Genomic DNA, 72089 nt, shown 5'->3' with positions numbered 1-72089 from the left:
TCTTCTGTGTGGAATTATTTCTCCACAAATCCGGACAACAGGTGTCAAGCCATCTGTTGCCTCTGTCAATTTGTAATAAGTAGGGGTAAGGATGTTAACCACCTAGGAACATCCACCCTTATACGTCACCTTCTGCGCATTCATCAGAAGTCAGTGTCAAGTTGTGAAATTTTGGGTAAGAGTGTAAGCAGTCCACTGACACCTAAATCCCTTCTTCTTCCTGTAACCAAGCTCCTACAAGCCACACCACCAACTCCCTCAACGTCAATTTCCTCCTCAGTCAGGAACGTCAGTAGTCCTGCAGGCCATGTCACTGTCAAGACTGAGGAGTCCTCTCCTAACCGGTATTCCTTCGTAGGATCCTTGAATTGTACGACTGCTGTTGCTGCCGCTGCTGTTGTTGCTGCTGGGAGTCAATCGTCATCCCAGAGGGGAAGTCGGAAGACCACTTGTACTACTTCCAGTAAGCAATTGACTGTCCAACAGTCCTTTGTGAGGAAGATGAAATATGACAGCAAAGCGGATAACTGAGGCCTTGACAGCTATGTATTAGTTCAGTGGGACTAAGAGAATTGTTTGAGGTACTGTGTCCCCAGTGTCAAATCCCATCTAGGTTCCACTTCTCTAGGCAGGCGATACCGAGAATGTACACAGACGTCAGAAAAAGAGTCACCAGTGTCCTACAAAATGCAGTTGTATCCAGTGTCCACTTAGCCACAGACATGTGGACAAGTGCAACAGGGCAGACTAAGGACTATATGACTGTAACAGCCCACTGGTTAGCTGTATGGCCTCCCGCAGCAACAACAGCAGCGGCACCAGTAGCAGCATCTCGCAAATGCCAACTCATTCCTAGGCAGGCTACGCTATGTATCACCGCTTTCCTTAAGAGGCACACAGCTGACAACCTCTTACGGAAACTGAGGCACATCATCGCAGAATGGCTTACCCCAATTGGACTTTCCTGGGGATTTGTGATATCGGACAATGCCACCAATATTGTGCGTGCATTACATCTGGGCAAATTCCAGCATGTCCCATGTTTTGCACATACAATCAATATGGTGGTGCAGATTTTTTTTAAAAGGACAGGGGTGTGCAGGAGATGCTGTCGGTGGGCCGAAAATTTGCTTGCCACTTTCGGCATTCTGCCACTGCGTGCCGAAGACTGGAGCGCAAAGCAAACACTCTTGAACCTGCCCCGCCATCACCTGAAGTAAGAGGTGGTAACGGGGTGGAATTCAACACTCTATATGCTTCAGAGGATGTAGGGGCAGAAAAAGGCCATTCAAGCCTATACATCCACCTATGATATAGGCAAAGAAGGGGTAATGCACCTGACTCAAGCGCAGTGGAGAATGATTTCCGTCTTGTGCAAGGTTCTCCAACCCTTCGAACTTGCCACACGTGAAGTCAGTTTAGACACTGCCAGCTTGAGTCAGGTCATTCCCCTTATCAGTCTTTTGCAAAAGCAGCTGGAGAAATTGAAGGAGGAGCTAAGACGGAGCGATTATGCAATGTATGTGGGACTTGCGGATGGAGCTCTTCATTCACTTTGCCAGGATTCAAGGGTGGTCAATCTGTTGAAATCAGAGCACTACATTTTGGCCACGTGCTCGATCCTAGGTTTAAAGCCTACGTTGTATCTCTCTTTCCAGCAAACACAAGTGTGCAGAGGTGCAAAGACCTGCTGGTTAGTAAATTGTCAACTCAAGCGGAACGTGACCCGTCAACAGCTCGTCCTTCAATTTCTCCCACCACTGGGGCTGCAAGGAAAGGGATAAGATTTCCTAGCCCACCCGCTGGTGGTGATGCAAGGCAGTCAGGAGCGAAAGCTGACATCTGGTCTGGACTGAAGGACCTGCCAATGATTACTGACATCTAGACAAAAAAGATTTTGGCTACGAGTACCATCGGGCACCTGGACACAACAAGTATTATGTTTATATGTTTTATGGTCTTTTATTTACTCTGCACGAAAGCACTCTATATAAGAATACTTGTTGTGTCGAGGCGCCCGATGGTACCCGTAGCCAAAATCTTTTTTGTCTAGTTGTATTTGTTGTGTTCTGGAGAAACACTGTTCCTGGCTACGGGGACTATAAGGCAGCCCTTAAATTTCAGCTGCGCGACACGTGGGACGATTGGACAGATTATCTGCTTTTTGGTTTACGATTACTGACATGTCCACTGTCACTGCATATGATTCTGTCACCATTGAAAGAATGGTGGAGGATTATATGAGTGACAGCATCCAAGTAGGCATGTCAGACAGTCCGTATGTATACTGGCAGGAAAAAGAGGCAATTTGGATGCCCTTGCACAAACTGGCTTTATTTTACCTAAGTTGCCCCCCCTCCAGTGTGTACTCCAAAAGAGTGTTTAGTGCAGCTGATTACCTTGTCAGCGATCGGCATAGGAGGTTACTACCACTAAATGTGGAGAAGATGATGTTCATCAAAATAAATTATAAATTCCTCCGGGAAGACCTTTACCAGCAATTGCCTCCAGAAAGTACACAGGAACCTGTGATGGTGGATTCCAATGGGGGCAAATTAATACTCTGTGAGGAGGAGGATGTACACAGTGAAAAGGGTGAGGAATCAGAGGATGAGGATGAGGTCGACATCTTGCCTCTGTAGAGCCAGTTTGTGCAAGAAGAGATTGATTGCTTCTTTTTTGGTGGGGTCCCAAACAAACCAGTCATTTCAGCCACAGTCATGTGGCAGACCCTGTCGCTGAAATGATTGGTTTGTTAAAGTGTGCATATCCTGTTTATACAACGTAAGGGTGGGTGGGAGGACAATTCCATCTTGCACCTCTTTTTCTTCTTTGCATCATGTGCTGTTTGGGGACTATTTTTTTAAGTGCCATCAAGTCTGTAACTGCAGTGCCACTCCTAGATGGGCCACGTGTTTGTGCCGCTTAGCTTGGCCATCCAGTTACCTCATTGCACCTCTTTTTCTTCTTTGCATCATGTGCTGTTTGGGGACTAGTTTTTGAATAGTGCCATCTTGTCTGCAACTGCAGTGCCACTCCTAGGGGTAAATTTAATAAGATGGGAGTTCTATTTAAGATGTGATGTTGCCCATAGCAACCAATCAGATTCTACTTCTCATTTATCTAGCACCTTCTAGAAGATAATACCTGGAATCTGATTGGTTGCTATAGGCAACATCCCATCTTGAATAAAACTCCCATCTTAGTAAATTTACCCCCTAGATGGGCCTGGTGTTTGTTCCGCACACTTGAGTCACTTAGCTTAGTCATACAGCCACCTCAATGCAACTTTTAGGCCTAAAAACAATATTGTGAGGTGTGAGGTGTTCAGAATATACTGGAAATGAGTGGAAATGAATTTTATTGAGGTTAATAATACCATAGGAGCAAAATTACCCCCAAATGCTGTGATTTTAGCTGTTTTTATGTTTTTTAAATAAATCATCCAGATCCCAAACAAAAACACGAAAGGGTGGTTTTGGCAAAACCAAGCCAAAACGAAAACACAAAAGTGGAAGTAGAACCAAAACCAAAACACAAACCACGAAAAGTACCCACTTCACATCTCTAGTTTAGAGAGTACAGTGTTAATTTTTGCAGACGATACCAAACTGTGTAAGGTTATAAATCCGGAGGGGGAAGCTAAGTCTCAAGAGAACGACTTATTTAGATTAGTAACATGGGCAGCAAATTGGAGAATGCGGTTCAACATAGACCAATGTACAAATGTAAGGTAATGCACTTTGGTAGCAAGAACAGAAACACTACTCACATACTAAATGGGGAGAAACTAGGGGATTCTGTACTGGAAAAAGATTTAGGTGTTCACATTTATAACAAAATTAGCAGTAGTACCCAAAGTAGGAATGCAGCAAAACAAGCAAACAAGATATTAGCATTAAAGTGTGTAATTGATGCAAGGGACAAGAGTGTTATGCGGCCACATCTCGAATACTGTGCACAACTATGGGCACCATACTATAAAAAGGACATTCTGGAACTAGAAAACATTCAAAGATGGGAAACCAAACTAATTAAGGGGATGGAGACACTAGAATACGAGGAAAGGCTTGATAGACTAAGTATGTTAACACTAGAAAAAAAGGAGATTAAGAGGGGACATGATTAATATTTACAAATATATAAGGGGTCAATACACAGAGCTAGCAGGGAATTTGTTTTTTGTAAGATCACCACAAAGGACACGGGGACACCCGCTTAGGTTAGAGGAGAAGAGATGTAGCACTCTGAGATGGAAAGGTTTCTTCACAGTAAGGACAATGCATACCAAAGTAAAAATTAGTGATCTCCTATACTGCAATATTTTAAGACTAATAGGTTGAACTCAATGGACCTCAAAAACTATGTTACTATGTTACTTTGTTCCTATATACATCAAAGGGCTGCTGCTGCTCCATCCAGCTACCTCGGTTCAACCTTTTGGCCTAAACTGGATAAAAACAATATTGTGAGCTGTGAGGTGTTCAGAATAGTCTGGAAATGAATGTTATTGAGGTTAATAATACTGTAGGAACAAAAACACCCCCAAATTCTGTTATTTTAGCTGTTTTGATGATCTTTTTAAAAAAATCAAGATCCAAATCCAAAACCTGCAAGGGTGGTTTTGGCAAAACCAATCCAGATCCAAAAAACGAAGGAGATACAGATACAAAACAAAAACACAAAACCCGAAAAATGGCCCGGTGCACAACCCTAGCTAATACCAAGAAGATGCAGTTTCACCCTTCAAATGTACATTAAGTGTACATTATATTATAGTAAGTCTACAATATACAGTTGTCAAAGTCAGAAAAATGTCTCAATGCACGTTGCCATATTTGCACCGCACACTGGTCCGCGCTGCGCGTGCGTACGCTCTCCCGTGGAGGCGCATACCCGCAATAGCGTGCACTCGCAGGCGCGGTATGCGTATTTACGGTAGAGTTTATGTAGTCGTAGCGTGCGACTCATTCGTTACATATTTTCACAATTAATGTAGTTTATAGATCATGGTCCCTTTGATAGATTCTGAAAGTTTGGTTAAAATACAATGTCCCAGAGCTGAGGAATCCCTCTTTATATCGTACGAAGGGTCTAACAGGAATCATACAGCAGTGTTTGGTACCCATCGGAAGAGTATTTAATTAGCAATATTCCGGTGTTGGTTTGGAGCGTATTAATCGCTCGTGCGAATAGTTATGGACATAAGAAGTTTATGTCCATTTCTATTATTTACTCATACTCAGGTATGCGGCGGGAAACCCAGTTTCCCACCCACCTGAGCTGTTGGAAATCGTCACAGCCCACCTGTATGAATCACCCTATGACCTTTTGTTATGATGCAGGGCCGAATTCCTTCGGCCAATGGACAATGGGATTGTAGGGACTATGAGATTGCATTGTGTGTGGGGCATAAATAGGCAGGCCGACCACATCCAGCTCTCACTCTCTCATCAACGGTTATCTGCTGATAGCCGGGAGCTGGATATCGAGGCGCAGGCGATCATACCCTTTGTGCGTAAGTTTCTCTCCGTAATCATTGTCTTTCTGTGAGCCAATTTCTCTCCATCTCTCTCTCTCTCTCTCTCTCTCTCTCTCTCTCTCTCCTCTTTTTCTCTTATATCTCCCATAGTATTATAGTATTGTATTGTATTTCATTTAGGTCAGAGTAGTATTGTCTTTTTGTATTTATTGTTTAGTTCTGTGGTTAGGAAGTCTCTGTTATATTGTAGTGTATCATTTGTACTGTTATCCCCTTTTACAAGTATATTAGATATAATACAGTTAATAGGCTTTGGAACCTAAACCAGTATCTGTGCATTTTCTATAGTGTTAAGTGTTCACTTGAGCGTCGGTGACGCTCAAGCAGCTTTGTAGTTAGTCAGGTTACACAAGGTTGCATTTACACCCTGTACTCACATTAAGGTATTCAGTGTATTTCATTGGTATAAGGTTTTAACATAAAGGTATAGTGTTGTGAGCGTCTGCATCGCTGGTGACCTCCTCGTGGTCTCGAGCGCACGCTACGCTACAGCGAATCATTCCCCTAGACATAACCAATAACGTGTCCTGTGATCACTGGGCCGTGAGCGAACGTGACGCTTGAGCGTCTCGCCTACGGCTGAGCGATCGCTACGCCAATAGCGTACCATTACGGTACTTCTTAAGCAAACAGCGTACAGTGTTCTTAGCTTCATAAAGGGTTGTTTATACGACAAGGAATTTAGCATTGTCAATTGGGGACTCGTCCTATCCTTCTCATATCTGCACTAGGTAGATCAGCAGACATTATCCCCCCAGCAAAGGGTGGGAGGTTGTCTCGCTGTGCTGACGGGATAAGCGTCTGCTTCGCTTAGACAAAGAGTGCTGAAGGAATCCGGGAACCGGAAGTAAGAACAAAACGCTTGTGTCTTTTAAAACTGTTTTATTTCTCTTCTGTCTTGCGTATACACGCACGCATACATTTATCTGCATTTCTTTTTCAAATTTCGTATATCACTATTCCTGTTTGCCAATTTTTATAGTTGATAGAAAGTGCTAAAAAGAGATTTGCTGTTATTTCATAGTAAAGGTAATAGTTAAAGTATAGAACAACACACGATTTGTCTAGGAGATAAGGCAGTCAGTGTGGATTGCGGTAGATGATCAGGGATCATTTACATTGATAAAAGTATATATATTGTGTTACGGTGGATCTTTGCATTGCGTACACGTGTCGCTAACAAAGACTAGCGTACGCAATCCAAAAGGCAGACGCACGCAGCGTTCATTACGCAACGTAGCGTCCGGTTACGCCCACGTAGCTCAAGCTGTGATAAAGTGAAGTAACGCAAAGGCGATAATTAACGCACAGCGGTAGATAACGCGACGCGGTAAATAACGCAAATCTATTTTTTGGAAAAATCTGAAATTTAGTTTAACAGATCCTGCTCCTAATTGGTAACACTTTTGGCCTAAAGACAATTTCTGCGCAGAAATAGATATAGAAACAAAGTGTACATGTGTTGAGTGAGTGTGTTTTGTATACAAAAGTTTATATAACTTTAAGGTGGAACCAAAAGGAAAGCCGGGTACTCGTCAAGGGACATACGTGTAAGTGACATATACGGTGGCTAGGGAGGCATCCCTGGTTAAATAATATTTGAGCATTAGAGTATAGCGGACCATAAGGTAACAAGACCAGGAGGTCATAAGGTAACAAGACCAGGAGGTCATAAGGTAACAAGACCAGGAGGTCATAAGGTAACAGGTAAAATAGACAAAGAGGTCCGCTATAAAAGTCCAGTGGCACAACGCCTGGGGTGTTGGTGCAGAACCCATATAGGCCATACAAGCTCTTGCTGAAGGAATCGCGGCCGGAAACATCGATTCCATTGATCTTTCAGTACATGACAAGTAGTGCTCGTGTACTGAACGATTGGACCGCACGTAATTGTGTGCAGTAGTTAGTAATCTGACCTAATACCATTAGAGTAAAGTGGTCACAAACGCTATTTGTACATTCTGACGTGATTTGTGTAATTTTTTATTTTTGGAAGGGAAGTTCGCTGGTCACTCAGGAACTATCCAACAACCGATACTTGCTGGGGAACGCGCCCCAGTAAATAAAGGTTCACAGGGGCCCTAGGTTGGGTACAGCAGCTCTGGTTACAGTGATTGCAGTACTGGCCAACGTGGGCGAGAAGTAAGTGGGGTACTTGATAAACCACCACCGCCGGCCTGCCCAAGGACATCTTGGTTTGTTTGTAAGGGTTCGCTGAAAACCTTGAGATAAAGATCCAAGGAGGAATAAGCAACGCCTGCAGATTATGGGGGCCATTTGTTCAGGTAGGGGGCGATCAACCTCGGTTCGGGTTGATTCAGAGAACCGACCAGTTGGGTCGGCACGATATGTAATGTGTGAAAAATACGGTAGTCACACAGAGGTTTTATGTGATGAATGGGAGAGAATGACTGTACAAGACAGGGACAAATTCCCAAGAATAGGTAGCTTCAGTCCAGAAGTGTTACAAAATTTAAGGAGGAGGATATGTCTCGTAAAATCATCAAAGAGACGAATTCAGCATCATGATTGTTTACAGTTATGGCACCAGGAAGGTGAGATACAGAGAGGGTTGGCTCTGGCGGCAGGATCTGGGGCAGTCAGGAAGTTGATTGCCACAGCTCCTCCTCCACCATACATTGCAGGAGAGAAGTTGATTGCGGAGAGAAACGCACTGGGTTGTAAAACACAAACTCTTAGTAACACTGTAAATGTTAATGATGTTAACCAAATAACTCATGCAAGTATTAACCCGTGCAAGTTGTACCCTGTTTTGAACCTTCCTCAGGAGTGTGATCAAGAAGAAGATTCGGCAACAATTTCAGCTCTCTCTCTTGCGGCCACCATAGCAGAGACCACAGTAGGCACAGCAACACCCACGAGATTAGTGAAAGCCCCTAGCGGAGGGATAGGTGAGGTCGTGTCAACGGGTAAGTACGGCACCATGCACTACACTGAAACCATTGTACCACAAGTTGTAGAATCTACACAGGAAGAGGCTGTTAGAATTGCTCCTGTAAGGGTAATAGCAGTTCCCAATGGAAAAACAGATGTGTCTGGAGCCACTCCCATAAGGAACATTGCCATGTACACTCCATTTTCCCGAATGGAATTAAGAACAATAGTGTCCGAATTTCCTGACCCCAGGAAGGATTTAGTTGCTAGCCAAAAATACATCAGGGATTTAGGTAACACTGTAGAACCCAACAACAAGGATTGGCAGATACTGCTAAGAGCTTGTTTACCTTCCAATGTTGATGCAACTCAGTTTTTAGCTGATTGTGCATTGGATAAAGATGTACCGCTTACAGACGTGTACAACAAGGATAATGTAAAAAGGATAAATTTACAGCTAAAGGAGTATTTCCCTGCCGTTGTTAAATGGAATAAAATATTTTCCATTAAGCAAAAGGAGTCCGAAACGGCAACGGAATATTTTCATCGGGCACTATTAGAAATGGCAAAGTACACTGGTATAGAAGACATTAAGACCAACCCAAACCATCGAGAAGTAGCAGTATCTGTACTGATGGATGGTTTAAAGGAAACATTAAAGACTAGGGTTCAGACCACGCAACCATGCTGGCGAGGTCTGTCAGTGTCCGGCTTGAGAGAGGCTGCTATTGATCACGACAGAAATATCACTAGGCACAGAGAGTCGCAAAGTGATAAGTTGATGTCCGTAAGTATACAGGCGCTGACCACAAGGCAGCCTGCGTATGTACCACCGAATCCTGTGGGTAAGGCAAGTGTAATAACATGTTTTTCTTGTAACAGACCGGGACACTATGCACGAGAATGTAGAACAAAGAATGTACAAAGATCTTTTCAACCCCCTAGACAACAACACAACACACGACATTGGGAGCAGGGTCCACAGAGGCGGAGTTTTGAGCCACATACAGGGGAAACAAAAAGATATCCCCCGAACAGAGATTGGCATGCCTCTGGTAGTTCCCAGCTAACTCCCCCACAAGTAGTTGCTGCCAATGGGATTCAGGGAGGTCAGCATACCCAATAGGGGTGTGGCCATACCTGTAATCTGCAGCCAGTTAAGTTGATTGCCAGTCTTGGAAGCGAACCAGAGATTGCAATCAATGTAGCTGGTAAAACTTTAAACTTTCTTGTAGACACAGGGGCGGCCAAGTCAGTGTTAAATTCGACAGTGGGCATGAGAACCACTGGTAGGACAATTCCAGCCATGGGAGTAACAGGAGTAGTCCAGCACTACCCTGTTAGCAAACCAGCCGAGATTACAATAGGGCCTTTGCATACCAAGCATTCCTTTTTGCTGGCTGCATCGGCACCAACTAATCTCCTGGGTAGAGACTTACTATGTAAAATGGGTTGCGTCATTTATTGTACTCCTGAAGGTGTATTCTTGGACATCCCTGAGAATCACGCTCAGGAAGTACGAGACATGTTAGACTCCCCATCAAAATTAATGTCACATTCCATTATGACAAATAGGAATCCATCCCAAGTAGAAGAGATGACATCTCAGATACCAGAGTCACTTTGGACAAAAGATGGACAGGACACTGGATTAATGGCAAATGTAGCTCCAGTAGTTGTACAAGTAAAAGATGGTAGGATAGCTCCAAAAATCCCACAGTATCCTCTGAAGCCAGAGGTGGAGTTAGGAGTTTTTCCCGTAATAGAGCGCTTGCTACAACAGGGCATTCTAGTAAGAACGTCCAGCACAGCAAATAGTCCCATCTTCCCTGTTAAAAAGAGTGGGGGGAGGGGTTACAGGCTAGTGCAGGATCTAAGGGGGATTAACAAAATAGTTGAGAGTCAGTTCCCCGTAGTGCCTAATCCAGCTGTCATCCTAATGCAAATTCCTCCCACTGCCAAATTTTTCACTGTTATTGACCTCTGCTCCGCTTTCTTTTCGGTACCTCTGCACCCTGACAGCCAATATTTGTTTGCATTCACATACAGAGGAGTCCAATACACGTGGACTCGGTTACCCCAAGGTTTCATAGATAGTCCAAGTATATTTTCTCAGGCTTTGCATGATTGTTTACAGTCTTTCCAACCGGAGAGTGGATCAGTGTTGATACAGTACGTGGATGATCTACTACTGTGTTCTGATTCATTGGAGGCATCCCTGAAGGATACGAAACAGCTCCTGTTTCATCTCTCAGACACAGGTCACAAGGTTTCCAAAGACAAGTTGCAATTAAGCCAAGCTAAGGTAAAATATTTGGGGCACTGTCTAACACAAGGACTGAGACACCTGACCGCTGATAGAATCCAAGCCATTAGAGACATGACACTGCCACAAACCCAGCAACAGATCAGGACGTTTTTAGGAATGTGTGGGTATTGCCGTAATTGGATCCCAGGGTTTTCCATATTGGCGCTACCTTTGCAGGAAATGGTCTCCTCAAACAAACCTGATCGGATTTCGCATACAGACGAATCCGAAACAGCATTTGAGAGACTCAAACAGTGTCTAACGCAGGCACCAGCACTAGGTATGCCAGACTATGGGAAACCCTTTGAACTATACGGAACAGAAAGTGCTGGGTGCGCAGCAGGTGTACTAACACAAAAACACGGTGATGCCAGCAGGCCAATTGCATACTACAGCGCTCAGCTAGACACGGTAGCGCGATCCCTCCCCACATGCTTGCGTAGCGTTGCGGCGATAGCATTGCTAGTGACGAAAAGCGAAGATGTCGTGCTAGGCCACAATCTCACAATCCATACACCGCATGCGGTATCTGCCTTATTGAATTCTGCCCAAACCAGACACGTCTCATCAGCAAGGTTTACAAGATGGGAATTGGCATTAATGGCCCCCGTAAACATCACCATAAGGAGATGCAGTGCATTAAACCCTGCAACATTTCTCCCAGGTGTGCCTGGTCAGACACAAAGGGTGGAAGGTGAGAGTGATGGGGAAGGAGGATTTAATGCAAAGGAAGATACACATGATTGTATGGAATATTTGACCCAAAATTTTACCGCAAGGCCTGACATCAGTGACAATCCACTAGAAGATGCAGAACTCACGTTCTACACGGACGGTAGTTGTCACAGACAGTCAGACTCGGGAGACTTGTGTACTGGATACGCAGTCGTAGATGACCAAGACACCATAGAAGCGGAACCGCTAGGCCCACCTCACTCAGCCCAGGTTGCTGAACTGGTCGCCCTAACCAGAGCATGTGAATTGGCTAAGGGTAAGTCTGCCAATATCTACACCGATTCTAGATACGCCTTCGGGGTAGTCCATGATTTCGGAGCGCTATGGCGGCTCAGAAATTTCATGACGGCAGCTGGCACACCGATAGCGCATGCAGCTCACATAAAAAGGCTTCTAACAGCGATACAGGAACCCGACAGAGTGGCTGTTATCAAATGTAAAGCACATACACATAGTCAAGACCCAGTATCCCTTGGTAACAGCCGAGCAGACGAAGCCGCAAAGCTTGCAGCTGCTACCCCCACACGGACAGACACCACACAGTTGATGGTATTTAATACCATCAACACACAGAAGTTGTGTGAGATGCAGAATTTGTGTTCCACACAGGAAAGAGCAGTCTGGAAGGCAAAGGGATATGGCCAGGAGTCCTCAGGGCTCTGGACGGATGGACATGGTAAACCAGTGGCCCCCAGGGCATACCTTCCATGTCTGGCTGAAGCAGCTCACGGGCTGACTCATCTAGGCAAGGAGGGGATGTGCAAATTGGTAAGAGCATACTGGTGCGCCCCAGGATTCTCCTCTCATGCGAGTAAGAGAGCAATGTCATGCCTTACCTGTCTGAGAAAGAATATTGGAAAAGCAATACCTACAGAACCATCCCATATCCCACCTGCCGGCGGCCCTTTTCAAGTAATACAAATTGACTTCATTCAATTACCCCCATGTCGAAATTTGAAATATGTACTTGTTTGTATAGATGTTTTCTCGAATTGGGTCGAAGCTTTTCCAGCAGCTACAAATACCGCTATGTTTACAGCTAAGAAAATTGTGCAGGAATTTGTATGTAGATATGGTATCCCTAGAATCATTGAAAGTGATAGGGGTACCCATTTTACAGGTGATGTCTTTCAAGGAATGTGTAAGTTGATGGGAATTGATAGCAAGCTGCACACTCCGTACCGTCCACAGGCGAGTGCGAAGGTCGAAAGAGTGAACAGCACTATTAAAAATAAATTGAGTAAAGTAATGGCAGAGACAGGATTGACGTGGCCAGAAGCTTTACCCATTGTTTTGTATAGCATCAGAACCACTCCCAGGTCCCCTCTTAATCTGTCTCCTTTTGAAATTCTGTTTGGTCGACAACCGCATGTCATGATTAACCCTCAGGATGATTTGAAATGTAACAATGAAGTAACTGTAAAATACTTGATTAACATGAGTAAGCAGTTGAGGAATCAAAATGATAATCTGAAGTTGGTGATTCCTGATTTACCAGATAGTAATTGTCATGACATTGAACCTGGGGATTATGTAATGATACGAAATTTTCTACGCTCAGGTTGTCTTATTGATAGATGGGAAGGACCATACCAGGTCTTATTGACCAGCACCACAGCATTGAAGGTTGCTGAGAAAGAGACTTGGGTCCATTCATCCCACTGCAAGAAGGTTGCTGATCCCGAGAAGTCCCGTGACAAGGAACAGACGGTAGAGGTTGTATCACTGGAGTGTCTGTTCCAGGAGGACTGAGGCGGCACCTGAGCCTTGAAGATCGAAAGCAGCTGTCGACTCCCCTCTCCCTTTTATTGTTTTCTCCACTTCCCATCCCCTCTCCCTTAAAATTTCTTTTTCCCCCTTCTCATTCTTCTCTATTTCCTCCTCAAAGATGGACTTGCCCCAAGAGACTGTGATCCGGATTTTGATGTTAACCATGATGTTGACCAGAGCAGTCTGTTCCGGCGAGAGTACCATAGAGGTCGAGAGAGGTTCTGGAATGGGTTCCGATTATGATGATGGAGGCGTAGTTTTCCAAGATCAACCAAACCAACAAGCAAAGGCGAGTATCAGAAAACGATCCGATAGAAGAAATTGTGATGGATTGTTAGCTGAAGAAAATTGTATCTGTAGGCTCTGTGATAATCTGGTTGAAGATGGATGCATAAAGAAATGCCAATCTAGTTTTAATATCCATATGGACCGGCATCCATTGAGTGACTATCACTCTCTAGTGGGTAACGTGTTAAACCAAACAGATTGTTGGGTATGCTCTCAAGTACCTCAGGGTCACAGCAAATCAGGGCTAGTACCATTTCCTTTAACGTTAGGGGAGGTACTTGAGCTAAGTGGTGGGAGACCGGTGGACCGGAGGTTTAACATCTCCAGCCCTCCTAGTTTGAAGCTCCACCAATACCATGTGGATAGGTCCCTCTTATGTTTTAACATCTCCAATCCCAGAAAACCGGGAAATTGGGAAGTGTCATGGAGCAACCTTACCATGACCTTTTCACACAGAGCAGATAGAATGCCTACAGATACAGAGCTCGTACGCCACATAGCCAGTAGAGGAAAATCTTTCCGGTATCGATATACCCTAGGAAATAGGATTACTAGAGTTGGAGAGGTATCACCAGGATACTGTGCACATATCGTACAAACCGATACGTGCATTAGGCAGATGGAAGAATTAGGGTCAGGAGATTTCACCTGGAAGGTTTGTAACATGGTCATGTCCTTCTCGGTCCCATATGTTCTCCCCGATGATGCATATTTCATATGCGGGAGAAAGGCGTACAAGTGGCTTGCCCCAAACTCTGAAGGATTGTGTTATATTGGAAAAGTATTGCCTGAAGTGATGACTGTTACACACGACAAAATGAAGGACATACACCGTGGTGCCCAAGCTCCTTATACTCACACTCATTACGAGCACCGAGTTAAAAGACAACTGTCAGAAAGGTTAGAGCATCCGGCCTCTGATCTTATCCATGAATCCACCGGGATTCAGGTTCTGGTAGCGTTAGATTTCACTCGTACCGCTCGGGGAGTGATGAATTATAGATACATTTCCGCACTCGCCAATTTGTTAGATAATATCACTGAAATGTATGATGACACGTTTAGATACACTGGAAGAGAACTTCAAGCTTACAAAACAGAACTAGTTCAGCATAGGATGGTTCTTAATTATCTTACAGCAGTAACAGGCGGATATTGTGTTACATTGGCAACACAGTACGGCATAAAGTGTTGCACGTATATCACAAATAGCACCGAGGACCCGGTAGAGGTCATAGACCAAAAGATGGACGATATTCTGCAATTAAAGTGGGAATTTCGTCGAAAACACAATCTCACCCTTGCTGCTGTAGGTAATGAGCTGACTGGTTGGGTGTCATGGTTGAACCCGCGAAATTGGTTCTCCGGTTTAGGAGACTGGGCTCAAGGAGTCATAATGGATGTTGGAAAGTTTCTCCTATGTATCTTGGGTGTTGTTATATCGATTGGATTGATATTTAGATGCGGGCAGGCTTTAATGAGGTGCAAACAAAGTACAAAAGTGATGAGCTTGAGGAGCGAGGAAACTGTAATTAACCTGGATTTGATTTATGACCCAATGATAGAAACCAGAATGTGATGAAAATGCGATTATACGGTCCGTTTCTTTCACCTGTTTTTCTGCTTTTCTCCAAGATACAAAGACCCCCTTGGACGAGGAAGCTGACGAGACGAGATGTATACAGACAACGGATTGACCAAAGAAGAAGATTTGACAACTTTAAATATGGACACTTGATGAACTTTGCCATGGATCCCCAGTTTCCCTAGTACTTTTAAACTCACGCTAGCCCAACATTTTTTGTAAATCTGATGGCTCAGACAAAGCTATTTGCTCATGCCTAAGGAGCAATACAGCGCAAAGAAGACGACTCTCAACAGATACCGAAAACAACTTCGACGACAGATGTACATTTCCCTGACATAGAATATCATTGCATTTTCCATAAGTGTTCTTTATCTTCATCTCTACAACCCTCAGGTAATAACACACATAGTCGATAGGGAATACAGGCACAGATATCAGCAACCACATACCTCCCCCATTCATGTATCATCAACTAAAATGTGCATCCCCATTTTGTTACAACCACAGCCGAAATGAGCTCGGTAGGGTTTGACAGCCCATCCACAGACCTGTACCACAGGACAAGAAGGAATTCAAATGTATACTTCGCAATACCTCGAAGCTTGATTTACCACACGTACGGCACGATAATACATGACCCTCCAAACATGGACTCATACACACATGCTTCTACTTTCTCACTAGGTCATACCCTCTTCACACCTACTCCACTCTTCTCCCCTACCCAACCATGGAAATCAATTAACCCCTGACTTACATTTTTCTCCTTAAATGTTTTGTGGCAGTTATTATTGACTGCCAAAGGGTGGACTGTCAAAGTCAGAAAAATGTCTCAATGCACGTTGCCATATTTGCACCGCACACTGGTCCGCGCTGCGCGTGCGTACGCTCTCCCGTGGAGGCGCATACCCGCAATAGCGTGCACTCGCAGGCGCGGTATGCGTATTTACGGTAGAGTTTATGTAGTCGTAGCGTGCGACTCATTCGTTACATATTTTCACAATTAATGTAGTTTATAGATCATGGTCCCTTTGATAGATTCTGAAAGTTTGGTTAAAATACAATGTCCCAGAGCTGAGGAATCCCTCTTTATATCGTACGAAGGGTCTAACAGGAATCATACAGCAGTGTTTGGTACCCATCGGAAGAGTATTTAATTAGCAATATTCCGGTGTTGGTTTGGAGCGTATTAATCGCTCGTGCGAATAGTTATGGACATAAGAAGTTTATGTCCATTTCTATTATTTACTCATACTCAGGTATGCGGCGGGAAACCCAGTTTCCCACCCACCTGAGCTGTTGGAAATCGTCACAGCCCACCTGTATGAATCACCCTATGACCTTTTGTTATGATGCAGGGCCGAATTCCTTCGGCCAATGGACAATGGGATTGTAGGGACTATGAGATTGCATTGTGTGTGGGGCATAAATAGGCAGGCCGACCACATCCAGCTCTCACTCTCTCATCAACGGTTATCTGCTGATAGCCGGGAGCTGGATATCGAGGCGCAGGCGATCATACCCTTTGTGCGTAAGTTTCTCTCCGTAATCATTGTCTTTCTGTGAGCCAATTTCTCTCCATCTCTCTCTCTCTCTCTCTCTCTCTCTCTCTCTCTCCTCTTTTTCTCTTATATCTCCCATAGTATTATAGTATTGTATTGTATTTCATTTAGGTCAGAGTAGTATTGTCTTTTTGTATTTATTGTTTAGTTCTGTGGTTAGGAAGTCTCTGTTATATTGTAGTGTATCATTTGTACTGTTATCCCCTTTTACAAGTATATTAGATATAATACAGTTAATAGGCTTTGGAACCTAAACCAGTATCTGTGCATTTTCTATAGTGTTAAGTGTTCACTTGAGCGTCGGTGACGCTCAAGCAGCTTTGTAGTTAGTCAGGTTACACAAGGTTGCATTTACACCCTGTACTCACATTAAGGTATTCAGTGTATTTCATTGGTATAAGGTTTTAACATAAAGGTATAGTGTTGTGAGCGTCTGCATCGCTGGTGACCTCCTCGTGGTCTCGAGCGCACGCTACGCTACAGCGAATCATTCCCCTAGACATAACCAATAACGTGTCCTGTGATCACTGGGCCGTGAGCGAACGTGACGCTTGAGCGTCTCGCCTACGGCTGAGCGATCGCTACGCCAATAGCGTACCATTACGGTACTTCTTAAGCAAACAGCGTACAGTGTTCTTAGCTTCATAAAGGGTTGTTTATACGACAAGGAATTTAGCATTGTCACAGTATACATAAATTCAGAGGAAAATGGATGGGAGACGGGGATTATACAGTAGGGATATTATGGATGCACACCCCTAGTATCCACTAATCTGCAAAGATAGACACAGATTCTTTACACCACAGTTTCCAAAAGTCTTCAAATGGGAATACAGCTTAAAATCCCATGGGAGACAAGTGCAGTACTGTAGGTATACTGACTGTGGAACCATACATCTTGACAGTGGTGGAACTAGCAGTGGTGCAGTGCATCAGGGCACATCACAATGAAGGGGCCCACTGCAGACAGCCCTACCTGCAGGCCTGCCAAGTCAGATTAACTCATAAGAGAACACTGATGGTCACCATGTCAGAACAGTAACATAAAAAGGGAAGAGGAGGTGGTCCAATCTCCTCATCTCATCCCTGGCTCCTCCTCTCGGCAGTGGTCTTCCTGCTGTTGCTGCTAGGGATCTACCATCCTTAGTGTGAAAACCAGGGAGGAGAGAAACCCATCTGGCCTGCTCCTGCCAACCAACCCTCTAAATTACCCCCCCCCCCCCCCACCCCTCCTACCTGCTTCTCTTTCTCCTAGGCTGATGTGTGCTATGGAAAGGCTTGAAGACGGCAGTCCTCACCTATGTGATTAACCTGCTTATAGTGAAGAAAATAAATAGGTGAATAAGGGGCACTACTATGTTATAATGTGAATTGGGGGCACTACTGTTGCATAATGTGAATTGTGGGTACTACTGTTGCATAATGTTAATTGTGGGTACTACTGTGGGACATAACATGAACAAGAGGTAGCACTGTGTGGCGTATCATGAATAAGGGGCACCACTGTGTGGCATAATGTACATTGTGGGCACTCCTGCTTGGCATAACATGAATAAAGGGCACTACTGTATAGTGTAACATGAATTGTGTACATTACTGTGTGGTGTAACGATAATAAGAGGCACTACTGTGTGGTATATTGTGAATAAAGGACACCATTGTCTAGCTTAATGTGAATTGTGGGCAATACTGTGTGGCATAACATGAATTGTGTGCACTATGGGGAAGCGTAATGTGAATAGAGGTCAGTGTTATTTGGTGTGTGAACTTTTGCCACACACCAATGTGAATTGGGGGCATTATATAACAATACATCACTTATATATATATAACTATACATTAGCTTTAATGATGCGTCCAAAATTTTGCCCTTCAAAATTAAAGTTTGCTTTAATCAGTGGTTAGCGCCATACCCAAAACATCCTAGATTGAACAAAATGGTATGTACTGTATGTGCAGTATGTGTACATACCTCCCACAATTGAGGTAGGAGTTAGAGGGACTATGGCTCGGCAATGCCGCGCACTCATCCGAAAATGTGATGTGGCCTCAGGAAAAGGGTGTGTGGCTTAGCGGGGATGATGCATCCATAAGCCACGCCTCCCGAATTCATCATTTAAGGGGTATGGCCAGCGCTCTATGAGCTGCTGGCATGCCCCCAGCCCCTCTGCCTCTCTGGTTTAGAATGTAGATTTTTCTAAAAACCTAGATGATGGTTTATGCAGGATGTGACAATGTATATGAACAGAGAAACTAAAGTATGGGATCATTAAATAAAACAATGACTAGAAACTTAAAAATATATTTTGGCATATTAAATTAATAAAAATAAAAAAAATTATCTTGCGAATATATTTGATTTAAAGTATCCCTCAAAATAACAATGTCTCTATACAAATCTCAAAGGTAAAATAAAACCACTCAAATAAATATAAGGACCAAATACAGATAAACTTGAAACATTCCATCATAGTATGAGGCCCACTAAGCGAAGCATTCTAGTTGTACATGTATGATACAATTCTAACACAATCAGGATTTAGGCTATCTTCTGCTCCTAACTGAATAACTAGAATATAATCGCTTAGGGGTCTAATTTGCATAAGGCTAAATGGGATAATAGACAAAAAGACACCAGAAACCATTAAAGCATAAAAATTGCTCTAGGCATTAATCACTGACAAAGCTGGTAGCTCTGTGAGAAATCTCAGTAGTGCATGTGACGTTGCTTGTCTCTTTACCCTATCTGTTCCCATAAAACTGATCATAATATATAAAAATAGCAAAATGTGACATGCATGGGATTTGTAAGTAGAATAAAAAAAAATCTCCATTTTAGGACCATGGGGACAATTGGACCTGACAGCTATCTCAGCCGTGTTGCTCAATGATGTGCAACTTTGTCACAGATACTGTAAGTTAAGCAAAACATGTTATTTTTAAAGAAAAAGGAGCTATAAGTATGCATTTCATTAGAGTTTTATAGTGTCCAATTTTAAAGTTAAGGGAATAAAATACGGTGTTTGTTTGCATACAATAACATTTATGTGTATTGCAAAAGCAAAAACAAACAAAAAAATTAACTACCATAAGTACAAGATGGTTTAATTACTCAAGTGATATTTTAGAGTGGGACGCATTTGCATCCAAAAATGTGTACTGTAATAATGGGACATTCCAGTGTTTACTTTTTAGTTGCACTGTAACTGTGTCAGCATGACATTTAAAGCACATCAAGAAACACTTTACACATATAAAGGTATCATGATGTCTGGCCATACTTGATACACCATTCATCATCATCATCAACATGATTACCATAATGAATGGAGTTTCAATGTATAAAAAAAGAATGCACTTTATTTTATTTTTAAATGGCATGACCCCACCTCAGTCAAACCAATCCAATAGCCTGGTTTGGAAGTAATGCACTAGTTTACGAAATACTAGGCTGGCCACACTACAATAGGGAATACCTGCAGTGTGTGGTTTCCCTGTCATGAAGTGACACATCCCCAGACAGATCAGCAAGGGGCAATAAATGTGGGATAACACAGGTTAAAAAAAAAAAGCTTTGTGTGTGATCTCAACAGTGGGTGTTTGGGGAATAGTGTCAAATAATGAGAAATTGCATTACTAGTCCCAAGAAGCCCTGACAGCAACAAACTGATTGAGCTCGCAGGTGCTTGTAGAACTACAAATGACCAGTATACCCATGGCATACCTTCCAAACAGAGATGTGCGCTAGACCATTTTTGCTGTGTTTTGCTCTAATTCATTGTCCGGCTTTGGATTTGCCAAAACGCTGTGACTGGTTTTGTATTTGTATTTGGATTATTTTCCAAAAATTGTCATAAAACACTAAAATCACATAATTTGGGCCTATTATTGTTCCTAAAGTATTATGAAGCTCAATAAAATAAATTTCCAGTAATTTCCAGTCAATTTTGACCACCTCGCAGCTAACAATATTGTTTTCATCGCTATAGGCTAAAGGCTGCAGTGAGCTGGCTGGTTACTAAGCTAAAGAGCAGCGGTACAAGTAGTTTATAGCACATCTATGAAACATTGCCACAGTATGCTGGGGTACAGTGCACTGAATAGTGAAAACAATAAATCTATAAAAACATTTTTCTTTTTTGAACTTGCAGCTCAGTTAAAAGTAGGTGGAGTCACAGGGCTTATAGATAGAGATGTGCGCCGGACCATTTTTGCTGAATTTGGATTTGGCTTTGATTTACTGTCTAGCTTTAGATACATGGATTTGCCAAACTGCCGTGACTGGTTTTGAATTTTTTTTAAAAAAAAAGCTAAAAATCACATCCAAAAAAAGCTGAAATCACATAACTTGTTTTATTTATTTGTTCCTAGGCTATTATTGACCTCAATTACATTAATTTCCAGTAATTTCTAGTCCATTTTGACCACCTCACAGCTCACAATATTGTTTTCCCCATTATTGGCCAAAGGCTGCAGTGAGCTGGCTGGTTACTAAGCAACAGAGCAGCAGCACAGACACATAGATATTTATAGCATATCTATGAAACTTTGCCATGCAGCAGAAATGAAGGGTGGTGCAAGATGAAATTGACCTTGGGTCCTCCCACCCTCCCTTATGTTGGATATTAAAATGGACATGCACACTTTAACAAACCAAGCACTTCAGTGACAGGGACTGCCATTTCTGTTGTTGAAGTGCTTGGTTTGTTCGGGCCCCCACAAAACAAGCTATAAATTGACTTATGGCAAGTGCTCTACAGTGGCTAGATATCATCGTCATTGCCATCCTCACTCTCATCAGTGTGTACATCATCCTCACACAATATTAATTCATCCCCGCTGGAATCCACCATTATAGAAGATCTGTACTTTGACGTAATTGCTGGGAAAGGCATGCCTCATGGAATTTACAGTTAATTTTTATAAACATCACCTTTACCACATTTTGAGGAAATAGCATCCTACCGCTCGCTCACAAGCTTCCCGGCTGTGCTGAAAACTCTCTCCGAGTACACACTGGAGGGTGGGCTGCTTATAGAATGCAAAGCCAGTTTGTACAAGGGCCTCCAAATTCCTTTTTTTCCTTAGAGTACTTGAAGGGACTCTGTAATATGTCTATTTGTACAGTGTCATGAAAATAATCCACCATTCTTTGGATGGTGATTTGTATCCGATGGAGTTATGGTTAATGGTGTCACTAATGATGGGCAATTCTTTTAGACCAGACAAGATGTCAAAATGTTGGGTTGACTTATCTGCATCACCACTGGGTCTTTTGGGAAAGCTGAATTTTTTCAGACTGCTGCTGAAGAAATGGAATGAAAAGATGTTGTAGTGCCGTGTGTCACTTGAGCTACCAACTTGCTCACCAGCAGCTCTTTGCACCTCTTAAGATCTCAATCAGTTGGAAAGAAAGACACAGCATATGACCTAAACCTTGGCCCTTGGCTTAAGCACAGTTGCTAAAATTTAGTTAGCAGATTTCAAGATATTGGCAACTCGTGGATCCTGGTGAAGCAAATAAAGGACTTAATCTACAAGTTTGGCATACTTTGCAGATTTGCTTTGTTTAATCTCCTACAATTTCTCCAGCTGATTTTCCAAAAGCATAATTAGGGAAATCACCTTACTTAAGCTAGCAATGTCAGCACTCACTTCACAGGTAGCTACTTCAAAGGGTTTGAGCACTTTGCACAAGACTGAAAGTAATCTCCAATGTGCTGAGCTAAGGTAGAAACATAGAAACATAGAATTTGTCGGCAGATAAGAACCACTTGGCCCATCTAGTCTGCCCCTTTTTTTTTTTTATATATTATTTTTTTTTATCACTAACCTTATTTGATCCTTATTTCTTTGTAAGGATATCCTTATGTCTATCCCATGCATGTTTAAATTGCTCTACTGTCTTAGCCTCTACCACCTCTGATGGGAGGCTATTCCACTTGTCCACTACCCTTTCTGTGAAATAATTTTTCCGCAAATTTCCCCTGAACCTCCCCCCCTCCAGTCTCAGTGCATGTCCTCGTGTCCTATTGCTTCTCTTCATTTGGAGAATGTTTCCCTCCTGGACTTTGTTAAAACCCTTCATATATTTGAAAGTTTCTATCATGTCCCCCCTTTCTCTTCTCTGCTCCAAACTATACATATTGAGATTTCTTAGTCTTTCTGGGTATGTTTTGTGATGTAGGCCATGCACCATTTTAGTTGCCCTCCTTTGTACAGTTTCTAATGTATTAATATCCTTTTGAAGATATGGCCTCCAGAACTGAATACAGTATTCTAGATGAGGCCGTACCAATGACCTATACAGTGGCATTATTACTTCTTTCTTTCTGCTGCTGATTCCTCTCCCAATGCAGCCAAGCATCTGACTAGCCTTCCTCATTGCCTTGTTACATTGCTTACCTGCCTTTAAGTCATCTGAAATAGTGACTCCTAGATCCCTTTCCTCCTCAGTAGTTTCCAGTATAGTGCCATTAATACTGTATTTAGCTTTAGGATTTTTGAGACCCAAGTGCATGATTTTGCATTTTTTGGCATTAAACTGTAATTGCCAGACTCTTGACCATTCCTCTAGTCTACCTAGATCCTCAATCATTTGTTTTACCCCACCTGGTGTGTCTACCCTGTTGCATACCTTTGTGTCATCTGCAAAAAGGCATACTTTCCCCCCTCCTCTCCCAATGTTATGGCTTGTTGTATAGCTATTGATGGCTTTTTGCTGTTCTGCCATCCACTGATGCATATAAAGGGTGTAGTTCCACCTTGTTGCCACCTCTTGCTTCAGTTGATGGCTGGGCAAATTGAACTGTTCTCCTGCCTGCTGTTGCTGAACGCCGAAAATGTCCCAAACTTTTTTGGGCCACAGACATCTGTAATTTTTAAAAAGCCCTGTACCACTAAGTTGATCATGTGAGCAAAACAGTGTATGTGTTGGAATTCACCCAACTGTAATGCTTTCACAATATTTGTGACATTATCAGAGATCAGCTAGGGAGCAGCGTGTTGTGGTTAATGGATCTTTTTCAACTTGGACTGAAGTGCTAAGTGGTGTGCCGCAAGGCTCAGTATTAGGACCGCTATTGTTCAATATTTTCATTAACGACCTAACAGAAGGTCTAGAGAGCATGGTGTAAATTTTTGCAGATGATACCAAATTGTGTAAGGCTATAAATACAGAGGAGGATGCCGAGTCTCTTCAGAACGACTTAGTTAAATTAGAAGCATGGGCAGCCAAGTGGAGAATGCGCTTCAACACAGACAAGTGTAAGGTAATGCACTGCGGTAACAAGAACAAAAATTACACCTACCTACTAAATGGGGTAAAATTAGGAGATTCTGTACTGGAAAAGGACTTAGGTGTCCTCATAGATAGCAAGCTAAGCAGTAGTACCCAAAGTAGGACTGCAGCAAAGAAGGCTAATAAGATATTAGCATGCATAAAACGGGGTATTGATGCTAGGGACGAGAGTATTATACTCCCGTTATATAAATCACTAGTGAGGCCACACCTTGAATACTGTGTACAATTCTGGGCACCGTACTACAAAAAGGATATCCTGGAGCTAGAAAAGGTACTGAGGAGGGCGACCAAACTAATTAAGGGCATGGAGACGATGGAATACAAGGAAAGGCTTGAAAGACTAGGCATGTTTACATTGGAAAAGCGGAGACTAAGAGGGGATATGATCAACATCTACAAATATATAAGGGGACAATACACAGAGCTTGCGCGGGACCTGTTTTTGGTTAGATCAACACAGAGGACTCGTGGACACTCGCTCAGGTTAGAGGAGAGGAGATTCCGCACAATACGTCGTAAAGGCTTTTTCACGGTAAGGACAATACATGTTTGGAATTCCCTGCCCGAGGGAGTTGTAATGGCGGAAACTGTCAACACCTTTAAGAATGGGTTAGATAAATTCCTAATGGATAAGGATATCCAGGAGTATGGTGCATAGTCATGCATTATAGTTACTATAAATAGGGATAAAATGCAACGGCTGACAGCAGCATCAGTCAGAAATTTTAGTCAAATCATCATGCATAGGAGACCACAAATAGGTTGAACTCGATGGACAATTGTCTTTTTTCAACCTCAGATACTATGTTACTATGTTACTATCACAAATCCTGAGGAGAATCCAAGTGAGGTAAGCCATGTTTCTATGGAATCCCTTATTTTTTCTAAGAGGTTGCAGTGGGATGCCTCTTATTTAATCCAGTGATACAAACAGTAGCCTGCCTCTGAATGAGCTGGCATTGTTTGTTAGATGGTGCTTCTGCTGCTGCTAGAGGCAATTCATCCACCAAGTGGGCTGTCACTGTCAGATAATAGTTTGCCTACTACCGCTGTCCACATATCTGTGGCTAAGTGGACAGTGGGTACAATGGCATTTTGTAGGCCAATAATTATGTTTTTATTTTTTTAACGTCCTGCTACAGCCGAGGAATGGCTTTTCGGCTAAAATGGAACTGAGATGGAATTTGGTACCGGGGACACAGGACCTCAATTAACTGTGTAAAACCCACTGTATTAATGGTGGATATTGGACGCAGATTGAATACTACCATAGTCGTGATGGCGTCAGTGATCCACTGTGCGACTGGGTGAGAGCTGTCATATGTTTCCCCTTGCAAAGGATTGTTTCACAGTCAATTGATTTTTTTACAATGTTACTAGTAGTCTTCTTGGTCCCCTTCTGGGATGAAGAACAACCCCCAGCAGCAGCAGCAGGCCTAGTGCTCAAGGATTCTTCTGAGGAATCCTGGAATGGGGAGGAGACACATAGCCTTAACAAACTGGATGCAGGACTACCTCTGATTATTACTGAGGATATTGAAAGTGAAGGTGTTGGTGGTGGAGTTTGCAGGTGCTTGGATCTAGTTGAGATAAGGGAGCTAGCTGAAGCTGGACTGCTTATTGTTTTTTTTAGCACAAGCTTTTGATGTTATAAAAAACTTGTTATGAGCGTGCTGCAAATGACGTAACAGGGAGGTTTTTAAATGTTTAACGTCCCTACCTCTACTTACTGTGGTGCCACAAAGACTCTAGCTAACATGTGAGGAGTGTTGCTGCCACCATGGTTACATGGTATACCTCAGTGTTGTCCAAGTGAGTCCACTTCTACAAATTCTTCCAGGGCCACCTTCAGTTTCCAATCCGCCACTGGTATAGTGCAACACACAGCAGTGTGCCGTGTGCCCCCTATATACACAGTCACTATACTGCACAGCCACTAATGGGACTGGACACAGAACAATACAGCATAGTATAGCGCAGCATACAGCAATGTGCCCCCTGTAGCAGAGCCACTTGTAAGTCTGTACACAGCATACAGCCAATAGAGCAGAGTCAGCGCAGCGTACATTAGCGTACGTTTCTGTGAAATGGTGCCATGTCCCAGCTGCGGTGACATATACAGAATCCAACTCCCGCAAGAATCTGACGCTGGGAGAATGACATTCGGTCTCAAAGTGGGATCTGAGTCTGGCAGGAATACCTGAGCCTTGGCTTTGGTGGGCTTGAATCCCTGGTGTTTGGAGTACTGCTTATCTCCATTTATATTATATTATAATATAATATTATATACATATATACTTTTTTCTATTTTTAAAACTTGCAGCTCGGTTCAAACTGCATGGATCACAGGGCTTATAGATGACAGTGTGCCCCTATATACAGACACTATACTGCAAAGCCACAATTAGTCTGGAGTCTCTGTATGGACACAGTACAGTCTAAACAGCACAGTATAGCACAGCATTGGTTAGTGTGTGTTGAGTGAAATGGCGCAGAGTCTCTGCCATGGCGCCTTGTATAAAGTCCAAATCCCACAAGGCTGGACAATGTGGCATTGGTGCGGGAGCTGATGAAGTATCAGCGGCAGCTATTTGGGCCTGAGTCCGCCAAGGTGCCAACACGGAAGAAGACAGTGTTGTGGGCGAAAGTAGTTGCTGCTGTAAATAGTGAGGGGGTGGTGAAGCGGACGGAGTACACATGCCGCAAACGGTACTATGACATAAAGCGACGTGTCAAGTCCAAAATGGCCAAGGAGGCGAAGTCGGCTCGCAAAACCGGTGGTGGTCCGCCCTTTATTGCCACATATCTGGACTATGAGGAGCCCATGCGGACTATAATCCCTCCAGAAGTAGTGTCTGCAACCCATGTCCGGGATTCCGATCGCCCCAGGAAGGATGGTGAGCATGTGTATTTGCCTTAACATTCTATGACATTACTTCTGGCTTACTGTATGTTTTAAATGTGTGTCATGTGACGTTGCATATTACTCCCATCTTCAAGTGTGCGTCATCAAATACATTGTTTTGGGTCATGTTTCATACAAAAGTCAATGTAACGTTTTACTTGCTTGTATGTCATGTGGTTTTTGGACAGTACATTTTCCATGTGTAGTTTGGACTTGGTGTGTCATTGAATTGTCCAGCAATAATGTTTTACTTTTGCACATTGTACATTTTGAAAGTTGGACTATGTTTTTTTATTCCGTTATCCATGTGCAATGTTTCCAAATCAGTGGTTGATATGTTAGAGGCTGGAGTAGTGCAAAGTGTCATTGAAGGCAGTTACATGTGTAATTTCATTAGTACTCAATGTAATATTGTTTAAGTCAAGGCCACTATTTGCTGGTTAATTTTGAGTCTGTATTTGTACACTGACACAACAACTGCAGACTTAGTTACCTTACTGTTTTGTTTTTTTTTTTCATTTTTTTTCATTTTTGTTGGCCTCATATTGTGTTAATGTGTGTTTAGAGTGCCACATCACAGACCTATTTCTATATCGCATCTGTATTTTTATTTTATTTTTTTCATTTTATTTGAAAATGAAGCTGTGTGTGTTTTGGCTTGTTAGTGTATGTTTTTGGAATTGTGTACTATGTCTGTGTCCTGTATATGATTCCCTGTGTTGCACTTTCCATAGTGCATATGGCTATTGGACAATGTTTTGGGTTTGTTGATGTGCTTTTTGTGTTTAATATCCTTATTTTTAGATTCATAATAAAACATCCATTTTTTAAAGATGTAATGTTTATAAGCATAATGGGTGGATGTATTAACAATAGCATGCATAATTTTGTTTTTTTGTTTTTTTTTATTTACAGTGTTGAAAAAAGCAGTACTGGTCGTCCTACAGTCACTCCCATCACATCTGATGATGATGACGCTGCGGAAGCAGGTAAAGTGTCCATTGTAGTATAGGTTAGGTTTGTAAATGAATGGCCATAACAAAATATCACTTTCAATACTAGGTCCATCCAAAGAAGTCTTAAGCAGCAGAAGGCGCACTTCTGGAACACATCACAAAAAACATCTGCCAGCAAAGAAAGCAAGGTCTGATATCCAGGGCCAACCACAGCAGGCTACCCCGCCACGAAGATTATCTACTGTTTGTTCGGTGCCCCCACTCCAAATTTTGGACACACCTCCAAGACGACAACCACACTCCCCTGATCTTGATTGTGAGTAACAAACTGTGATAACAATTAAAAATGTCAGATCTTTAAAAAACCATTTACTTAAACTCATTAAGTCAATACCCATCAAAATCTGCTATACTTACCCTAGTCAGTAAAACATGAAATGGAAACCAAACAAAATGGCCAACACAACATCCAGTAAAGATATGTATGTCCACTTCAGCCATACAGTAGCACATTGTGTGGAAGATGCTGCAACAGAAACTCATGTGTAAGCTTTGCAAATAGTAAGGTTGTTAGAATCATTTACACATGTGTGCTTGTCCTAACATTGCCAACTGCATACAAAAACATTACTATGTTTTGTTTGGAGACACTATAAGGCAACACATTATGGATTACAATGTGTTTTTAGGCAGGAGTATGTCTAATGTACCATACAACTCATGTGTTTGCTTCCAGAATGAAGTAACCAGACACATTTGCCACAAACAGGCATATGTATGTATTTAAGTAATGAGTGATGATGTTGCTAGGCCGGATATCTGAAAGCACCAGTCCATTATATGTGTTCCATGTTTAGTGCTTTGTACCAATGTATTAAACATATGGATAAGCAACGGATAAATGTTTATAATTTCAGCTTCTAGTCCTGGTACCAGCATCCCTCTGCAACAACAGCAACACAGTGACATGGATGACACAATCATGTTAGAAATGCATCCAGTAAGCGAAGGATCAGCCCCCCAGCACCTGTGAGTACTCCCCCACAGCAAAGCACACCACCAACCCAACACAGCCCAACAACACCAGTAACACAAGTACCAGATCAAGTGTTCTGGACCATTTGGGCTAGACAGCAGGCCACTAATGAAGATTGCCTGCGTAGGCAGACCCAAATGTTTGCAAGCCTACCATCTCACCTCAGACGAATCAGCAGAAATCTGAGTAGACAAAATGAAACAAACACAAGAATTGCAAATACCATGAAAATCATACGTGCAGACATTACACATGTCATGGGCAACTTACAGCGCATAATGGAAGAACAGCACAGACAACAGCAAAGCTATATAAACATTTTAGAAAGCAATCAAATGATCAATGAATCCATGTCCAGAATTGTAGACAATCAAAATGCTGCAACACGTGAACTCAATGCCACCCTCAGTAACCTCAATGAAACACTCAAATTTCTGCAGCAACAGCAACCAAGCAGCAGTTCTGGTACGACTACTCCAAATGTAACGTCAGTGTCATCACCCACAAGGCGCTCCACCAGAGCACGCCAACACGACAGTGGTAAAGGCAAAGGCCAGGACAAGCAACTACCCAAATAAACATAAAAAAAAAAACACACCCATTTCTTTAAAGAGAAGAGAAAAAAACACTTACCAAGTGTATGATTAACAGAATATATATAACACTTAGCTCCTTGACAATTTGTACAACATCATTAATTATAACTGGTACAAACAACAAAAGGAATTTTGAACACACATTTCTTCTTTACCATCTTTGTATTTTTTGTTAGCAGGAAACTTGTTTGAGCTGCACATAGATGTTAGCATGCAGAAAGCAGACCACTTGATTTTTTTCTAATCATTACTCTTTCTAGATTCTAATCATTCTTTGAGCCTGCAGACAGACTAATTGGCAGCCAGGCAGATTGTCTTAAGCAGGCAGAAAGCAGACCACTTGATTTTTTTCTAATCATTACTCTTTCTAGATTCTAATCATTCTTTGAGCCAGCAGACAGACTAATTGGCAGCCAGGCAGATTCATCCACGACCAATACAATTTACAATGTGAATTGTAACTGTTTTACATTTCTTCTCTAGACGAATTGACAAGAAAAACACAATTGAGTTGGCTAAAAGTGTCCTAATATGTTGGGAGTAATATTTAGATAATTCAGTCCAAAAATGACTGACATTATTGTTGTGCCATGTTTGTGTGTGTTAAAAATAAGTAATCAGATTTAAAAACATGATGCAGAAACAACATTTGAAATATTTGAAAGTTGAACACAAATGTGTGTAATAATGGATATATGTTGTTAAATGTGTATTGCCTTACAAATCTACAATTTTTGGCCAGCAAACATAAGGAAATAAATTATTTTGCATGAGAGAAGTTTGTGTCCCTTTTATAGGCATCCTAATTCAGGTTAGAATGATTTGTAAGTGTCAACATATGTAAACACGGCTGAAAAAAGCAGGTCTATTTTTTTGCCGCTTTTTTTACCGAATCACAAAAAAATACGACCGCAATTGAGCACTCAGAGACTAACACCCAAATACGAATGAATAGTGAATTCCCGTATTGTATGAAATAACAGCCGCGTTTGACCGATGGTCTATTCATTCGTATTTTGGAACTTTGCCAATCAAACCATTACGAATAGTCCAAACACTGCAGAGATTGGTGTTTAGTGAATTCCCAGATTGGGACTTAGAAAAAAAAACACAAATCGGACAAACTCGAATTCTTAGTAAATATTGGCCCATGAGTTACCATAACGGGTGACACCAACCCTAGTAACGCCTCTTGTGAGCATTGACATGCGGTGGGGTGAGGCAGAGCCTTTCCCATCATACTTACGTTTAAACCAGAATTTTGTCTGAATAAAGTATATGAAAAATACTAATAATTTGTTTGAAATATCTTTTTTGCATTATTCTAATCATTTTTTATAGCCCAAACTCTGGAGTAAAAAGTCTATGGCAGCTGAGGTGCTAATCTTTTCAGCACATGTCTGATCAAACCTCCCCAAATTTCTAGGAGTTTATACTGCTGCACCTGTGTATAATGCCCAGATGTACCCTTCGGCTCATATATTGCATGGAATTCTGGCTCTGGGGTTAGCCAGTGCCTCCTGAGCTATTTAGCTCACCGCACGTCCCTGCTAGTGAGTCCTGAACTTTTGATATATTGTGCACCTCCACATCACTCACAGACACTGTTACTATTAGTTTACCTTTGAGCCTTTCCATACCTCTCAACTTTTGTGGCTGTCAAGGAGGGACATCGGAGCGGCGGAGCTGCGCCCGGCGGGAAAAGGGGGCATGGCCTCTGGAAAGGGGGCGTTGCTTCATGGGAGTGCCCACGACCGTGAGCCACGCCCCGGTTTTCATCACTTTGGAGGCATGCCCAGCGCTCTGTGAGCCGCTGGCATGCCCCCTTTCCCTCTGCCTCTAGTTAATAGACGCTGTGCGCATGCGCACAGCGTCTATTTACCGCTGCTCTGCTAAGCAGAGCAGCGAGTGCAGGAGACTCCCAACTGCCCCCCTTCCCCACCGCGGGACACTGATTGCCACCTGATTGTTGGAACAGAAATTAAAAGAACATCTATATGTTGTATTAAAAGCATTTCTTAAGTCAGTTTAAGTGAACAGTTTACACTTAACTACATACGAGCTCCAACATGCTGATCAGCAAAGATTAAAGACACTATTCTAGGATGCAATAAAAAGAGATATTGGGTTTTATGACACAATATTTCAACTGAAATGTTAATTCACGATTGCATAAATATTGTGTTGTGAAGCATTGGTCATTGGCATAACTGTCCTTCATATATAAACTTAATGTACTGTACAGAGGCGGAACTACCGGCAGTGCAAGCAGTGCGTTGCACTGGGGCCCGCCTCTGTTCAGGGGCCCAAGCATGTAATGAGTCAAACTGACTCATTACATGCCGCTGTGCGCTGCGGGCAACCGCTGCCCGCAGCGCACAGCCGCCCGGAGAGAGAGGAGAGGAGCGGCGCGCACTGCAGCAGTACGGGGTAAGGTGGAGGACGGAGGTGAAGGAGGGAGCCGCAGCAGCGCTTTGTTACTGGTGGAGGCGCTGCTGCTGCTGCTCCTCTGCTTCACTATAGGCTGTCTCTGAGAACAGCCTATAGTGAAGCAGAGGGGCAGCAGCAGCAGCGCCTCCACCAATAACACAGCGCTGCTGCGGCTCCCTCCTCCACCTCCCTCCTCCTTCTTCTCTACTGCCCGGGAAGCTGCACAAGGAGCCTGAGCCAACAGAGAGGGTAAGTATAATCTTTCTTTCTTTCTTTCTTTCTTTCTTTCTTTCTTTCTTTCTTTCTTTCTTTCTTTCTTTCTGTCTCTTTCTTTTTTTATTTGTTGGGACTGCCTGCCGCAATGTGTAAAAAGGGGGAATCAGCCTGCCGCAATGTGTAAAAAGGGGGGACTGCCTGCCGCTATGTATAAAAATGGGGAATCTGCCTGCCGCTATGTATAAAAATGGGGAATCTGCCTGCCGCAATGTGTAAAAAGGGGGAATCTGCCTGCCGCAATGTAAAAATGGGGAATCTGCCTGCCGCAATGTGTAAAAAGGGGGAATCAGCCTGCCGCAATGTGTAAAAATGGGGAATCTGCCTGCCGCTATGTATAAAAATGGGGAATCTGCCTGCCGCTATGTGTAAAAAGGTAGAATCTGCCTGCCGTAATGTGTAAAAAGGGCACGCTGTCTGCCGTTATGTGTAAAAAGTGTATGCTGTCTGCCGTAATGTGTAAAATGGGGATGCTGTCTGCCGTTATGTGTAAAAAGTGTATGCTGTCTGCCGTAATGTGTAAAATGGGGACGCTGTCTGCCGTAATGTGTAAAAAGTGCACGCTGTCTGCCGCTATGTGTAACGAGGGCACGCTGTCTGCCATTATGTGTAAAAAGTGTATGCTGTCTGCCGTAATGTGTAAAAAGGGGATGCTGTCTGCCGCTATGTGTAACGAGGGCACGCTGTCTGCCATTATGTGTAAAAAGTGTATGCTGTCTGCCGTAATGTGTAAAATGGGGACGCTGTCTGCCGTAATGTGTAAAAAGTGCACGCTGTCTGCCGCTATGTGTAACGAGGGCACGCTGTCTGCCGTTATGTGTAAAAAGTGCACGCTGTCTGCCGTTATGTGTAAAAAGGGGAATCTGTTCGCTGTAAGGTGTAAAAGGGTCTCTACCTGGTGTAGTGGTGCTACTGTGCGGCGTAATTTGAAGAATGGAGACTACTGTGCACCGTTTTATGAATTGGTATTATTTTGTGGACACACCCCTTCCCCACGAAGCCACGCCACTATGTATTTTTGCGCGCGCATACGGCGCGCACTGCCCATGGGGTGGACTTGGATGGGATGGGGGGGGCCCAAAGCATTTTGTCGCACCTGGGCCCACCGCTTGCTTGTTCCGCCACTGGTACTGTATATACTTTAATGTTTACAGTGTTGGCTGAGAAATTTGTATTTGAAGTTTACTAGAGTCACCGTATCTGCATATGATGTTTTGATATATCTGCATATTCTATTGCTTTTGCCGTGTGTAATTTGATATATACCAGATTATCATTAAGTGAATGAATTAGGAAACAACTTATGTTAGAAGCCAGTTGAGAACTCCCTAAAATTACAGTCCTCTTCAATAAACTAGTTCTCGCTGGAGGCAACTTTATGAATGACCCCTTTGCGTGGACTCATCTTCTTTACCTCTGAAAAAGTTGAAAGAACCAGAACCAGGTACAAAGATCCATTTACCAGGTAAATGAGAACGTGACCATTATAAGTTACTAACTTACATCAACACACCGCCACGTTCTATATTCTACCCAGGTGTAACAAGAGTATGCATCTGCATTTTCTTTTTTTTGCATGGTATTTCATAGTAGTACCTCTAATTAAGTTTAAAATTAGGGTGTGCAGCCCAATCCCACACCCCTTTTCTATAATTAAACTGATATCAGGAAAGCTTACACTGAAAATGTACAAATGTACTGTATTATTTATTAACAGTTATTTATTTTAGAAAGCAGTGCACTACTGCACTGTTTCCTTACTGTGCATACATGCTGGACAACAGGACCCAGGATGGTCTCTCCTCGAACCCGATCACTACTAAGCATGCACAGAGGCCACACTTTAACCCCTGAGTGTATCAACTGATCACGGCTGTACCTGTTATACCTTTAATAAACCAACACCAGTGATTAAGTTACTGGGCTGTTCATAGTTTCAGTCTTTCTGGTGTACGCCTGTATAAGTGCAGCAGCAAAACACACATACATTGGGGGTCATTCAGACCCAAATGCAGCCACGCGTCTGTATGCAGCAGCTGCATTCGGGTGGTCTGTGCACGCACACTGGCCGCAGTGCGCATCTTTACACATTGGGACCACATACCGGAAGGTGGCGACCGCAGTATGATCGACAGCGGCCGTTCGCGGGGCAGCGCGCAACGTTGGGGGGGTCAGGCCGAATGGGGGCATTTTTGGGGCAGCTGCGTGACAGTCACATGAAGCCGCTCCGATTTAAAAAATGGCAGCGGGATGCCTGACAGCACAGCCTGGCCAGGGGTCAACCTTAATTTGATGCATCCGATATTTAATTGCGGATGCATCGTGAGGCGGCGCTACACATGCTGGGTGGCCTTGCCCTGTGCTGGGCGGCACCCAGCATGTGAGGAGATGGACGCAGATCTGGTTGCATATGCAGCGATCTGCGTTCATCTCTGAACAAGGTCCCTTATTCCCAACAATTTACTTAGCACACATACGTATATTCTACAGCGCTTTTACATTGATTATAAGTAATTCAATTCCTGCCCCAGTGGAATTTACAATTTGTATCCCTTACCAAAATGGGTTCCCAAACTTGGGCCTCAAGGCACCCTAGCAGTCCAGGTTTTAAGGATACTCATGCTTAAGCACAGGTAACTTAACACCTCATCACTTTGATTTAACCATCTTGACTTCAAGCATGGCTATCGTTAAAACCTGGACTGTAACTGGGGAGTTTAGCAAACTCTGCTGTACTGTAATATATTGTATGTATTCATAAATGTTGCCAGATAGGGTCATCTACATTGCTATTGCAATGGTCCTTTGTTCTGAAGGAGAGTTAGTTTGATTATACTATATATGCTCAGGCCTGGATATCTTCAGAATATGGACTGTTATGTTGCCCTGAGGACTGTGGGGCATAGATATCAAAACTTGGAGAGAGATAAAGTGGAGAGAAATACAAATCAGTTAGCTCCTTTAGTTTTTCAAGCACAGCCTACAAAGCTGATTGGTTGATAATTTGTGAGGTATTCAATTGTCCCCAATACATTTTTGCACAAAAAAACAAGGTATACTATTATTGCAATTTTAGCATGATGTTTCATAGTTACTTAGTTGTTGAGGTTGAAAAAAGACAGATGAACATCGAGTTCAACCTGCATAAGAATTTTTTTTTCTTTTTTTATCTTAATTAAATGCTGTATCCTTGGATATTTTTTTCCGCTAGGAATTTATCTAATCCATTTCTAAACTTATTGATAGAGTCCACCATTACTACCTTATGTGGCAAAGAATTCCAAATCTTTAGTGTTCTTACTGTGAAGAACCCTTTTCTTCATTGTGTATAGAATTTTTTTTCTTCTAACCTTAGGGGGTGTCCTCGTGTCTAATGCAGTGTTTTTTTGATAAACAAATTATTTGATAAATCCTTGTATTGTTCCTTAATGTATTTAAAAATATAATTAATGTCTCCTCTCAGTCGCCTCTTTTCCAGTGTAAACAAACCTAACCTTTTAAGTCTTTCCTCATAATCCAGTGCTTCTAACCCCTTAACCAGTTTGGTGGCTCGCCTCTGAACCTTTTCGAGTTCCAAGATATCTTTTTTATAGTGAGGTGCCCAGAACTGTACACAATATTCCAGGTGTGGCCGCACCAATGATTTATACAGTGGCAGGATTACACTCTCATCCCTTGTCTCCAATCCCCGTTTAATGCATGCTAACACCTTATTTGCTTTTGTTGCTGCATTTTGCATTTTGCATTTTGCGTACTGCTACCAATTTTATTGTCGATGAGCACTCCCAAATCTTTTTCAGCTACTGTTATCCAACATTTTCCCCATTTAGTTTATAGGCTGCCCGATTATTCTTAGTCCCAAAGTGCATAACTTTACATTTGTCTGTATTGAACCTCATTCTCCATTTATCCGCCCAGACCTTAAGTCTAGATAAGTCATTCTGTAGAGACTCAACATCCTCGTTTTAATCAATTACTCTACATAGCTTAGTATCATCTGCGAAAATTGATACTGTGCTTTCCAGTCCCTCTCCTAGGTCATTAATGAATATGTTAAACAACAATGGTCTGACTACTGAACCCTGTGGTATTCCACTGAGCACTGAAGCCCATTCAGAGTACATCCCATTAATCCCCACTCGCTGTTCCCTATTGAACAGCCAATTATTCAACCAAGTACAAATAGTGTCCCCTTCCCCAAGCTCCCTTAATTTGAGAATTAGTCTCTTATGTGGAACTTTGTCACAGGCCTTAGCAAAGTCCAAAAAGATCACATCCACTACATGAGCCTGATCAATATTATTGCTCACTTTCTCGTAGAAGCTTATTAAGTTAGTTTGACAGGACCTGTCCTTCACAAAACCATGCTGATTCCTAGTAATAACCTTGGAGGTATCCAAGTACTCAAGTATGCTGTCCCTTAATATACCTTCTAGTAATTTCCCCACTATAGATGTCAAACTTACCGGTCTATAGTTACCGGGGTGAGTTTTAATACCTTTTTTAAATATTGGGACTACCTCTGCTATACACCAGTCCTTTGATATCATTCCTGATCTAATTGACTCTCTGAAAATCAAATATAGGGGTCTCAATATCTCTACATTAAGTTCCATAAGAACCCTGGGGTGGAGTCCATCTTGCCCAGGAGATTTATTTATCTTAATTTTACTTAGTCTCTCCCGGACTACATCCTCGTTTAACCAAGTACCTAGCATCAGGTAGCTCTCGTAGCTTATATTATGCTCTACTCTCATCAACCTGTCCTCATTCGTGAATACTGATGAAAAGAATTTATTTAATAAATCCGCTTTATCCCTGTCATCATTAATCAAGACATCCAACTCACCCTTTAAAGGCCCAATATTCTCCCTTTTTAACCTTTTTCCCGTTTATGTACTTAAAGAACTTTTTGGGGTTTGTTATACTCTCCTTTGCGATTTGTTTTTCGTTTTCTATTTTTGCTGTTCTGATTTCTTTTTTGCATTTTTTGTTACATTCCTTGTAGAACTGGAATGATTCCACCGTTCCGTCAGACTTAAATGCTTTGAAAGCACGCCTTTTTTTATCCATTTGTTCCTTGGCCCTCTTATTAAGCCACATTGGTTTGAATGTCCTACTCCTGTTTTCGTTGACTATGGGAATATATTTATTGTACCTATTGAGCGTAGTTGTAAAAACATCCCACATTTCAGCAGTATTCTTACCATGCAATACAATTTCCTAATTGATGTCCCTCATTGCTTGTTTCAGCAATATGAAATTAGCTTTCTTAAAGTTAAAAGTTTTAGTTAGACCCTTATATTGTTCTTTTTGGAAGCTGATATCGAATGTGTTCATATTTTGATCGCTATATTCTAGGGTCTCCCCTACTTTAGTATTTGATATTATTTCCTCATTATTTGTTAGTACTAGGTCCAGTATAGCCCTATGCCTAGTTGGTTCCCCAATTACCTGGGACAAGTAGTGGTCTTTTAGCATATTTAACAACCTATTACCCCTAGTTGTATTTGCTGTTTTGATGTTCCAGTTTATGTCTTGGTAATTAAAGTTCTCAACAATAATGACGTCCCCAATACCTGCAGCTTCTTTAATTTGCTGCCAGAGTAGCAATTTGTCAGACACACTAATATCTGGTGGTTTGTAGCATGTCCCTATTAGAAGTTTCATTGTATCTATACTCCCACTCGAAATTTCAACCCACAATGACTCCATGTTATCTCCCGTCCCCTCGTAAATGACTTCCTTTAAATACGGTTTTAAGAAAGGTTTAACATATAGACAAACACCCCCTCCTTTTTTATTAGTCCTATCTCTCCTGAAGAGGGTGAACCCCTCCATGTTTGACGCCCAGTTGTGTGCATCGTCCCACCATGTCTCTGTAATTCCTATTATATCATATTGGTCATTAAGTGCAATTGTTTCTAATTCCCCCATTTTACTTGTTAGGCTTCTTGCATTTATAATCATACACTTAAGTTTGGTAATTCCCTGATCTGTGAGTTTTGTTGTGGATAACGTTTTCTTAGGAATCTGAGTTTCCCTTAAATTACCATCGCTGACTATTTTTTTCCTTCCCCCCTCTCCACCATCATTATACTTTATACATCCAATTTTTCTTCGCTCTCTAGTTGTCCCACTAATTATTTCTAATCCCTCCCCCCAGGCACCTAGTTTAAAATATCCCCCAACCTTCTAACCATCTTTCCCCCCCAGCACCGCTGCCCCTCCTCATTCAGGTGCAATTCATCGCGACAAAAAAGATGGCGCCTGACTGAGAAGTCTGCTCAGTGTTCTAAGAACACAACCCCCTCTTTACTGCACCAGTCCCTGAGCCACACATTTAACTCCCTAATCTCCCTCTGCCTCCCTGGACTAGCGCGTGGCACAGGTAATATTTCAGAGAATATTACCTTGGATGTCCTTGCCTTTAATTTTTGGCCTAGGTCTTTCTTAAGGAACATCCCACCTACCACTAACTTTGTCGTTGGTGCCAATGTGCACCAAAACCGCCGGGTTGTTCCCAGCCCCTCCCAACAATCTTTCTACCTGGTCCGCAATGTGCCGTACCCGAGCTCCCGGGAGACAACAGACTGTACAGTTATCACGGTCCCGGTAGCAGATTGCCCTGTCTGTTCTCCCGATAATAGAATCCCCTACCACCACAATCCGGCTAGGTACCTCGCTTTCTTTTGTTCCCTTTGTCCTGGAGGGACAGCTCCTCTGGTTGCTAGAGGGAACAGTCTCCTCCAGTGCCGTCATTTCCTCACTGTCCTCCCCAGAATCTTTGTCCAATCGGGCGAATTTATTGGGGTTTGGCAGATTGGAGATGCCCTGTCTACCCCTCTTCTTCCGTCTAACCGTGACCCAGCTAGCTAGATTGAAAAAAGAACTCAGCTGCGCAATGAAATTGGAAACATGAACAAAAGCTGACGTATGCTGAGATAAATTATAAAGAAAAATTTAATATGACAATAAAAGAAATTTCATACAATAAAAACATATAGTCTGGACTTAAACCTTATAAGGAAAATAGTAAAATACCCTGTACTGGATATCAGATAAAACAAGCACTTGTGGTGTGAGCAGTAACAATATGCAACATTTGTATCCAACAAGTAGAAACAGTATCGTATACTGGATATGAATGAATTGTTAGAATGTGGAGAAATTCATAAGTTTTAAACTGGTAACTGCAGTCCCATGAATCTACTATGTGTTTTTGTGAAAAAAATGGGGCTGACAGGGCTGGTTTCCACAGATTTTGCTTTGCTTGCCTCAGGCTGGCGAAACAACATCCCCGATAACTGCTGGCATTAGGGACACTTGAAGATCCCCAGGTGGGTCAATTAGCCGTGGTAAATTCCCTCGGGTAATTGAATACCCGCCTTTATCTCTCTCCACTTTATCTCTCTCTCCAAGCTTTGACACACATCCCCCTGAGTTGGTGAATCCCTGCCCTACCACATGTACACAAACACACAAGCACACATATACAAAACGGTTACTTTTTTGTCAGTATCCAATTAACCCGTCAGTATCCAATTGCTCCGATGTCAGATAAAGTCAAAATTACCTCTCCCGTAGGCTGGTTTCTAACCGAGCGTCCTCGGTTAGATTATCGTGCGTTGCCCACCACGTAGCTGTCACTGGGAGGGAGAGTGCAAAGCTTGCACCCCGGCGGAGTCCTACATGGAGACGCTGCTGGAGGTATGAAGGAGCCACTATGGAGACTGAGTTGCCAATGCTGCTCGTCAGGCCTTGATGTCAGCTGCGGCGTGCAGAGAATAATATGCCACTGCAGGGGCTGCAAGGCCAATGTCGGTCTCTTAGTATAGATGAAAGTGCTTGTCATGCAAAATGCTTGCTAGGCAGATTGTAGAAGTCCAGTAGGTAAAAAAGAATTGAGGAGTCCTAACCGGTTTCATCACGCTCCACGTGACTTTCTCAAAGGTGACCCAGCTAGCTACCTAAATATCCTCGTCCTCGTCTACCTGTGGCCCCCCCTGCAACTCCTCCACCGTTCTATCTAAGCTCTGCTCGAGATTGCGAATCTCCCTCAGTCGCATAAAGGTTTGCTCTAGATCAGTTACCTGGGCTTCCAGGGCAACCATTCGCATTAACCTTGCGCAGATGTATTCACACTGGGCCGGTTACTCCAGGTGCGCATACATCTTGCACGACATGCAAGTGTCGAGTGAGATCCTCAATCACGGCCACCCCCATTTTGTTTAAGGAAAAAAAAAACTCTAACTCCCTGTACCTTTAGAAAAACAATACTGTACAATACAACGATACAGACTATGCAATACAATACAAACAGTACAGAATAAGCTACACAATACGATACTATAGCCTAGCTGTGGAGGCAAACAATTAAACAGTCAATACAATAATAAATATGATACTCATGTGTCCGGGGGAGTCACGACCACCTGCAGCAGCTGCTGCAGCACCTACTCACTGCTACTTGCTCCCCCCAGGTTGGCTCTTTCCAGCAGCCTTGCTCCAGCCTCAGTCAGCACCTGCCGCTTCAACTCTCCCAGCACCTTGCTCTGCTGTTCCCGCCGCTGCCCACGGTCACCCCCGCTGATGGGACCGCATTTTTCCGGCTCCCCCCTTGTGCCCGGCTTGCTCCTCCGCTCGGCTCATGCTCCCTCGTACACTCGTGCATGCGCGCACCCTCGTGCGCGTCACTTCGCTTCCGCCCTCAGCCTGCACAGCCGCTTCCACCCACAGTGCTCTTCTCTCACAGGGTCAGCACGCTCGTCCCTCACAGGGTCAGCCCGCTTTGGGCTATTCAATTACACCATGTTTTTGTGTGAAAAAACATAGATACCGAGATAAGTTCCCTGACCTATGTGTTTTTGTGAAAAAAATGGGGCTGACAGGGCTGGTTTCCACAGATTTTGCTTTGCTTGCCTCAGGCTGGCGAAACAACATCCCCGATAACTGCTGGCATTAGGGACAATTGAAGATCCCCGGGTGGGTCAATTAGCCGTGGTAAATTCCCTCGGGTAATTGAATACCCGCCTTTATCTCTCTCCACTTTATCTCTCTCTCCAAGCTTTGACACACATCCCCCTGAGTTGGTGAATCCCTGCCCTACCACATGTACACAAACACACAAGCACACATATACAAAACGGTTACTTTTTTGTCAGTATCCAATTAACCCGTCAGTATCCAATTAACCCGTAGGAAACCCACATAAACAAGGAAAGCATACAAACTCCACACAGATAAGGCCTTCATAGGAATCTAAACCAAAACCCTCATTGCTGTGAGGCAGTTATGCTTAACAATGCGTCAGCTATGCTGCCCTTAGTAAATACTGTAGGAAGTTTAGTGGCTAGAGTTTTTCTGATTCTAAACTGAATAAGTAAAAAATATATCAAAAATATGATTCACACAGTTCTCTTTTATATGGCTGTATCTAGTTATTTCACTGCCTGTGAAATGTGCATAGTTGTGTCCACAGACACTTGACACATGAACTGTAAACACTGAAGACATGAGTCTCTTGAGAACATGATCATTATTTCTAAAGCAGAAATCACTAGAGACAAGATAAAAGCATAGATTTGTTCTTACAACCTGTAATAACAGCTTGTTTTCTTTACTACGGCTAAACCAATGGCTGCAATAAAGACACAGGAGTGCAACGATGCCCAGTTGTGCTGTAATGTTTACAAAGGTTGCCAAAAGAAAACTATGACCATCAGTCTCTCTGCCGTGCGTCAAATCAGAACTTAGGGGGTAATTCCAAGTTGATCGCAGCAGGAAATTTTTTAGCAGTTGGGCAAAACCACTTGCACTGCAGGGGAGGCCGATATAACATGTGCAGAGAGAGATAGATTTGGGTGTGGTGAGTTCAATCTGCAATCTAAATTGCAGTGTAAAAATAAAGCAGCCAGTATTTACCCTGCACAGAAACAAAATAACCCACCCAAATCTAACGCTCTCTGCAGATGTTATATCTACCCCCCCTACAGTGCACATGGTTTTGCCCAACTGCTAAAAAATTTCCTGCTGCGATCAACTTGGAATTACCCCCTTAGTACATTACAAAGCCATCATGATTTGGAGTTTTACAGTCTTCATTATTGACGTGTCAAGGATCTGTTGCTGATAAACCAGCACAAAAGAGCAAAACAATGTCTGAGCTCTTGTTGGGACCAGGAAGGCTGCATAAAATAAACTGAGAAGGAAAAGTGACCTGAGTTATTAAAAAAAACAATAAACATTTAATGATATATAACCTTGTCCAACATATATTTTATTATCATTGGGCCTAATTCAGAGATGTACTTCAAGCTGATGGTTGGCACAAATCTCTGATGGTTGTAGATCTCAGCATGTGCATGTTCTGTACTGTGCACGGGCAGATTTGTGTCTACACCGATAGTCACATTGCCTCCTAAGCCACAGCTTGATTTATATGCTGCGGTCATTTTGGGGTTGGGGAAAACAGCAACGGCCAGCATTTCAGAAAATGGGGGCACGTTGCTCCATTTTTTTTTAGCATGCTGAAACCATGGCTGCATTCTTGGATTCAATTAACTTGTTTCAGCTGCAAGAATTTCCTGGTCATTCTGAGTAACCTTGGGGTTCCTCAGATAACCGATGTGCATGCAGATGATCCGATGTTGTGTCCCCTGAAGCTGGCAGGAGGCATCTATTCCTGTCGCATTAGCATTTTTTAGCACAAAGATGCAGCAGCTGTAGCTACTGCATCCATCTTTGAAGTAGGCCCATTGTATGGAACGTTAGATTCTCAAGCAAGAAGCTGCAGTTCCTAACTATCACATCATTATTATTTTTCCCATCAATATTTTATTAAGATATGTGGTATATATGTGATACCCCACTCCAAGTGAGAACAGTTACGGTTTCTTTGTAAATACTGCCATTATATACATGCAGCCAGAGCATCATTGGTGACAGTGGACTAGAGCTACAGAGCTAGCGCATGGTGAATGGGAACTCTCAACCACACGCTGGCTACCAGGATGTCACATGCTGCTTCAGGGAGAGGCTGGCTCATGACACTACTGTGACTGTTGGAGGTCACATGAAACTCCAGAGATAGGCTGGCTCATGCTTGCTGGTGTGTGTGACAGTTGGTGGTCGTTGAGCATCCATTTTGAGAGGAGTGGCTAGCAGTGAGTAGAAGTGCTGCACTATTTACCCGGTGCTGACGACTGTTCCCGGTGACCAGAGAGGGAGAGCTAGAGACGGAGGGCAGCTGTGAGTCTTTCCCCAGTGAGCAGCAAGTGGAGAGTCTGAAGCCGGAGAGGCGGCATGGAAGATGGCCCCAGCTTGTAGTGGCAGCCGAAGAGGGGTGAGCCAGCTGCAGTACTGATCAGGCTGTAAATCCCTAATTACTGCAATACTAACATCTCCAAGGGAATTAGAGCAGATCTTCCCCAAAAGTTAGTTCATGACACCCCAGCAGCTTCATCAGACCTGTAAGTCACTTGATTACTACACGTATAGTAACGGCAGCATATCGATCATTGGAGATTGGGACACGTTAGCTCCTTACAAAGTAACCAGTACACCCAGAGACAGGCAACCTCTTTTACTGATGGAGATTCACAATATATAGTGCACTGGTGCAAGAGGAAACAGGGTTATGTAATACAGTTTTACAAGGCTACTATCTAGGAAATAAGTGGAAGTCAGTGACAGTATCACTAAAGGGAAGCAGGCATGGAGCAACTCTTCCGTCAGTACTAGAGACACTACAGCTCCCTAGAAGTACTCTCTTCTAGTTACATCATTCAGAGGCATAAAGTACACGTACATTGTTAATGGATGGCTACTACTGACCTACTGGTGTAAAAGTAGGTGAGTTCAACAAAAGCAATCTGTTAGGAGCGTTACATGAACATTAACACCAGTGTTTCTCTAAAGGAATAGAGCCTTAAAACTGACATTAGCAGCAGAATGAGCACACTGAGCATTGGGATTAAACAGTGATTACCTAGAAGGAAATAGACCCGCATTGACAGACTATTACGAGACAGTATTGTTGCTTGTAAAGAAGAAAATTTCTCTGACGTCCTAAGTGGATGCTGGGGACTCCGTCAGGACCATGGGGAATAGCGGCTCCGCAGGAGACAGGGCACAAAAATAAAGCTTTAGGATCAGGTGGTGTGCACTGGCTCCTCCCCCTATGACCCTCCTCCAAGCCTCAGTTAGGTTTTTGTGCCCGTCCGAGCAGGGTGCAATCTAGGTGGCTCTCTTAAGGAGCTGCTTAGAAAAAGTTTTTAGGTTTTTTATGTTCAGTGAGTCCTGCTGGCAACAGGCTCACTGCATCGAGGGACTTAGGGGAGAGAAGTTCAACTCACCTGCGTGCAGGATGGATTGGCTTTTTAGGCTACTGGACACCATTAGCTCCAGAGGGAGTCGGAACACAGGTCTCACCCTGGGGTTCGTCCCGGAGCCGCGCCGCCGACCCCCCTTGCAGATGCTGAAGATTGAAGGTCCAGAAACCGGCGGCAGAAGGCTTTTCAGTCTTCATGAAGGTAGCGCACAGCACTGCAGCTGTGCGCCATTGTTGTCACACACTTCACACCATAGGTCACGGAGGGTGCAGGGCGCTGCTGGGGGCGCCCTGGGCAGCAATGTATAATACCTTTTATGGCTAAAAAATACATCACATATAGCCCTTGAGGCTATATGGATGTATTAAACCCATGCCAGATATCTCAAACTCCGGGAGAAAAGCCCGCCGGAATAGGGGGCGGGGCTTATTCTCCTCAGCACACAGCGCCATTTTCCTGCTCAGCTCCGCTGTGAGGAAGGCTCCCAGGACTCTCCCCTGCACTGCACTACAGAAACAGGGTAAAACAGAGAGGGGGGGCACTTTTTTGGGCGATATTTTATATATTTAAGCTGCTATAAGGATACAACACTTATATAAGGTTGTTCCCATATATATTATAGCGCTTGGGTGTGTGCTGGCAAACTCTCCCTCTGTCTCCCCAAAGGGCTAGTGGGGTCCTGTCTTCGATAAGAGCATTCCCTGTGTGTCTGCTGTGTGTCGGTACGTGTGTGTCGACATGTATGAGGACGATGTTGGTGTGGAGGCAGAGCAATTGCCGATAATGGTGATGTCACCCCCCAGGGAGTCGACACCGGAATGGATGGCTTTGTTTATGGAATTACGTGATAATGTCAGCACATTACAAAAATCAGTTGACGACATGAGACGGCCGGAAAACCAGTTGGTACCTGCCCAGGCGTCTCAGACACCGTCAGGGGCTGTAAAACGCCCTTTACCTCAGTCGGTCGACACAGACCCAGACACGGACACTGAATCTAGTGTCGACGGTGAAGAAACAAACGTATTTTCAAGTAGGGCCACACGTTATATGATCACGGCAATGAAGGAGGCTTTGCATATCTCTGATACTGCAAGTACCACAAAAAGGGGTATTATGTGGGGGGTGAAAAAACTACCTGTAGTTTTTCCTGAATCAGAGGAATTGAATGATGTATGTGATGAAGCGTGGGTTAACCCAGATAGAAAAGTGCTAATTTCAAAAAAGTTATTGGCATTATACCCTTTCCCGCCAGAGGTTAGGGCGCGCTGGGAAACACCCCCTAGGGTGGATAAGGCGCTCACACGCTTATCAAAACAAGTGGCGTTACCGTCTCCTGATACGGCCGCCCTCAAGGATCCAGCTGGTAGGAGGCTGGAAACTACCCTAAAAAGTATATACACACATACTGGTGTTATACTGCGACCAGCCATCGCCTCAGCCTGGATGTGCAGTGCTGGGGTGGTCTGGTCGGATTCCCTGACTGAAAATATTGATACCCTGAATAGGGACAGTATTTTATTGACTATAGAGCAATTAAAGGATGCTTTTCTTTATATGCGAGATGCTCAGAGGGATATTTGCACTCTGGCATCGAGAGTAAATGCGATGTCCATATCTGCCAGAAGAAGTTTATGGACGCGACAGTGGTCAGGTGATGCGGATTCTAAACGACATATGGAAGTATTGCCGTATAAAGGGGAGGAATTATTTGGCGTCGGTCTATCGGATCTGGTGGCCACGGCAACTGCCGGAAAATCCACCTTTTTACCTCAGACCCCCTCCCAACAGAAAAAGACACCGTCTTTTCAGCCGCAGTCCTTTCGGTCCTATAAGAACAAGCGCGCAAAAGGACAGTCATATCTGCCCCGGGGCAGAGGAAGGGGTAAGAGAGGACAGCAAGCAGCCCCTGCCCAGGAACAGAAGCCCTCCCAGGGTTCTGCAAAGCCCTCAGCATGACGCTGGGGCTTTACAAGCGGACTCAGGAGCGGTGGGGGGTCGACTCAAGAATTTCAGCGCACAGTGGGCTTGCTCACAGGTGGACCCCTGGATCCTGCAGGTAGTATCTCAGGGTTACAGGTTGGAATTCGAGAAGTCTCCCCCTCGCCGGTTCCTAAAGTCTGCTTTGCCAACGTCTCCCTCAGACAGGGCGACGGTATTGGAAGCCATTCACAAGCTGTTTTCTCAGCAGGTGATAGTCAAGGTACCCCTCCTACAACAAGGAAAAGGGTATTACTCCACGCTATTTGTGGTACCGAAGCCGGACGGCTCGGTAAGACCTATTCTAAATCTGAAATCTTTGAACCTGTACATACAGAAATTCAAATTCAAGATGGAGTCACTCAGAGCAGTGATAGCGAATCTGGAAGAAGGGGACTTTATGGTGTCCCTGGACATAAAGGATGCTTACCTGCATGTCCCAATTTGCCCTTCACATCAAGGGTACCTCAGGTTCGTGGTGCAAAACTGTCATTATCAGTTTCAGACGCTGCCGTTTGGATTGTCCACGGCACCTCGGGTCTTTACCAAGGTAATGGCCGAAATGATGATTCTTCTTCGAAGAAGAGGCGTATTAATTATCCCTTACTTGGACGATCTCCTGATAAGGGCAAGGTCCAGAGAACAGCTGGAGGACGGAGTAGCACTAACCCAATTAGTGCTGCAACAACACGGGTGGATTCTGAATTTTCCAAAATCTCAGTTGACACCGACAACACGTCTGCTGTTCCTGGGAATGATTCTGGACACGGTTCAGAAAAAGGTGTTTCTTCCGGAGGAGAAAGCCAAGGAGTTATCCAAACTTGTCAGGAACCTCCTAAAACCAGGAAAAGTGTCTGTGCATCAATGCACAAGAGTCCTGGGAAAGATGGTGGCTTCTTACGAAGCGATTCCATTCGGCAGATTCCACGCACGAACTTTTCAGTGGGATCTGTTGGACAAATGGTCCGGATCGCATCTGCAGATGCACCAGCGGATAACCTTATCACCACGGACAAGGGTGTCTCTTCTGTGGTGGTTGCAGAGTGCTCATCTGTTAGAGGGCCGCAGATTCGGCATACAGGACTGGGTCCTGGTGACCACGGATGCCAGTCTGAGAGGCTGGGGAGCGGTCACACAGGGAAGAAACTTCCAGGGAGTATGGTCAAGCCTGGAGATGTCTTTTCACATAAATATACTGGAGCTAAGAGCGATTTACAATGCTCTAAGTCTGGCAAAACCCCTGCTTCAGGGTCAACCGGTGTTGATCCAGTCGGACAACATCACGGCAGTCGCCCACGTAAACAGACAGGGCGGCACAAGAAGCAGGACAGCAATGGCAGAAGCTGCAAGGATTCTTCGCTGGGCGGAAGATCATGTGATAGCACTGTCAGCAGTGTTCATTCCGGGAGTGGACAACTGGGAAGCAGACTTCCTCAGCAGACACGATCTACACCCGGGAGAGTGGGGACTTCATCCAGAAGTCTTCCACATGATTGTGAACCGTTGGGAAAAACCAAAGGTGGATATGATGGCGTCCCGCCTCAACAAAAAACTGGACAGGTATTGCGCCAGGTCAAGAGACCCTCAGGCAATAGCTGTGGACGCTCTGGTAACACCGTGGGTGTTCCAGTCAGTGTATGTGTTCCCTCCTCTGCCTCTCATACCAAAAGTACTGAGAATTATACGGCAAAGGGGAGTAAGAACGATACTCGTGGCTCCGGATTGGCCAAGAAGAACTTGGTACCCGGAACTTCAAGAGATGCTCACGGAGGATCCGTGGCCTCTACCTCTAAGACGGGACCTGCTTCAGCAGGGACCGTGTCTATTCCAAGACTTACCGCGGCTGCGTTTGACGGCATGGCGGTTGAACGCCGAATTCTAAGGGAAAAAGGCATTCCGGAAGAGGTCATTCCTACACTGGTAATAGCCAGGAAGGAGGTGACTGCACAACATTATCACGGCATTTGGAGAAAATATGTTGCGTGGTGTGAGGCCAGGAAGGCCCCCACGGAGGAATTTCAACTGGGTCGATTCCTACATTTCCTGCAAACAGGATTGTCTATGGGCCTCAAATTGGGGTCCATTAAGGTTCAAATTTCGGCCCTGTCGATTTTCTTCCAGAAAGAATTGGCTTCAGTTCCTGAAGTCCAGACTTTTGTAAAAGGAGTACTACATATACAGCCCCCGTTTGTGCCCCCAGTGGCACCGTGGGATCTTAATGTAGTTTTGGATTTTCTCAAATCCCATTGGTTTGAGCCACTCAAATCGGTGGAGTTGAAATATCTTACATGGAAAGTAACCATGCTACTGGCCCTGGCTTCAGCCAGGAGAGTATCAGAATTAGCGGCTTTATCATTATATCCCATATCTGATTTTCCATTCGGACAGGGCAGAACTGCGGACGCGTCCTCATTTTCTGCCTAAGGTGGTGTCAGCGTTTCACCTGAACCAGCCTATTGTGGTGCCTGCGGCTACTAACGATTTGGAGGATTCCAAGTTGTTGGACGTGGTCCGGGCATTGAAAATATATATTTCAAGAACGGCTGGAGTCAGAAAGTCTGACTCGCTGTTTATATTGTATGCACCCAACAAGCTGGGTGCTCCTGCTTCTAAGCAGACGATTGCTCGTTGGATTTGTAGCACAATTCAACTTGCACATTCTGTGGCAGGCTTGCCACAACCAAAATCTGTCAAGGCCCATTCCACAAGGAAAGTGGGCTCATCCTGGGCGGCTGCCCGGGGGGTCTCGGCATTACAACTCTGCCGAGCAGCTACGTGGTCGGGGGAGAACACGTTTGTAAAATTCTACAAATTTGATACCCTGGCTAAAGAGGACCTGAAGTTCTCTCATTCGGTGCTGCAGAGTCATCCGCACTCTCCCGCCCGTTTGGGAGCTTTGGTATAATCCCCATGGTCCTGACGGAGTCCCCAGCATCCACTTAGGACGTCAGAGAAAATAAGATTTTACTTACCGATAAATCTATTTCTCGTAGTCCGTAGTGGATGCTGGGCGCCCATCCCAAGTGCGGATTGTCTGCAATACTTGTACATAGTTATTGTTACAAAAAAATCGGGTTGTTATTGTTGTGAGCCGTCTGTTCAGAGGCTCCTACGTTTGTCATACTGTTAACTGGGTTCAGATCACAAGTTGTACGGTGTGATTGGTGTGGCTGGTATGAGTCTTACCCGGGATTCAATATCCTTCCTTATTGTGTACGCTCGTCCGGGCACAGTATCCTAACTGAGGCTTGGAGGAGGGTCATAGGGGGAGGAGCCAGTGCACACCACCTGATCCTAAAGCTTTATTTTTGTGCCCTGTCTCCTGCGGAGCCGCTATTCCCCATGGTCCTGACGGAGTCCCCAGCATCCACTACGGACTACGAGAAATAGATTTATCGGCAAGTAAAATCTTATTTTATAAACTCCAGATAGGACCTATTGAGCTCCATGTTTTAAACCTTCAGTTGCGGCATCCACCACATGCTTAAAAGCTGCTTCCAGGAGAAAGTATTTCAGGTTTAGTGCACTTAAAAATCACTCAGCTAGATAAGAAGGACAAAAGGTTCATTGGGGCCCCAATTGTTCTAATATTGTAAGTATAATTGTATACATATTTTGAAAGTGATTGTTTATGTTATGCAAGTTAGTGAGATAATCGTTTAAAATCCTTTTCAGCGGAGAAAGATTCACTAAAGAATCCCAGGGAAATAAAACAACTTCCACTGAATTGTGTCATTAATGTCTGTATTTACAGTATCTTAATCTCATTTGCATTGTATTGTAAGGAACAGTGAAGACTTAGTGTTACAGGCACCTGTTATACCGTGGTTCGGTGGGTGTCACACGTGGCGTCACGAACAGGATTCGGACAAAAGCTAGGGTTATACCTAGAGATGAGCGGGTTCGGTTTCTCTGAATCCGAACCCGCCAGAACTTCATGTTTTTTTTCACGGGTCCGAGCGACTCGGATCTTCCCGCCTTGCTCGGTTAACCCGAGCGCGCCCGAACGTCATCATGACGCTGTCGGATTCTCGCGAGGCTCGGATTCTATCGCGAGACTCGGATTCTATATAAGGAGCCGCGCGTCGCCGCCATTTTCACACGTGCATTGAGATTGATAGGGAGAGGACGTGGCTGGCGTCCTCTCCGTTTAGAATAGATTAGAGAGACACTTGATTTACTAATTTTGGGGAGCATTAGGAGTACTCAGTACAGTGCAGAGTTTTGCTGATAGTGACCACCAGTTTTATTTATAATCCGTTCTCTGCCTGAAAAAAGCGATACACAGCACACAGTGACTCAGTCACATACCATATCTGTGTGCACTGCTCAGGCTCAGGCCAGTGTGCTGCATCATCTATTATCTATATATAATATTATATATATCTGTCTGACTGCTCAGCTCACACAGCTTATAATTGTGGGGGAGACTGGGGAGCACTACTGCAGTGCCAGTTATAGGTTATAGCAGGAGCCAGGAGTACATAATATATTATATAGTGAGTGACCACCAGACACACAGTGCAGTTTATTTAATATATCCGTTCTCTGCCTGAAAAAAGCGATACACACAGTGACTCAGTCAGTCACATACCATATCTGTGTGCACTGCTCAGGCTCAGGCCAGTGTGCTGCATCATCTATATATATTATATATCTGTCTGACTGCTCAGCTCACACAGCTTATAATTGTGGGGGAGACTGGGGAGCACTACTGCAGTGCCAGTTATAGGTTATAGCAGGAGCCAGGAGTACATAATATTATATTAAAATTAAACAGTGCACACTTTTGCTGCAGGAGTGCCACTGCCAGTGTGACTAGTGACCAGTGACCTGACCACCAGTATATATAATATTAGTAGTATACTATCTCTTTATCAACCAGTCTATATATTAGCAGCAGACACAGTACAGTGCGGTAGTTCACGGCTGTGGCTACCTCTGTGTCGGCACTCGGCAGCCCGTCCATAATTGTATATACCACCTAACCGTGGTTTTTTTTTCTTTCTTTATACATACATACTAGTTACGAGTATACTATCTCTTTATCAACCAGTCTATATTAGCAGCAGACACAGTACAGTGCGGTAGTTCACGGCTGTGGCTACCTCTGTGTCGGCACTCGGCAGCCCGTCCATAATTGTATATACCACCTAACCGTGGTTTTTTTTTCTTTCTTTATACATACATACTAGTTACGAGTATACTATCTCTTTATCAACCAGTCTATATATTAGCAGCAGACACAGTACAGTGCGGTAGTTCACGGCTGTGGCTACCTCTGTGTCGGCACTCGGCAGCCCGTCCATAATTGTATACTAGTATCCAATCCATCCATCTCCATTGTTTACCTGAGGTGCCTTTTAGTTGTGCCTATTAAAATATGGAGAACAAAAATGTTGAGGTTCCAAAATTAGGGAAAGATCAAGATCCACTTCCACCTCGTGCTGAAGCTGCTGCCACTAGTCATGGCCGAGACGATGAAATGCCAGCAACGTCGTCTGCCAAGGCCGATGCCCAATGTCATAGTACAGAGCATGTCAAATCCAAAACACCAAATATCAGTAAAAAAAGGACTCCAAAACCTAAAATAAAATTGTCGGAGGAGAAGCGTAAACTTGCCAATATGCCATTTACCACACGGAGTGGCAAGGAACGGCTGAGGCCCTGGCCTATGTTCATGGCTAGTGGTTCAGCTTCACATGAGGATGGAAGCACTCAGCCTCTCGCTAGAAAAATGAAAAGACTCAAGCTGGCAAAAGCAGCACAGCAAAGAACTGTGCATTCTTCGAAATCCCAAATCCACAAGGAGAGTCCAATTGTGTCGGTTGCGATGCCTGACCTTCCCAACACTGGACGTGAAGAGCATGCGCCTTCCACCATTTGCACGCCCCCTGCAAGTGCTGGAAGGAGCACCCGCAGTCCAGTTCCTGATAGTCAGATTGAAGATGTCAGTGTTGAAGTACACCAGGATGAGGATATGGGTGTTGCTGGCGCTGGGGAGGAAATTGACCAGGAGGATTCTGATGGTGAGGTGGTTTGTTTAAGTCAGGCACCCGGGGAGACACCTGTTGTCCGTGGGAGGAATATGGCCGTTGACATGCCAGGTGAAAATACCAAAAAAATCAGCTCTTCGGTGTGGAGGTATTTCACCAGAAATGCGGACAACAGGTGTCAAGCCGTGTGTTCCCTTTGTCAAGCTGTAATAAGTAGGGGTAAGGACGTTAACCACCTCGGAACATCCTCCCTTATACGTCACCTGCAGCGCATTCATAATAAGTCAGTGACAAGTTCAAAAACTTTGGGTGACAGCGGAAGCAGTCCACTGACCAGTAAATCCCTTCCTCTTGTAACCACGCTCACGCAAACCACCCCACCAACTCCCTCAGTGTCAATTTCCTCCTTCCCCAGGAATGCCAATAGTCCTGCAGGCCATGTCACTGGCAATTCTGACGAGTCCTCTCCTGCCTGGGATTCCTCCGATGCATCCTTGCGTGTAACGCCTACTGCTGCTGGCGCTGCTGTTGTTGCTGCTGGGAGTCGATAGTCATCCCAGAGGGGAAGTCGTAAGCCCACTTGTACTACTTCCAGTAAGCAATTGACTGTTCAACAGTCCTTTGCGAGGAAGATGAAATATCACAGCAGTCATCCTACTGCAAAGCGGATAACTGAGGCCTTGGCATCCTGGGTGGTGAGAAACGTGGTTCCGGTATCCATCATTACTGCAGAGCCAACTAGAGACTTGTTGGAGGTACTGTGTCCCCGGTACCAAATACCATCTAGGTTCCATTTCTCTAGGCAGGCGATACCGAAAATGTACACAGACCTCAGAAAAAGAGTCACCAGTGTCCTAAAAAATGCAGCTGCACCCAATGTCCACTTAACCACGGACATGTGGACAAGTGGAGCAGGGCAGGGTCAGGACTATATGACTGTGACAGCCCACTGGGTAGATGTATGGACTCCCGCCGCAAGAACAGCAGCGGCGGCACCAGTAGCAGCATCTCGCAAACGCCAACTCTTTCCTAGGCAGGCTACGCTTTGTATCACCGGTTTCCAGAATACGCACACAGCTGAAAACCTCTTACGGCAACTGAGGAAGATCATCGCGGAATGGCTTACCCCAATTGGACTCTCCTGTGGATTTGTGGCATCGGACAACGCCAGCAATATTGTGTGTGCATTAAATATGGGCAAATTCCAGCACGTCCCATGTTTTGCACATACCTTGAATTTGGTGGTGCAGAATTTTTTAAAAAACGACAGGGGCGTGCAAGAGATGCTGTCGGTGGCCAGAAGAATTGCGGGACACTTTCGGCGTACAGGCACCACGTACAGAAGACTGGAGCACCACCAAAAACTACTGAACCTGCCCTGCCATCATCTGAAGCAAGAAGTGGTAACGAGGTGGAATTCAACCCTCTATATGCTTCAGAGGTTGGAGGAGCAGCAAAAGGCCATTCAAGCCTATACAATTGAGCACGATATAGTAGGTGGAATGCACCTGTCTCAGGCGCAGTGGAGAATGATTTCAATGTTGTGCAAGGTTCTGATGCCCTTTGAACTTGCCACACGTGAAGTCAGTTCAGACACTGCCAGCCTGAGTCAGGTCATTCCCCTCATCAGGCTTTTGCAGAAGAAGCTGGAGGCATTGAAGAAGGAGCTAAAAGGGAGCGATTCCGCTAGGCATGTGGGACTTGTGGATGCAGCCCTTAATTCGCTTAACAAGGATTCACGGGTGGTCAATCTGTTGAAATCAGAGCACTACATTTTGGCCACCGTGCTCGATCCTAGATTTAAAGCCTACCTTGGATCTCTCTTTCCGGCAGACACAGGTCTGCTGGGGTTGAAAGACCTGCTGGTGACAAAATTGTCAAGTCAAGCGGAACGCGACCTGTCAACATCTCCTCCTTCACATTCTCCCGCAACTGGGGGTGCGAGGAAAAGGCTCAGAATTCCGAGCCCACCCGCTGGCGGTGATGCAGGGCAGTCTGGAGCGACTGCTGATGCTGACATCTGGTCCGGACTGAAGGACCTGACAACGATTACGGACATGTCGTCTACTGTCACTGCATATGATTCTCTCAACATTGATAGAATGGTGGAGGATTATATGAGTGACCGCATCCAAGTAGGCACGTCACACAGTCCGTACTTATACTGGCAGGAAAAAGAGGCAATTTGGAGGCCCTTGCACAAACTGGCTTTATTCTACCTAAGTTGCCCTCCCACAAGTGTGTACTCCGAAAGAGTGTTTAGTGCCGCCGCTCACCTTGTCAGCAATCGGCGTACGAGGTTACATCCAGAAAATGTGGAGAAGATGATGTTCATTAAAATGAATTATAATCAATTCCTCCGCGGAGACATTGACCAGCAGCAATTGCCTCCACAAAGTACACAGGGAGCTGAGATGGTGGATTCCAGTGGGGACGAATTGATAATCTGTGAGGAGGGGGATGTACACGGTGATATATCGGAGGGTGAAGATGAGGTGGACATCTTGCCTCTGTAGAGCCAGTTTGTGCAAGGAGAGATTAATTGCTTCTTTTTTGGGGGGGGTCCAAACCAACCCGTCATATCAGTCACAGTCGTGTGGCAGACCCTGTCACTGAAATGATGGGTTGGTTAAAGTGTGCATGTCCTGTTTTGTTTATACAACATAAGGGTGGGTGGGAGGGCCCAAGGACAATTCCATCTTGCACCTCTTTTTTCTTTTCTTTTTCTTTGCATCATGTGCTGATTGGGGAGGGTTTTTTGGAAGGGACATCCTGCGTGACACTGCAGTGCCACTCCTAGATGGGCCCGGTGTTTGTGTCGGCCACTAGGGTCGCTAATCTTACTCACACAGTCAGCTACCTCATTGCGCCTCTTTTTTTCTTTGCGTCATGTGCTGTTTGGGGAGGGTTTTTTGGAAGGGACATCCTGCGTGACACTTCAGTGCCACTCCTAGATGGGCACGGTGTTTGTGTCGGCCACTAGGGTCGCTAATCTTACTCACACAGCTACCTCATTGCGCCTCTTTTTTTCTTTGCGTCATGTGCTGTTTGGGGAGGGTTTTTTGGAAGGGACATCCTGCGTGACACTGCAGTGCCACTCCTAGATGGGCCCGGTGTTTGTGTCGGCCACTAGGGTCGCTAATCTTACTCACACAGCTACCTCATTGCGCCTCTTTTTTTCTTTGCGTCATGTGCTGTTTGGGGAGGGTTTTTTGGAAGGGCCATCCTGCGTGACACTGCAGTGCCACTCCTAGATGGGCCCGGTGTTTGTGTCGGCCACTAGGGTCGCTAATCTTACTCACACAGCTACCTCATTGCGCCTCTTTTTTTCTTTGCGTCATGTGCTGTTTGGGGAGGGTTTTTTGGAAGGGACATCCTGCGTGACACTGCAGTGCCACTCCTAGATGGGCCCGGTGTTTGTGTCGGCCACTAGGGTCGCTTATCTTACTCACACAGCGACCTCGGTGCAAATTTTAGGACTAAAAATAATATTGTGAGGTGTGAGGTATTCAGAATAGACTGAAAATGAGTGTAAATTATGGTTTTTGAGGTTAATAATACTTTGGGATCAAAATGACCCCCAAATTCTATGATTTAAGCTGTTTTTTAGTGTTTTTTGAAAAAAACACCCGAATCCAAAACACACCCGAATCCGACAAAAAAAATTCGGTGAGGTTTTGCCAAAACGCGTTCGAACCCAAAACACGGCCGCGGAACCGAACCCAAAACCAAAACACAAAACCCGAAAAATTTCAGGCGCTCATCTCTAGTTATACCCCATTGGTTAGAGCAAGATGTCTCAAGGGGATGACCAGGCCCAGGCAGGTTCAAGGGAGATCCCCGACATGGAGGGGCCTGCTATGTCCAATGGGGTATAACCCTAGCTTTTGTCCGGTATAACAGGTGCCTGTAACACTAAGTCTTCACTGTTCCTTACAATACAATGCAAATGAGATTAAGATACTGTACATACAGACATTAATGACACAATTCAGTGGAAGTTGTTTTATTTCCCTGGGATTCTTTAGTGAATCTTTCTCCGCTGTAAAGGATTTTAAACGATTATCTCACTAACTTGCATAAAGGGGGGTACACACGGAGAGATCCGTGCTTAAAATCTAAGCAATCTTGCCAGATTGCTTAAATTTTAAGCACGGATCTGCCGTGTGTATGCCCCCCAGCGATAGCGATGCGCAGCCCCGCGCATCGCTATCGCCGGTGCTAGATTGAGCCTGCATGCAGGCTCAATCTAGCGGGTCGCTCACTTCACCGTTGTGTGAAGTGAGCGGCTCCCCGTCGGCTTTCCCCCTCGCTCAGCACATCGCGCTGTGCTGAGCGGGGTGAGAGATGTGTGCTGAGCGGTCTGTGTTAAGATCGCTCAGCACACATCTCTCCCGTGAGTACCCCCCTTAACATAAACAATCACTTTCAAAATATGTATACAATTATACTTACAATATTAGAACAATTGGGGCCCCAATGAACCTTTTGTCCTTCTTATCTAGCTGAGTGATTTTTAAGTGCACTAAACCTGAAATACTTTCTCCTGGAAGCAGCTTTTAAGCATGTGGTGGATGCCGCAACTGAAGGTTTAAAACATGGAGCTCAATAGGTCCTATCTGGAGTTTATAAATTTTCTTCTTTACAAGCAACAATACTGTCTCGTAATAGTCTGTCACTGCGGGTCTATTTCCTTCTAGGTAATCACTGTTTAATCCCAATGCTCAGTGTGCTCATTCTGCTGCTAATGTCAGTTTTAAGGCTCTATTCCTTTAGAGAAACACTGGTGTTAATGTTCATGTAACGCTCCTAACAGATTGCTTTTGTTGAACTCACCTACTTTTACACCAGTAGGTCAGTAGTAGCCATCCATTAACAATGTACGTGTACTTTATGCCTCTGAATGATGTAACTAGAAGAGAGTACTTCTAGGGAGCTGTAGTGTCTCTTGTACTGACGGAAGAGTTGCTCCATGCCTGCTTCCCTTTAGTGATACTGTCACTGACTTCCACTTATTTCCTAGATAGTAGCCTTGTAAAAATAAGAATTTACTCACCGGTAATTCTATTTCTCGTAGTCCGTAGTGGATGCTGGGAACTCCGTAAGGACCATGGGGAATAGCGGGTTCCGAAGGAGGCTGGGCACTCTAGAAAGATCTTAGACTACCTGGTGTGCACTGGCCCCTCCCACTATGACCCTCCTCCAAGCCTCAGTTAGGTACTGTGCCCGGACGAGCGTACACAATAAGGAAGGATTTTGAATCCCGGGTAAGACTCATACCAGCCACACCAATCACACCGTACAACTCGTGATATGAAACACAGTTAACAGTATGAAATAATAGAGCCTCTCAACAGATGGCTCAACAATAACCCGATTTAGTTAACAATAACTATGTACAAGTATTGCAGATAAACCGCACTTGGGATGGGCGCCCAGCATCCACTACGGACTACGAGAAATAGAATTACCGGTGAGTAAATTCTTATTTTCTCTAACGTCCTAGTGGATGCTGGGAACTCCGTAAGGACCATGGGGATTATACCAAAGCTCCCAAACGGGCGGGAGAGTGCGGATGACTCTGCAGCACTGAATGAGAGAACTCCAGGTCCTCCTCAGCCAGGGTATCAAATTTGAAGAATTTTGCAAACGTGTTTGCCCCTGACCAAGTAGCTGCTCGGCAAAGTTGTAAAGCCGAGACCCCTCGGGCAGCCGCCCAAGATGAGCCCACCTTCCTTGTGGAATGGGCATTGACAGATTTTGGCTGTGGCAGGCCTGCCACAGTATGTGCAAGCTGAATTGTACTACAAATCCAACGAGCAATAGTCTGCTTAGAAGCAGGAGCACCCAGCTTGTTAGGTGCATATAGGATAAACAGCGAGTCAGATTTTCTGACTCTAGCCGTTCTGGAAACATATATTTTCAGTGCCCTGACAAAGTCTAGCAACTTGGAGTCCTCCAAGTCCCTAGTAGCCTAGGCACCACAATAGGCTGGTTCAGGTGAAACGCTGACACCACCTTTGGGAGAAACTGGGGACGAGTCCTCAATTCTGCCCTATCCATATGGAAAATCAAATAAGGGCTTTTACAAGACAAAGCCGCCAACTTTGATACTCGCCTGGCAGAAGCCAAGGCCAATAACATAACCACCTTCCACGTGAGATATTTCAGATCCACGGTTTTTAGTGGTTCAAACCAATGTGATTTTAAGAAACTCAACACCACGTTGAGATCCCAAGGTGCCACAGGAGGCACAAACGGGGGCTGACTCTGCAGCACTCCTTTTATAAATGTCTGAACTTCAGGTACTGAAGCTAGTTCTTTTTGAAAGAAAATCGACAGAGCCGAGATCTGTACCTTAATGGAACCCAATTTAAGGCCCATAGTCACTCCTGCTTGCAGGAAATGCAGAAATCGACCTAGTTGAAATTCCTCTGTTGGGGCCCTTTCGGCCTCACACCATGCAACATATTTTCGCCATATGCGGTGATAATGAGTTGCTGTAACCTCTTTCCTGGCTTTAGTAAGCGTAGGAATGACTTCCTCCGGAATGCCCTTTTCCTTCAGGATCCGGCGTTCAACCGCCATGCCGACAAACGCAGCCGCGGTAAGTCTTGGAACAGACAGGGCCCCTGCTGCCGCAGGTCCTGTCTGAGTGGCAGAGGCCATGGGTCCTCTGATATAAATTCTTGAAGTTCTGGGTACCAAGCTCTTCTTGGCCATCCACGAGTATCGTTCTTACTCCTCGCCTTCTTATTATTCTCAGTACCTTTGGTATGAGAGGCAGAGGGGAGAACACATAAACCGACTGGTACACCCACGGTGTTACCAGAGCGTCCATAGCTATCGCCTGAGGGTCCCTTGACCCGGTGCAATATCTTTTATAGCTTTTTGTTGAGGCGGGACGCCATCATGTCCACCTGTGGCCTTTTCCAATGGTGTACAATCCTATTGGAAGACTTCTGGAGGAAGTCCCCATTCTCCCGGGTGGAGGTCGTGTCTGTTGAGAAGATCTGCTTCCCAGTTGTCCACTCCGGGAATGAACACTGCTGACAGTGCTAACACATGATTTTCCGCCTATCGGAGAATCCTTGTGGCTTCTGCCATCGCCATCCTGCTTCTTGTGCCGCCCTGTTGGTTTACATGGGCGACTGCCGTGATGTCTGATTGGATCAGTACCGGCTGGTTTTGAAGCAGAGGCCTTGCCGGCCTTAGGGCATTGTAAATGGCCCTCAGGTCCAGAATATTTATGTGTAGGGAAATAACCTGACTTGACCAAAGTCCCTGGAAATTTCTTCCCTGTGTGACTGCCTCCCAGCCTCAAAGGCTGGAATCCATGGTCACTAGGACCTAGTCCTGTATGCCGAACCTGCGGCCCTCTTGAAGATGGGCACTCTGCAGCCACCACAGTAGAGATACCCTGGTCCTTGGAGACAGGGTTATCAGCCTATGCATCGGAAGATGCGATCCGGACCACTTGTCCAACAGGTCCCTCTGAAAAGTTCTTGTATGGAACCTGCCTAATGGGATTGCTTCGTAGGAAGCTACCATTTTTCCCAGGACTCGCGTGCAATGATGCACCGCTACCTATTTTGGCTTCAGGAGGTCTCTGACTAGAGATGACAACTCCTTGGCTTTCTCCTCCGGGAGAAACACTATTTCTGGTTTATGTCCAGAACCATCCCCAGGAACAGTAGACGTGTCATAGGAACCAGCTGTGACTTTGGACTGTTTAGAATCCAACCATGCTGTTGTAGCACTTTCCAAAATAGTGCTACCCCGACTACCAACTGCTCCTTGGACCTCGCCCTTATAACGAGATTGTCCAAGTACGGGATAATTACAACTCCCTTTTTTTGAAGGAGTATCAACATTTCGGCCATTACCTTGATAAAACACCCTCGGTGCCATGTACAGTCCAAACGGCAGTGTCTGGACTTGGTAATGGTAATCCTGTACCACAAATCTGAGGTACTCCTGGCGAGGATGGTAAATGGGGACATGCAGGTAAGCATCCTTGATGTCCCAGGATACCATGTAATCCCCCTCGTCCAGGCTTGGAATAACCGCCCTGAGCGATTCCATCTTGAACTTGAATTTTTGTGTTCAAGGATTTTAAATATAAAATGGGTCACACCGAACCATGCGGTTTCGGTACCCCAACCCGTGTGGAATAAGTAACCCCGTCCTTGTTGAAGTAGGGGCACCTTGAGTATTACCTGCTGGGAATACCGCTTATTAATTGCCTCTAGCACAGCCTCCCTGCCTGAGGGAGTTGTCAGCAAGGCATATTTTAGGAAACGGCTGGGGGGAGACATCTCGAATTCCAGCTTGTACCCCTGAAATACTACTTGAAAGAAACAGGGATCCACCTGTGAGCGAGCCCACTAATTGCTGAAATTTTTGAGACGGCCCCCCACCGTACCTGGCTACACCTGTGGAGCACCCGCGTCATGGTGTGGCCTCACAGGAGGCGGGGGAAGAATCTTGATTCTGGGAACAGGCTGACTGGTGCAGCTTTTTTCCCTCTACCCTTGTCTCTGTACAGAAAGGAAGCGCCATTTGATTCTAAGACTATAACTTTCTAAGAGCTCAGGAGAGCCCCTAGTGTGCATCCAACCTCGGCCGGGCACGAAATCTAACTGAGGCTTGGAGGAGGGTCATAGTGGGAGGGGCCAGTGCACACCAGGTAGTCTAAGATCTTTCTAGAGTGCCCAGCCTCCTTCGGAGCCCGCTATTCCCCATGGTCCTTACGGAGTTCCCAGCATCCACTAGGACGTTAGAGAAACTGTATTACATAACCCTGTTTCCTCTTGCACCAGTGCACTATATATTGTGAATCTCCATCAGTAAAAGAGGTTGCCTGTCTCTGGGTGTACTGGTTACTTTGTAAGGAGCTAACGTGTCCCAATCTCCAATGATCGATATGCTGCCGTTACTATACGTGTAGTAATCAAGTGACTTACAGGTCTGATGAAGCTGCTGGGGTGTCATGAACTAACTTTTGGGGAAGATCTGCTCTAATTCCCTTGGAGATGTTAGTATTGCAGTAATTAGGGATTTACAGCCTGATCAGTGCTGCAGCTGGCTCACCCCTCTTCGGCTGCCACTACAAGCTGGGGCCATCTTCCATGCCGCCTCTCCGGCTTCAGACTCTCCACTTGCTGCTCACTGGGGAAAGACTCACAGCTGCCCTCCGTCTCTAGCTCTCCCTCTCTGGTCACCGGGAACAGTCGTCAGCACCGGGTAAATAGTGCAGCACTTCTACTCACTGCTAGCCACTCCTCTCAAAATGGATGCTCAACGACCACCAACTGTCACACACACCAGCAAACATGAGCCAGCCTATCTCTGGAGTTTCATGTGACCTCCAACAGTCACAGTAGTGTCATGAGCCAGCCTCTCCCTGAAGCAGCATGTGACATCCTGGTAGCCAGCGTGTGGTTGAGAGTTCCCATTCACCATGCGCTAGCTCTGTAGCTCTAGTCCACTGTCACCAATGATGCTCTGGCTGCATGTATATAATGGCAGTATTTACAAAGAAACCGTAACTGTTCTCACTTGGAGTGGGGTATCACATATATATACTTACCCCATTGTGTTAGTATACATGTATCCTAGCCTATTTCTGGGTGCAAAGGAGTTTTGTATGTGCTTACAGAAATAGGCTGGAAATCCATCTACATACCCACAGGAAAGTTATGTTAAGTGGTAACCCCCTGATGCTGCCAGTAACACCCATTTATCCTGAGTGGAAATTTGGCTGACTTCTGTACAACTCTGAATAGCCCCAGAGAACCACAGAGATGAGTAAGTTATGGCTCAATCTACCTTGTAAACATGTACAGTGTGAAAAATATGTGACCATTTTGAATATGTATCAAGTATGCACCAATCATCGCGGACCTACAATGCTTCTGTACTTTTTACTCAGACTTATTTTAACAACATGGGCAGGGGCCTTTTGCCTCTAGTTCTAGGGTACAATCAGTGTTTCTGGAGATGATTCAGAGATGGACACTATTTTGATTATTTTTGCAGTTGGCTAATGGTTTTGGATCTGTGCATGTGCAGGAGCTGCACTGCCTATGTGCAGATCTGATGATGCAATGTCACTCGCAGTGCCCCAAGAGCCACAGCAGATTGCTATGCTGCTAGCATTTGGGGTTGACGTTGGAGAGCATTCCAGAAACAGAGGAATGTTGGCATCATTCTCTGGGTGTACCAAAGCTAGTGTCTGTGTCTTTAGACATACAATAACTTCTCTGGCCCTAGCAGTCTAATTTGGCCAGACGTCCTAAGTAACCCGAGGGTTACTCTGATGTCCGATGGTCACACAGTTGATCCAATGCTGGATAGAGAAGCCAGTAGTAGGTGTTTTTTAACTTAAGATGCCTCCTGTGGCTTTTGCGTCATTTCACACAGCCACTCGGCAACTTTGCTTTAGCATCCACCACTGAATCAACCCTTCCTGTGCTATTGGGCTTTGCTTTACAAAAAGATCATACAATCTATCAGATAAAGAACGACTTATGGTCCATCCTTTCTGCTATATCTATAACACTTTGATATTGAAGATTGTAAGTAATAACATTTTCTTTTATTTGCCATTGGCTACATCGCCAATCCTAAATTTGATATTAAACCTTTCTCTGATAAAAAATGGGCATTTATATATTTTTTATTTAACACACTGCAAGCTTTTTTCATTTCTTAAACTAATTTAAAGAGTTTTCAGCTAAAGACAGATTTTATTCTCTGTCATCTGTACTATTTAGAGCAGGTATTCCCAACCACGGTCCTCAAGGCACACCAACAGTGCAGGTTTTAGTGATATCCAGGCTGCAGCACAGATGGTTAAATCAAAATAACTGAGCAACTAATTAAGGCACCTGTGCTTAAGCCTGGATATCACTAAAACCAGGACTGTTAGTGTGCCTTGAGGACCGTGGTTGGGAATGCCTGATTTAGAGCTTTGAAAGGTTATATTTTGTACTGCTGATTTGATCCATGCTATCTCATTGTCTGTTCTGTGTTTTGAAAATGTAATAATAAAAAAAAAAACCTGATTTACGAAAAATGAAATAAAGTAATAGTCTTCAACATTTGAGGTTATAAAATACAACATACAAAGGAAGATGCATTAAAGGTTGGAGAGAGGTAGCATGGAGAGAGATAAAGTACCAATCAGCTGCTAACTGTAATATTCATAAAACAGCCTGATGAAAGTTAGAATCTTAGTAGTTGGTACTTTTGGGGAGATTTATCAAAACTAGGAGAGATAAAGTGGAGTGAGATAGAGTACCAACCAATCAGCTCCTGTAATTTTTTTAAGCACAGCATGTAAAATGATTGTTAGGGGCTAATTGGCAGAACCGTAACCAGACTTTTCGGTGCCCTGTGCCAGAGAGAGAAAATTGGTGCCCCCCTCTCCCCCATTTTTCCAATAGGAACATAATGCATATGCCTCATAGGGAAGGGGCATGACAAGATTGATCCCAGGGAAAGCCCATGCTATATATATATATATATATATATATATATATATATATATATATATATATATATATATAATACATACATATATATATATATATATATATATATATATTATACACACACATTTATAATCCACTGCAAGAACATGGATTTGGATACAAATCCTCTTTATATCACATTCATGCACTTAACTGAAGAGCTTGTAGTTATTCAGTTACAATACCCTTAATTAAATAACACATTTCAGTATACTGATGTATCTGGGATTCAAACCTATAACCTGTTGAATTCTAAACAAACACCCTACTCATTGAGCTAGTTAATCCTGAATAAAAACTCTATATGATGCGACTGGTACTATGTAAAAAAAATAATCAGCATTGTGATTGAGCAGATCTATGTAGTGGACAGCCACACATACAATCTCTTGCAGCCACACACTTGATCTGCTCAGCCGCAATGCTGATCAAGTACAAGGTAAGCTTCGAATAGTTAGAATTCTCTAGCTTAGAATTGTCTACCTTTCTATTTAAGAGCAGTTATCTGAATAAATAGCTTGTCTGACTACAACGCCACAGGCAATGGGTTCGAATCCCGGGTATGTCAGCATCTTAAAATGTAATAAAGGACAGTATGACTGAGGGGCAGATTTATTAAGCATGGTGAAGTGATAAAGTGGAAGGTGATAAAGCACCAGCCAGTCAGCTCCTAACTGTCATTTTTCAAACCCAGCCTGTGACATGATAGTTAAGAGCTGATTGGCTGGTACTTTATCACCGTGCATTTTATCACTTCACCAGGCTTAATAAATCTGCCCCTGAATAACAAAGAAAGCTCAAGTTGAGTTAATGAATGATGTATAGGTGTTAGCGACAGAAGGGGTCAGGGTAGGAGACAGGGGCGGTCAGGAGATGCTGGGCTTCCAAAAAGGAGGGAAGCTGCAAATTAAAGTAATTAAAACAGATAATTGACAAGTGCCGCCAACAGCGCCCCCTACTCTGCAGCGCTCTGTGCACTGTCCCCTCCGCACGTACCTAGTTACGGCCCTTCTGACTGGTTAGTACTTTAATCGATGAAGTCTTTCCCTTCAACAATTGGAGGGCTTTAAGAATTGGGCACATCCGACAAGAACTATATTAGTTACCAAATTAATAGTATCTGAGGAATCCAGCCTGACACCACTCCAGTCCTACTCTAGACTGGGCTCATCACGTACTGTTCCCTAAAGTATCAGCAGGCCAGTCATCCAAAACATAATGCAACTCTTCATTACTGTACAACTAAGAGAGAAATATAATTGCAGTGACAAGCACACTACCATTTCACGGTACAGTATAAACATCATGCCTGGCTTAAATTATGCAATAGATGCAAGATGTTCTCTATCACAAAGAAACCTAGGAATCAAAAGTATAGATGGTCTCTCCATTCCAATTGCAATATATAATGATTAAAAGGTCGGCTCAGCCAAGACATACATTTAGGGAATAGATCTTCTGAAATAATAAGATCTATTTTGTACCCTCAGTAATCTAGGGGAGGGTATGGTAAAAATTCTTAATCACATCTATGGCATTTCACGACTTCATGGAAGGTGCTCTTAGGTGTTAGATACTTGTGATTTTTTATGAAGAATTTGTTTTATTTTCTTAAACAATACAAAAATATAGAAAAATAACACTTAACGCAGACTACTGTATATGAGCAGCTGTATGGAATGCAGTTGAGTATGGACCTGTGACAGGTTTACCTAGGGGATACAGTCCCACCCCCCACCCCCCAGTAAAATCCTACACCCCCAGTAAGACAGTGAGTCTTCCCTGACAATGACAGTGGCTTCCTATTAAAAGCACTGTTATGTTAATCAAAGTCAGACAGTCAGTCACTGGGGGAGGTGTTTCAATAGGAAGCCACTCTGCATTTTTATCAGCCCTACCTGGCTTCTAGGGGTTGCAGCCCATGCAGTCCCTAGAAACTGGTATTTATGCGCAAGCCCTGCCAGTGTTTATTGCATGTCTGTGTGTCAGCGTCACTGTGTTAGCATCTGTCTGTGTGTCAGCATCTGTATCAGTGTCTGCGTCAGTGTGTCAGTATCTGTGTGTCAGTGTCATTCTGTGTGTCAGCATCTGTCTGTGTGTCAGTGTCTGTGTATCAGCATGTGTGTCAGTGTGTCAGCATCTGTGTGTCAGTGTCACTGTGTCAGCATCTGTGTTTCAGCATCTGTGGCTGTGTGTCAGTGTCTGTCTGTCAGTGTCACCATCTGTGAGTCATTGTTTTAGTGTCTGTGTCAGTGTCTGTGTGTCAGAATCTGTGTCAGAGTCTGTGTGGCAGCATCTGTGTGCCAGTGTGTCAGCCTCTGTCCGTGTGCAAGAATCTGTCAGTGTGTCAGCATCTGTGTGTCAATGTCTGTGTGCCAGCATCTATGTCAGCATCTGTCAGCTACAGTGTGTCAATGTCTGTGTGTCATTGTGCCAGCATCTGTGAGTCAGTGTGTCAGCTTCTGTCAGTGTGTCAGCATCTGTCAGTGTGCCAGCTTCCGTCTGTGTGTCAGTGTTTGTCTGTGTGTTAACATCTGTTAGTGTATCAGCATCTGTGTGTCAGCATCTGTCTGTGTGTCAGTGTGTCAGCCCCCTAGACATGGTACCACCCCAACTCAGGGGCATACACTATCCACCCCATTTGTTTTATTGTGGAGGCCAATGTGTTTTTTTTGTTTTTGTTTTTTCTATATGGGGGGGCCAGTGTGTTTATATTTTTTCCCTGTGTGTGTTTTCTTTTTTTTTATTTCCAGGGAAGTTTTTTTTTTTTTCCTTTCAGGGGTCAATATGCTTTTTTTTTCCAGTGGAGACCAATGTGTTTTATTATTTTCTGTAGGGGCCAATGTGTTTTTTTTTCCTGTTTATACACAGTATATGTGAGGGAAGTTGCTGGGTGCATGGCTGCGTTATACTGTGTGAGGGAGGTTGCTGGGTGTAGGGTTGCAGTATGGGTGTGTGAGGGAGGTTGCAAGGTGCTGGGTAAGGTATATACAGTATGTGTGAGGTAAGTTGCTGAGTGCAGGGCTGAGGTATATATGTGTGAGGGAAGTTGCTGGGTGCAGGGCTGGGGTTTGGGTGTAAGGTAGGTTGCTAGGTGCATGGCTGGGTATATGCAGTATGTGTGAGGTAAGTTGCTGGGTGCAGGGCTGGGGTTTGGGTGTGAGGGAGGTTGCTGGGTGCAGTGCTAGGTTATATATGTCAACATCTGCATGTGATTCAGTGTGTCAGTATTTGTGAGTGTCAGCGTCAGTGCACCAGCACCTGTGTGTCAGCATCAGTGTCTATGTGTCAGTGTCTGTGTGTTAGCATCTGTCAGCTTCAATGTGTCAGCATCATTGTTTCTGTGTGTCAGTATCTGTGTGTCAGCATCTGTCTGTGTGAGCGTCACTGTCAGCATCTGTCTGTGTGTCAGTGTCTGTGTGTCAGAGTCTGTATGTCAGTGTCTGTCTGTGTGCCAGCGTCACTGTGTGAGCATCTGTTTGTGTGTCCGTGTCTGTGTGCCAGTGTCTGTGTATCAGTATGCCATCTTCTGTGTCAGCATCTGTGTGTCTAGCATCAATGTGTCAGCATCTGTCTGTGTGTCAGCATCTGTATCAGTGTCTGTGTGTCAGCATCTTGTGTGTTAGTGTGTCATCATCTGTGTCAGCATCTCTCTGTGTGCCAGCATCACTGTGTCAGCATCTGTCAGTGTCTGTGTCAGTATCTGTGTGTCAGCATCTGTGTTAGTGTCTGTGTATCAGCATCTGTATATCAGTGTGTCAGCAACTGTCTGTGTGTCAGCATCTGTGTCTGTCTGTGTCTGTCTTTGTGTCAGTGTCACTGTGTCTGCAACAGTGTGTCAGTGTCTATGTCAGTATCTATCTGTGTGTCAGTGTCTGTGTCAGAGTCTGTGTGGCAACATCTGTTTGTCAGTGTGTCAGCATCTATCTGTGTGTTAGCGTCTGTGTTTCAGTATGTCAGTATCTGTGTCAGTGTCTGTATGTGAGCATCATTGTGTCAGCATTTGTGTGTCAGCATCTGTATCAGTATCTGTGTTTTAGCGTTTGTGTCGCAGTGTGTCATCTGTGTGTCAGCGTCTGCGTGCCAGCGTCACTGTGTCAGTATCTGTCAGTGAATCATTGTGTTAGTGTCTGTGTCAGTATCTGCGGGTGGCAATATGTTTTTTTCCCTGTGGGGGCCAATGTGTTTATATTCCTGTGTGGACCAATGTATTTTTCTTTTTATTTCCTACGGGGGTCAGTGTGTTTATTTTCTTTCATGTTGGTGGTCAATATAGTTTTTTCTTTGGGGTCAATGTGTTTTTACTTTTTTCCTGTGTTGGTCAATGTGTTTTTTTTCTTTAGGACCAGTGTGTGTGTGTGTGTGTGTGTGTGTGTGTGTGTGTGTGTGTGTGCACGTTTCCTGTGGGTGTTAATGTGTTTTATTTTTTTCTTGTGGGGGCCAATGTGTTTTATTGTTTTCTGTATGTACTAATGTGTTTTTTTTCTGTGGAGGCCAATGTGTTTTTTTTCCTGTGTTGTGAAATAGTTTTTTTTTTTGGTAGGGACAATGTGTGTGTGTGTGTGTGTGTGTGTGTGTCTGTGTGTGTGTGTGTGTGTGTGTGTGTGTGTGTGTGTGTGTGTGTTTCCGGTGGGGGCCAATGTGTTTTATTTTTTTTCTTGTCGGGGCCAATGTGTTTTATTGTTTTCTGTATGTATTTTTTGTGGGGGTCAACGTTTTGTTTCTGCGGAGGCCAATGTATTTTTATTGTTTGTTTTCTGTTTGGCTAATATGTTTGTTTTCTGTAGGGTGAATGTGTGTGTGTGTGTGTGTGTGTGTGTGTGTGTTCCTGTGGGGGATAATGTGTTTGTTTAATTTCCTGTGTGGTACAAATTTCTCAAATCAGAAATCAGAGTTCATGTCAAATGAGATCATGGCAGCAAACAATAGACCAGCTCAGCTTTTCCATACAGTGGAGATGCTTTGCAAGCTAGCATGCCTGAAGCCTGATGAAACCCTCTCCCAGTTAAGATGCAAAGAGTTTGCAAACTACTTTACAGATAAAGTATCCTCCATCTGGGCTGGTAACTCCACAGTGCTCTTAAAGGAGTGCCAAACTATCAAGTATGCCAATATAAGCCACCTGTCTTTATGGACCAGCTTTGACCCAATGGATGTAAAAGACATTGCTGAAATTGTCTGAATATTATATCCCACTACATGTGATCTGGACCCTGCCTTAACAAAACTTCTAATAGGGTGTATGAACAGGCATTTTCCCTGTACCCCTAAAGGAAGCAATTGTTAGACCTCTTCTTAAAAGACCTAAATTAGATGCCAACTGCATGACCAACTACAGACCGGTATCAAACCTTGTTTTTCTAGGAAAGGTTATTGAGAAAGTGGAGATCAACTGGAGACCAACATGACAACCCATTATATTTAAGATTCATTCCAATCAGGATTCAGGAGAACCCATAGCACTGAAACAGCCGTGGTGTGTGTGTGTGTGTGTGTGTGTGTGTGTGTTCAATCTTAATCCCTCTGGATCTCTCTGCAGCATTTGATCCCATAAACTAGAGATGTACGCGAGACCATTTGGCGGGATTTGGCTCTGATTCATTGTCCAGTTTTGGATTTAGATTAGGATTTGCTAAACCAATGTTACTGGTTTTGGATTTGGGTTTTTTTCAAAAATGTACAAAAAAAGCTAAAATCACGTAATGTGGTCCTTTTTTTATACCTAGAGTAATATTAACCCCAACAACATTAATTTCCAGCCATTTCCAGTCAATTTTGACTACCTCGCAGCTCACAGTATTGTTTTCACCAATATTGGCGAAAGGATGCAGCGAGCTAGCTGGTTACTAAGCAACAATGCAGAAGCACAAAGACACGGCAGTTTATAGCACATCTAAAACATCTGAAACATTGTCATACATCCGTAGCAGAAATGAAAAGTGGTGCAATATGGAGTTGTCCTTGAACTCTCCCTCCCACCGTTATGTTGGATATTAAAAAGGACATGCACAGTTTAACAAACCAAGCACTTTAGCGAAAGGGGCTGCCACTTTTCTGGCTGAAGTGCTTGGTTTGTTTAGGCACCCACAAAACATTTTTTTTTAAGGACTACCCCCGAATAGTAATGAGGAGGTTGATGGTGAGTGTGTTAATTACCTTATAATCTTGTAAAATAAATTTCATGAACTTGCCGCAAATAATGTAACATAGAGGAGGTGCCTAGATGGCTAACATCCCTACTTCTACTAACTTTGGCCCCACAAATGGAGCAGATGCCTTCACAAATGTCAGGACTTGGGTAAAAATAATTCCACACCCAAGAGGTTTTTTTTTGTTTTATGCCCAGGCATCACAATGGCTTTCTTTTTATAACAGGCAAGAACTGCAGCTGCTGGTGGCTGACTTACACAAACAATATCAACAACATCCTCATCCTCAGTGTCATATAGTAATAGTACACACATACAGTATCCCCCTCATCCTCTTCCATGGTCACACAAGCATCCTCATTTGTTATTATGTCCTGATCACTATCTGTACTTCTACTGCTCCCCACATGTGCAGGTGGTGCAGAAATGGTGGAAGGAGGCAAAAGAGGCTTCTCAATGAGGGCAGTGTGAGAAATGTCAGACACACACATAGCTAACATGGACATCCCTAGACTCTCCTCAGGAATGTGTGACAGTTCTAGACACATAGTTTGTTCTACTGCCTTAGTGGTTTTCATATTTTTTTATAACCTCTTCTAGACTTTGAGTGAAAAGGTCTTGCGTCATCAATGAGAGGCAGAAGAAGATGCCTCACTGACAGTTTTGGAACCACCACTCATAAATGAGGGCCAAGGCCTGAGCCTTTCCCTGCCACTGTGTGTGGTGAATGGCATGTTGGCAAGTTTATGCTTTTCTGCACCAAACCTTCCATTTGTAAGAGATTTCTTTTCTTTGACACTGTAAATTGAGTTTTTGATTTAAGATGCCCTGACTTAGAACCACTATACCCTTTAGTATCGGTTTTAGTAGATGACGTTGCTGGACTAACATTGTCATCATGACAGGTGGAAGCAGCTGCTGCACTAGTATATGGTTGCTCTTCTCTAAACTGATCATTATCCATTTTTCAATTTGCAGATCACTGCATGGAGTCATGGGGCTTATAGATGCACCTGAACAAAGTGCATTAGGGTAAAGCAAACCAAACAGTACAAACAATAGATTTTTTTTTTCCTTTCTTAACTTGCAGCTCAGTTCAAACTACATGGAGCACAGGGCTTACAGATGCACACGAACAAAATGCACATGGGTAAAGTACACCAAAAAGTAGAAACTATGGTGGTCATTCCGAGTTGTTCGCTAGCTGTTTTCGGTTGCTGTGCAGCGATCAGGCAAAAAAAATGGCACTTCTGCGCATGCGTATGCGGCGCAATGCGCACGCACGACGTACTTTCACAACAGCTGAAGTAGATTCACACAAGGTCTAACGACGCTTTTCAGTTGCACTGCACGCCGCAGAGTGATTGACATGAAGAGGGCGTTTCTGGGAGATAACTGACCGTTTTCTGGGAGTGTGTGGAAAAACGCAGGCGTGTCAGATACAAACGCAGGCGTACCGGGGAAACGCAGGCGTGGCTGGCTGAACACAGGGCGTGTTCATTACGTCAAAGCAGGAACTAAATAGTCTGAAGTGATCGCAAGGTAGGAGTAGGTCTGGTGCTGCTCAGAAACCGCACAATCTTTTTTCGTTGCCGCTCTGCGATCCTTTCGTTTGCACTTCTGCTGAGCTAAGATACACTCCCAGAGCACGGCAGCTTAGCATTTGTATGGCTGCTAAAAGCAGCTAGCAAGCGAACAACTCGGAATGAGGGCCTATATACATATATATATATATATATATTAGTGATGTGCACCGGACATTTTTCGGGTTTTGTGTTTTGGTTTCGGTTCCATGGCCGTGTTTTGAATTCGGACGCGTTTTGGAAAAACCTCCCTGAAAATTTTTTGTCCGATTCGGTTGTGTTTTGGATTCGGGTGTTTTTTTACAAAAAACCCTCAAAAACATCT

General features: G+C 44.2%; 1 long non-coding RNA gene across 1 annotated transcript; it reads left to right on the top strand.

Annotated features, from left to right (window-relative positions):
• Positions 1–19526: 19526 nt before the first annotated feature.
• On the top strand, positions 19527–30262 carry LOC134928986 (uncharacterized). The gene is made up of 4 exons (XR_010178186.1): positions 19527–19602; positions 27812–27885; positions 27959–28168; positions 28770–30262. It is a non-coding gene; the product is annotated as an uncharacterized LOC134928986 (long non-coding RNA).
• Positions 30263–72089: the final 41827 nt, after the last annotated feature.

This window comes from Pseudophryne corroboree, chromosome 5 (genome assembly GCF_028390025.1).
Source record: "Pseudophryne corroboree isolate aPseCor3 chromosome 5, aPseCor3.hap2, whole genome shotgun sequence".
NCBI lineage: Eukaryota > Metazoa > Chordata > Amphibia > Anura > Myobatrachidae > Pseudophryne > Pseudophryne corroboree.
The sequence above is the reverse complement of the archived record's forward strand: the minus strand, read 5'-3'. Positions and strand labels throughout refer to the sequence as shown.